This window comes from Xyrauchen texanus, chromosome 8, assembly GCF_025860055.1.
Source record: "Xyrauchen texanus isolate HMW12.3.18 chromosome 8, RBS_HiC_50CHRs, whole genome shotgun sequence".
NCBI classification, from domain to species: domain Eukaryota; kingdom Metazoa; phylum Chordata; class Actinopteri; order Cypriniformes; family Catostomidae; genus Xyrauchen; species Xyrauchen texanus.
This window is the reverse complement of record NC_068283.1, coordinates 21551388-21612335: the sequence shown is the minus strand read 5'-3', so window position 1 is coordinate 21612335 and position 60948 is coordinate 21551388. Positions and strand designations below refer to the sequence as shown.

Here is a 60948-nt window from a genome sequence, read left to right as displayed (position 1 = left end):
CAATCCTGTCTCCGAGGTCTACAGACAATTCCTTGGACTAAATCATGTTTAATCAACTGAATTTACCACAGGTGGACTCCAAGTTGTAGAAACATCTCAAGGATGATCAGTAGAAACAGGATGCACCTGAGCTCAATTTTGAGTGTCATGGCAAAGGCTGTGAATACTTATGTACATGTGATTTCTTTTGTTTTTAGTAAATTTGCAATGATTTCAAACAAACTTCTTTCACGTTGTTTTATGGGGTATTGTTTGTAGAATTTTAAGGAAAATAATACAAAAATTTTCCACATAATAAAATGTGGAAAAAGTAAAGCACTGTGAATATTTTATGGATGCACTGTACATGGTTTTTATAACCCTACTGGCCTGGGGACAACAAAAAAAAAAACTTACTGCTGAGCCCTAACTGATAAAATGCTGCTTAATATACCTAATACATACAATTTTTATTTTTTTACATAAGTAGAAACAATCCATCAATGCAGTCAAAATCCTAAGTACTTGTTCCCAGTAGCTTTCAGCTGCTTATGCATTACTAATTCCAATATCACTTAGTATCTTGCATGTGCGACTAAAACCATTTTGGTGGTGGGGTGTTGAGGTCACAAATATAATGGTCCTCGGTCCTTTAATCTGAGGGTGCAAATGCTCCACTTTGTGTTTTTTTTTGTAGATAATTTTCTTAGACAATGTAAACAAAAGTTTTTTAGATTACCACATTCATTCAGTTCCTTTACAATAAACACACATTCGCACTTTATCTTAAGCCTGACATGCTGAAAACTACGATAATGTTTTCATATTCACAATTATGAATGACATCTGAATAATGTACTGTACATCAGTGGTTCTCAACCAGGGGGCCTCAGCACACTTCCAAAGGGACTTTCAAGATGACTTAAAATTCATTTAAAAATAAGAATTATTAAAATAATCCTACTTAATTAAAATGCTAAAAAATACTTTAAGATGTAACCATGAACAGTGATGTAACAGATTTGTCTTTGTGACAAGCTTCCAGTGCACAAACAATACAGCAACAATAAATAAAATTGCATATTACGTTAGATACTTGCATCTTACCTGACACAAGCACTAAAGAAAACATCCACCCCATATCTTCCTAGATTTTTCAGCTTCCTGCAGGGAAAGATGCATTTCTTGAAGGAACACTATATCATATTTCTTGCAATTAAGAAGAGAAATAATGTTCCTCCTTTTTATAGGGTGCCCCAACCCATTCACATTCCACATGGAGAGAGACAATACACTCATATTAACATTTTAACATATTAGCATAAATAGATTGGGTGTCAAAAATACAGTTATAAAGACCACTTTCCAACATTAGCTCAACAATTAAACCCAGAACTTCCCCCAGAACCAAACAAACAGAAAAAAGACAAATGTGAGCATTAACCCCGCCGCACACGAAAGAGCCAACTGGCGTCCATCCCTCTAAACTCAAAAAGTCCACGTATGCCTAAGAGAGCTCCCACGACAAATTTACCATCAGATTGCTCAAGTCCGGTGCTTCTATACAAGTTTTCTGAGACAGAATGACACAACAAAAGATAATCTATAAAAGAAATTCCAGCCAATAGGCAGAATAAACACAAAGAACGTGTAGATTCATCCACATACTGTTCCCGAAAGTGTGTTCCTCCCCAAAACAAGCTCCAGCCTCTTGCAGAACCAACACACACACACAAAATTTTAATATATATATATATATGAAAGAAAGAAAAAACTGTTCAGTTTCCTCAGGCAGTCAAACCAATGTTCAGTGAGCGGGCTGATTCATAAATGCATCAGATGACTTAACGGCCATCCTTACTATCTATTCTCAATTTGTCCGGAAACATCAGTGCAAAAGCGATCTTCCGTTGATGCAAGTGTTTCTTGAAGTCCTTGAATACATCGATCATGTTTTTCTTTTGGCAAATTCGCAAAGTCTGGGAACAAGAAAATTTTGTAGTTCTTCCAAGAAAGCTTTTCTTTACTCCTCGCCTCGCGTAACATAAGATCTTTATTGGATGATCTCAGAAATTTGGCCAGAATTGATCAGGGTCTATCTCCATCAGCCGATCTCCGAGCCAGGACTCTGAGCTCGCTTGATTTCCATCTTATGGCTTGTTATGTCATGCAGACTCGTCTAGAAATTTCAACATATATTGGCCTTCCTAATTCTCAGGAATTCTAACAATTTTGACGTTGTTTCGCCAATTACGATTCTCAAACTTTTCCCAGACGCATTGCAAATCTGATTTAGTCGCTAGTGGATTAGCAGCTAATTCCCTCTCTAATGACTCCAGATAATCTATCCATTTCTTGACGTCCGACAATCTTGTAACCAACTTTTGCCTCCATTGCCGTAATCGATAGATATATTAATGCAAGATCCTCCAAGTCTGCTACAATCTTCGTCAGCATCACAGACATGTTGGACTGTTGACGTTAAATTTCTCCCGTCGCACCGTCCAAACTGAGTCCCTGTCAGGGGTATCAGCTTGAGCATGCAAGTGTCTTTTAATGTCTCCAGAGCGTGAGTATTTTGAATTCTTTGACATATTGTCTTCATAGAACAGTTATGAAACAGTGTGTATCAAATCTCACCGATGTAGGACACAAACAAAATAAAAAACCTGCCAAGTGTGCAGAGCTCACCGTTCACACGTCTGACACTCGCATGGTGTCATGCGACTCCCCATGACACAAACACTCCTAACCTGAAATGCTTGCTGATGCGTGGCACTGGAATAATGCACAAGGTTCCTGCTTAGCATCTTAAACTTGAGTCCTGCCTTCATCGATTTGATTGGCTATCTCATATGACATTGACGAGCAGTGTTTGACTACTGAGCACGCTAAAACTTGAACTTTGTTTAAACTTTTATGTTATTCCTGCAACAACTTAATGATAATTATGCAGCAGTACATAATGGACTGCAGCAGAACAGCAACAAGGATATCAGTTATTGGGGGGACTTGCCCCCCTCTAAGTATATTGTGGTTACAGTCCTGGTTTTGTTTAAATTGCGGCCTAACACGTTTCAGATGCAACAACACGTGAAATCGAACTTGCGTTGCAAGATGTGTCTACATTCATGTACTTGAATAGAGTATGTTTCGGCCGTTCTTCTGCATTCCATTAAACTCGGAAAGTTCCTACTGGGAAAGGTGAAATGTAACACCACTTGAAGTCATAATTCCAACTTGGAAGGTTGTGCAGAAATTTTAAAGTCTGAATTAGCCAAGATGCAGGTGCATAATGTCACACAATCATGTCGGCACCCAGGAAGATGTAAGGCTGCAAGCACTGAGATGACTATGCAACTCTGAGAGAAGTCATAAAAATTCACACAGAAGAACATCTCCATATGACAAAACACCCTACTGAGCAAGGACCGTAAAATGCAGTTCTCACCCACATCTGCTCCACTCTCTTACATACCTCACTTCAAGTAATTTGAGAGTCACCTAAAACTAAAAAATTACTTATCCTGTTCTGTAATGTAAAAGGGTTTTTTGATCATACATGTTTGGTATCATTAAGAAGTCTCAGTGTGACTGGTAATGCCTTCTCATTCCTTTTCAGCAAAGTCAAATCACAAGTAAGATTTAAGAACTTAGTAAAATACTGGATTCTATCAGAGGCATAACCCTCACAGGTGTCTCACAGAGACCATATGCCCACCTGCCCACAAATTTGGCTCAATCATTTTATGCATGACAACGTTGAACAGTTTATGCAGCGCCTCATAGTGGCCGAGGAAGATAAAGGAGGAGTGCTTGAAACAAACGTAACCGAACAACCAACCGTTGGCTCTCAAAATGATTGCGTCGATACAAATTGGCCAATCAGAAACGGGCATGAAACAAACCACGAGCTTACGAGTTTTTACACAACAGAAGACGAATCTCATTGTCAGAAGCGTATCGTGAAATATAAATTAATAAACTGCGTGTTGTGTTATTATTTAATTAGAAAGAATCGCAAACCTAGTATTGTGCGCGGTATTTCCTCTCATTAAATAAGTACATTGAACGTTTCCCAAAGGTAAGTTTGTAGCTACCGTAATGGCTCTCGATAATGGTGATTGTTTGACCAGTTAACCTCAGCTGAGAGATGTTATATATATATCTCTATATTCAACAATATATAGTATATATTCTATACTATATTACATTACTCATAGCGCTAATGTAATATAGTATAGGATATATAAATATTCTCTAGGAAGTTGTTGAAGTAACCGTCTTCACAAACTGAATCACACGACCAAAAGTTTGAGCGTCCGGTGTTTTGCTGTTAGCCAGCTAGCACACCGACGCCTGACATCTTTTCCTCTAATGGTGACGTTAACTTGTTTGAGTCTTTCTTCTGTTATGTAGTACTGCTGGTGTAGTCTTTTGCTCTTTTTTTTTTTTTTTATCATTAATACATTTTCATGTCACCTTATTTCACTGTTTTTAGTGGTGAGTGGATTAAGTGTCGTTAGCATGGCTTAAGGTTTTAAACCATCCGTTTGAAGAAGGACTGAATCACCCGGGCCTTAAATATAGACAAACATTTTTTTTACAGCGTAATAGTGAGTTGTATGCCTGAGGCGAAATATCTTCAGCTTTTCAAAATCACGAGAGACACGCCCTTCCTCTTCTGTTTTTGCCTATTAGAATAAAATACACACGCACGCACAATAATAAACCGTTTCAGTGGCCACAGCAGTGTAGTGTGTGCGTATTATATACCTCATGTACAAATATATAACTCATGTACACGTGTTTTACTCAGATCTTTCCACTTGTATTTATGTATATTAATCTGCACTTTGTCTTGTAAAGTGTGCAATTGTCTGGCTATATGTAAACTTATTTGTTGTGGTCTTTTAAATCAGAACCGTGTCAGTTTTTATCTAGGATGTTTAATATACCTAATTGATTGTTGTTATATTTTGCCAAGAGACCTGATTGAACAGCAATGAGTGACCCTGAGCCTACTTCATTTGCATCTGTTGAGGAAGAAAGAGACTTCTGGAAAGAACAGGTTGCCAAATGCCAGCAAAGGTAGTTAAATAAGTTTTTGTGTTTTTTGTTTTGATCTACAGTGGATTTGAAGGAAATTTTAGGGTAATTAGGACAGTTTGCTTATTCATGGGCACAGGTTTGCTGCTAAAATTTTTAGAATGAATCTGGTATCAGCCTAAGAGCCCACATTTAATTTGTCTAATTAAATGGCTTCGCTCTGCTTTCAGAGCTGAGGAGGCGCAGGAGGAGCTGCAGGAGTTTCAGCTGATGAGCCGAGACTATGAAATGGAACTGGAGACAGAACTGAAGCAGTGTGAGGCCCGTAACCGAGAGCTGCTTACAGCTAATAACAGGCTTCGAATGGAATTAGAAAACTACAAGGTATTGTGGCAATTAATAAGCACATGGTTTGGAAACAGTTCTTTTGGAAGGATTTAGATAGACAATCCCAGCATATATTTAATCATAACCTGTGAAATGTGCCTTGCAAAGGTATTCAGACCCTTAACCAATTGACCCTTGGCTAAGCTCCGACCCCATGCCTACCGTTGCTCATTCAGACAAGCATTGCAGAACTTTCCTTAGGAATGAATGGGAGAATGCCACCAATGTCATGGTTTTTGGCAAAATATATATAAATTAAATTGATAAAAATCTATTAGAACATTTGATAAAAAGTGACATTTTAAAGCATAGCTATCTGACATTTTTTATAAAACAAATAGTTAAATGACAGTAATTTGATTGAAATCTGTGGAAACTATGAAAAAGAATTGAGGCAAAAGATTATCACAGTTTCTTAAAGAGAAAAGCGTCATCTGATGGTGGTTACACACCTGATAACATTAGTGTAAGTGAACTGCTCGTAACGTCTCATAACACACTCATTTACCATCACCTTTACTAAGACCTGAATCAATCCACAAATTAATTAACATTATGTAATTAGTAATGCTGTCGAAGTTAAGGCATTATTAACAAGTAACGCAAAATGTGCTTAACTTCACTAATATTTTAAATGCCACTAATGTGTAATATGAACCTTTAAATAAATTGTAGTTCATGAGAACTGCGCCAATCATTTGATCAAAGTAGCATAGTAGTAGAACATGCCTGCAAAGCACAGATAAAGCTCTTAACATTGTAATATCATTGCAGCTGCAAGACAGCTGCCATTTGAACACCAGCCTTGCACTGCGAGGGAAAATTTGCAGTGCGAGCGTATAGTGAAAGTGCGAGCATGAGGTGATTGTCCGTGTTCCGTGATTGCTACGGTGGAGTTTCTGCTGCCCCCCTAGGGAGTTGGTGTCCTATGCAGACTGCGTAATATGCATATAGGGAGCGGCGGTACTGAATACCGGCTACGCTGCTGCTGTCTCCAAGGTTCTGTCACAGTGTCTCTGTTTGACGAACCAATGCAGAAGTTGGAGACATTGCCTGAACCCTGCAGGTAATTACACTGTTATTAACCCATTTAATCCCACCGGTTACGTTTGTGAACGGGGTCTAAAATGAGTTGTTGATATATTTTACACAGAGTTGTCAATTGTAAATGACAGTGTAGAATTTTTTTGCATGTCTGTCAAAATAACATAAAAAGAGGCAAATAAATCCTGTCATAATATACTTACAACCACTATATTTTTTACATAATTTGAATTGAGCTTTGCTTTGTTCATTTTCTGTTGTTCAACTCTTTTTTTGGGGTAGGTTTTGTGTGGAAGTGATTGGGTGGTATACTGAAAAATACATCTGGTTAAAGCATATTTTGTCCACTAATGTTTATAAAGGTATTACGATTAATCACGATTAACTGCAAAAAAAAAAAAAATGCGATAAATCACGATTATATGTTTTAATCATTTGACAGCCCTAGTATAATTAGATTTAATTTACCTTGAAGCAAATCTAGGTGCCGTTGCTGATGTTATACATGTTCATTTTGGGAATTAGGGCAGACTCCGTTTAATCCATAGTATGCTCTTAAGATTTATTTAAAGATATATAAAAATAAAAAAAAGCAAAAACACTGCGTGTATCCTCTCTAGGTACCTCACAAGAGACACAGCAACAACGTTTTTTACACTTTGTAAATCGTTTCTATAAAATTACTCTTATAACTACTTATGCTTATGCTTTTTAAGACGGGGCTTGTTTTTTCTCTTTTTTTATTGAATAACAAATCCTAAAGAGAAAAATGTAGCTGCAAGCAGCCATTATGGGACCAAACACCAAAATGGCAACTAAACACAACCCAAAGATCTCGCAGAGCAAGCACAGATAACATCAACATAGGACGTATTTGAACCATTGACTTTCCATTCTAGAGTTGAACGGAATTCAAATTGTCCGATATTGCAAGCATTACACCATAGTAAAAACAACACATTGCATGAATATGACATACAATACAACCCCACACTACTTCACAAGTCACCAAAAAGTGACAGAAACAGAAATGTTTCACTGGTGCTAAAGAGATGTACCAAGCTGAGTGTCAGCAGGTTTTGAATAAAAAATGTATTTAAAATGGTGATGTGCTGATATGAACAACAGAAAGAAAGAACAAACCGGTCATGATTTATTTAGCAGTTTTTCCAGTTGGCCCAATCTGGGTTTGATTACACAGGTATGGTGCACCTTACCAGTTGACCACATTGCCACAGGTGCTGAAGAAACATACCAAGTTGAGAGTCAGCAGGTTTTGAATAATAAAAATGGTTTTTATTCAAAATGGTGGACAGCCGAAATGGCTGATATCAAACACATCAGAAGGAAAGAACAGAACGGTCATGATTTATTTAGCAGTTTTTCAAGTTGCTCTAATTTTGAACAAAATTGCAACTTTTGGAAAATGTTAGTGTGGACGGAGAACGTTTTGAAACGAAAACGCTGTTTTCAAATGTATCCGGATTAATGTAGATGTAGTCTAAGTCCTCGTAGTGGTGTAGTGACTCGCCTCAATCCAGGTGGCAGAGGACGAATCTCAGTTGCCTCTGCGACCGTCAACCTGCGCATCTTATCATGTGGCTTGTTGAGCATGTTACAGCAGAGACATGGCGTGTGTGGAGGCTTCACACCATCCACTGTGGCATTCACGCACAACTCACCATGTGCCCCACCAAGAGTGAACCACATTATAGTGACCATTAGGAGGTTACCACATGTGATTCTACCCTCCCTAACAACCGGGCCAATTTGGTTACTTAGAAGACCTGGCTGGAGTCACTCAGCATGCCCTGGGATTTGAACTCTCAAACTCCAGGGTGGTAGTCAAAATCTTTACTAGCTGAGCTACGCAGGAACCATCAAAATGGAGTGCCATTTTTTTATTTTCCTGGTCAATGGCTGTGTCGACACCCCCAGGTTTAATTTATATTTTGAGTAGACTCAGATTTTTTAACCACACGTGAGTTTGTTTTCTCTTTTAATCGTTTAATGTAATTTTGAGTGTGACCATGGTTTAAGGAGGGTGTACCTGTATGCTGGGTTGGAAATCTCAAGAAGGAATAGTGGTGTTTTCCTTATCACATCATGCATTCTGAAAGCAAAAAGAAACAAACGAAATGTAGGCAGTCATCGACGCAGACTGACTGAAGCACGAGTAACCGAAAGTGAAGCGCTGCCGACTCATGATGCTCGAATGGCTTTCACGCGCTGCACGAGTCTGTTTGGTATACTGCATTTTTTTTTTTTTGCCTCCCATTGAGCTCATGAAAACACACTGCGAGATCATGAGGAAAGATTACGTCAATATGTTGATTGTAATGCAGTTACGGAATTTCATATACAGCCGTGGCCAAAAGGATTGGCCGTGACATAAATTTTGTGTTTCGTAAAGTTTTCTGCTTCAGTTGTTGTGGTGTTGATTCGCATTGTTTCTAGATTATTGTGCAGTGTGATCAGATGCATTTGAAATAATTGCAAAAAGCTATTTTTTATTTGTTTTTGTCACAAAAACCCACATTTCACAGTTTTTTGGCCCTGGCACAAAATGACCAGCTGACATAATTTCACTAATCATATCAGCAGCACCTGGGAAAGTGTGAACGAGTATTAGTCAGGTGAAATCACTCTATCATTCGGAACATCAAGAACTTTACAGAGAGAGGTTCAACTGCAGTGAAACAGGCTTCAGGATGTATAAGGCGAAGACTTTTAGACAATGGCCTGGTGTCAAGAAGGGCAGTAAAGAAGCCATTTCTCTCCTAGAAAAACATCAAGGACAGACTGAATTTCTGCAGGAAGTATAAGGATTGGACAGCAGAAGACTGGTGCAAAGTTATTTTCTCTGATGAAGGCCCCTTCCGACTGTTTGGGACATCTGGAAAATCGATAGTCCGGAGAAGAAAAGGTGAGTCCTGTGTCGTGCCTACAGTGAAACATCCTGAGACCATCCATGTGTAGGGTTGCTTTTCATCCAAGGGAGTGGGCACTCTCACAATTCTGCCCAAAAACACTGCCATGAATAAAGAATGGTATCAAAACGTACTGCAAGAGCAACTACTCCCAACGATCCAGGAGCAATTTGTTGATGATCCGTGCATTTTCCAGCATGATGAAGCACCATGTCACAAGGCGAGAGTGATAATGCACTAATGAGGCAAGAATGGATCGCCATAAGTCAGGATTTGGCCCAGAAACTGATATCCAGCATGCCAGAGCGAATTGTTATCAAGAACAAGGGTCAACACTAAATAATGACAATTTGCATATATTGAATGTTTTTGCCAATAAAAGCCTTTAAAATGTATGACATGCTTATCATTGTTTTCCAGTATACCATAGAAACAAGTGAAAAATTAATCTACAAATACTGAAGCAGCAAACTTTGCAAAACACAAAATTTATGTCACTGCCAATACTTATGGCCACAGCTGAAGATAAAAATAGTCTACTACTCTCTCGCCGTTGTTGGTGTGCCAGTGATTACCTCTTTGCGTGCCAATGCTGGCATACATGCCATAGGTTGCCAACCGCTATTCTAAGGTATATCCTATACGATATATGACTACAATTATGACTTGGATCCGCATGTAAAGGACACAGTAATTAACTGTTTGACTGTCCTCTGTTCCTGTTGGAGGACACAGCTGTGCCACTGTTGTGCTGTTCTCATAAGGCACATCTATAGGGTTTATCATTCTGTAATATTTAAATTTTCATTTTACTATCTTTAACTGGTTTTAAGCATGAGCATATAACCTAAGATAAAAGCATTTGCATGCTCTTTGATTAAAAATGTACATCAAGTAATTCTTTGTCTGTAAGCTTCAGTACACAGTGCTTTGCTTACTGAGGACACAATTACACATTCACAGAAAAACCGATTCAGGGTCAGGAAAGCACCTGATGCTTATTTCTGCAGTAGTGTCTAGAGGGCAGTTGGACTCATGACTTAATGCTTATTGAAGAAACATGGTTTTAAAACCATGCTGCAGTGTTGGTATGCAAAGAGACCCCAGTCAAGTTGCGTTTAAATGATTATTCTTGTTGTATAACAGTGTCATCTGGCATATACCTTTTCAATAATCATATTTTTTATCAATGGCCTGTTTCTCTTGCTGTAGTGGTGGATGTAAAAAGACAGTAGTTTATCTTGTTTCTTAACAGGAGAAGTATGAATCGCAGCACTCTGAGGCCGTCAGGCAAATCTCTACTCTAGAAGGGGATCTTGCAGAGACCACAGCAATCAAGGACCATCTACACAAGTACATTCGGGAGTTGGAGCAGGCCAACGATGACCTGGAAAGAGCAAAGAGGTGCTTTTGCTAGTACAGAAATATGTAGCGGATCAAGCATCCTGTTCAAGATATTCTTAACTTCATAAAACCTGCATGTGTACCCTGCTGACTCTAACAGGGCCACTATTATGTCACTTGAGGACTTTGAGCAGAGAATGAATCACGTTATAGAGAGAAATGCCTTCCTCGAGAGTGAGCTTGATGAAAAGGAGAATCTTCTAGAGTCAGTACAGAGATTAAAGGATGAAGCCAGAGGTAAATTTGAGCAATTCACAGGGAAACTTGTTTGCATAAGCGCCATTCACCCTCACATAAAAAAACTGACAAAATTGCTTGATTACACAACTGATTTGTATACAGTCACAGATAGATGTGAATGGTGTTTGGAGATGTTTGTGATCTTTATGCTTTGGGCAGATTTAAGACAGGAGTTGGCTGTTCAGCAGAAACCGGAGCGTAAACCATCAATCAGCCTCTCGAAAGACATAGAAAAGCCAGAAGCCACACCTTCAAGACCCTCTTCTGTTGTTAACGCCACCCTCCCATCTCTACTTGCCACACCCTCTAGGCCTCCAGGCTCTGGGAGTGCATTCAACACGCCCCCGGCATCGTACAGCAGAAGTGAGCACAAACACAGATAAACACATTCACACTTATTCTCGCATACATTTAAAAACAAGAAATCTCAAAAGGTATCACTGTTCATTTCTAACACTGAATCTTAACAGTGTTCATTACTAATTTTCAAGTACAACTATAAAATAATTTATTTATGTCCAGTCGAAGGTCTTACTGGAACTCCTCTTACCACATCTGCACGGATATCTGCCCTCAACATCGTTGCAGAGTTATTGAGGAAAGTTGGGGTGAGTTCAGCTGTTAATTCCTTTAGGTAGGGATGTGCCGATAGCTAAATTGTATCTCAAACTGGTCCGATACCGCATGCATGTACTTGTGCTCATAAAAATGCTCCTATACCAAAAAATGATACCATCTGACGTATGAATGTCATTGCCTATACCTTCAGTATATTTAAATCAAGTCATGTCCTAGTGTGATTTATTAAATTGCGAAGGCTGTGTTTTAACAAAATATATGTAAAGCCGCCTGCTCATGCACAGAAAACCATGAGTATCTACACGGAAAACGCAATCATGAGCATTGCACACTCTGATTGTAACAGACGACAATGAGTAGAGTGTTCATTCATTTTGTAGCAAGTAGCATATACAAACTACATATTTATGTAAGTGAATTAGCAGCCTTTTACGGTTTAATATTCACACTGGCCCTTTGATCCAATTGGGAGAAATCAGCCTCCGAAGGGCACTTGGAGGGGAGAACAATTAAGATTGTGGTAAACCGCATTTCCAATAAAAAATTATAAAAAAAATAAAAAAGCTTTATTATTGAGCCAAACACCTTTCTGCCCTCCAAAGCTCTTAGAGTGGATGTAAAGTATTTGAAGGGAAAGGGGCATAGGTATGATCACTTCTGAATGACCTGCCTTCCGAGAGGTGAGAATCTACAGACAAAATCACACAGAAATGGAAAGGGCCTCACTCCAAAATAAAAGCTTCCACCAAAATAAAAGCTAAATTTAAATGGAAACGAGTAATACAGAAATATCACTGATGTATAGTTGTGTAATATTCACTATACTCTCCAAAGTTGTGTTTTAGATTAAGCTGTGAGGTTCTGTACAAAATAATTTCATTTAATAAAATAAAATACAATATTATGTTGTAAGTTAAATGTTCTATTTTCATTTGATGAAAGTTTTAAAAAATGCAGTTATTTAGACACCATTTTGATGATAAAATGTAAATAATCTGTTAAATATTGAATTCAGGAAAAATAATAAAATAATTTATCGGTAAGTACCAAAAAGGAAGTATCGGTACTTATACTCATTCTCCCAAAAAAATATATTGTGACATCCCTAGCTTTAGGTATTATGTTACCACTTAAACACTGAGTTTTTCAATTCACTGGTCTACTGTCTGTGAGTTGTTAATGTGATTTATATTCTGTTGCTTTGTTCCTATTTCAGAACCTTGAATCAAAGCTAGCATCATGCAGAGAGTTACAAATCCACGAGAAAACACCTGGTCGTGCAGCGATTGGCCAAAGTACACAAAGTATTTCACGAGAAAACCCAGAAAACCCATCCAATGCAAATGGCCTCTATGATAAGGGGCAAGTCTCACTATTAATTGTAGCACATCTCTTTAATTGATTGAACTCATGTGCATTGTACCACATCCCTGGCTTTTTTAATAATTTTATCTTCTCCTTGCCATTTTGCCATTGTGTGTTGCAGGCTGGTAAAACGGTTGGACTTTGGAACAGGACCCAAGATAATGCTGTGAATAAAGCATTGTCTGCTTCCATAAATCAAGTGCATCTTTCTTTCCCACATCATCGGGAAATGCAATATTCCTAATATGAAAATGGTTAATTTTCAGGAGCTTATAGGAGCATATCCTTCTGCTAACCTTCTAATTCTTCCACCGTTTTCTGTGAAGGGATTTGCTTTTGCGGTTACATCAACCCAATTAATAGAGGTCACTGCTGTTCGCCAGCTCTCTCTGTCTTCTGGAATGTCTGTACTACCTGTTGTTTTACTGTTTAGTTGGATATTTTTGTGTATTGAAGGTGAACGTATCTTTTTAAGTTCACACTGTTTGATTTTTGTTTGTTTTGTGAGTTTTTAGGAATCTGGTGACAGCATTTAAAAATGTATAATCTGCACTGTATTCTTTTGAATTGCTCTTTTTGGGACCATAAAATGGGTGATTGCTGCAGGTGACTGAAACATCAAAATTTAGCCTCGCAACCCCCTTCATTTGGCACTGAACTACTGAACCGTAATCTGAGTTAAACCTCTACTGCACATACTCATTGTTCACAGGACTGTAGCGATGTTGACTGCAGGTTAAAACATTTTTAAATGCAGAATTGCCTGATTTAATTTTTTTATGAGATCTGTAGGATTGTTACTAACTGATGGAATTTTGTCTTTAGTGTTCAGAGTTAGAAATAATGTTACAAGGTGGTGGGTGCTCTGTTGTTAACTAAAGCTGCTGTTCATATCTCATGTTATTGTTGCCCTCTTAGGGGCTTATGCAAGTAACCAACAGTAGCAGAAATGTGTATGCATGATGACAAAAATCACTCTAGGGCCTTTTTAATGTCTAGTAATAGCTAATGCAAGATAGAAAACCTCATGTGCATCATCAGTGCCATCTTTGATTTCAAAGACTTTATCTATAGTACCGAAGAGTAGTTGCTGTCATACCATGCGCTGAACATGAATTTAATGTGCCTTAATTTTGTGGCCATTACAGGCTTTGCCTCAAAGTTAACATGGGAATTGGGGAACTTACTAGCCCGAAGGGAGTTGCAGCTTCTTTTACTATTCTTCTTCCCATTGTACCAATTCTCTGATTTGTCAGGGAGTCCTGGATGAGAGGAACATTTTTAATTCTAAGTGGAGTTTAATCCCTTATTTTTCACATTTCTCTCATGCGAGAGTTTTAGATTTAGTCAAGTAACAAACGATATGAATACTTCAGTGAAGGGTACAAATATTTTTATGTTAAAAATAAAATTGTAGAAGAATTGATATCATATACTTTCCACTTTTTCTTAGCGGTACAAATGAAAAGTGATAGAAATGATGGTTGATAGGAAGATTTAGCACATGTTGCACCAGAGTTATCTCAGGGCCTTAAGCAATAACCTCACTAAAGATTCAGTTAATTATTTGTTTCTATAGGCAAAAGGCATTCACAGCTGCCAATTATATAATTGTCAACTTGTATTTTCTTTGCTATGTCTGTGCATGCCTTTGCAAAGGCAATGCTTAGTTTCTCCTGCCTGTGTAAATCCATTTTATTGTCGGTTAATAATAAATAACCTACAAAATAAAATGTTTAGTTAACAGGAGAGATTTTTTTTTTTTTTTAACTATACTTTTCAATAATTATATTGTAAATGAAAGGATGGTACTCTTGGTTGTGAACATTTATTTATTTCTTGAATGTGACTCAGATTTGAATCTGTATCAGAGGCAAGGCACAGCTAGCACTGTATATAGAAGCAGATGTGTAATTTTGGTCAACAAAATGCCCCATAAAAGCTTCCACATAGAAAATGTTTAAGAAACACTATCTGACAAACTTAAATCTCATTAAATGTTTTTCAAAGCATCCTTTGCCAAAAAAAGTACTATGGTACATTGATATTAATATCAGTTTGTCATACTTTGATATATATATATATCAATCAAACATACATACACACTGTTTTACTGAATGATTGCCAAATTCAAAGTTCAAAAACTATAGTGGTACCATGACACTCTTAGTGAAATATTGTTGCCTGTAAAACACTGGGTCTACAAACCCCACTAAAATGAAGTCCGTTTGAATAAATTAGTGAAGAAGAACTGGCTTATGTACCAATCTACCATTTGGTCAAGATTGAATAAGTAAAAAATTTGTCAAACATCTTTAAACATCAACATCTTTAAGATATTTCCACTAGTATATTAAATATTGCATATTGTACTCTATATAGAATATATTTAATCATTTAAATATAGCCACATACAAAAAAAGATAGGGATAGGCTGTGCAATGAGGCCTTTGGTAATGTTCCTTTAGTTGTCATTGATTGACTCCCTTTGAGGTTCCAGAGATTGATTCACAGGTGTAGCTGAAGGAACGTCATCTTTTGGGTCCTCAGAACTCTCAATCATGCTCCTATGTGTTCTTCTAAAGCTTCCACCTCCACCACGCCTTAATAGGGTGCTGAAAGGTGAGTCACTTCCACGCCTGAGGAATATGGAAATTAGAAACCAGGCTGATTAAGATTCTGAAATATTCAAGGTCAAGATTGCATGGGCTGTAAGGTGACAAAACAATATTCATATTAACTCATACAAGAGATGACATATACTTTCAAACAAAACCTAAGTCTCTGAAAGTCAATAGTTTAAATTACTGTTGAAAGCAATACGGAGTATGCCCGTGAAAGGGATGGTGGCTTCATATACATTACAGTAAGGTGTCACTACAGAACAACCTGAGTTTGTTCTTGAGTGAGGAAACCTCTCTGCTCAGGGCCTCATTGGCCTCTTTGACCTCGTTCAGCTCATTCTGAAGTTTGCGGCGGGCAGCTGTTGCATTCTGAGACTCCTCTTTGCTTTCCTCCACCTGAATTTTGAGCTGCCTTGCCTGCATATTTGCTTTGTCAGCCTACAACAAAAATAACGTCAGTTAGAGATATCAATGACATACCATAAAACACGGGACCTCAATGGCTGTAAAAAAGATATTTGCATCCCATGCTAATCTTCATACCTGGTCCTTATACTGCTCTGTCTGTTTTCGCTCATTCTCTGTCTGATTCATCAGTTCCTTCAGTCTCTTATCCTTCTGGCGCATGGCCTTGGCAATTGCTTGTCTCTCCCTGGTGTGAGAAACAAACTATTTGAAATGACTGTCTTCATAGCTATATGTATCTTATAAACCATTTTCTCACCGGCTCTCATGATCCAGTTGGTCCTCCACCTGATATAGTTTGGCCTCTAAGGTGGCTATAGAGACTTTTAGCTTGGATTTGAACTGCCCCTCCATTTCTTGTAACTTGGCCCTCAGCTCTTTGTTCTGCCTCTCCATCTGCTGCCAGCCACTCTCGTTGCTCTGAGTATTGGAGCGTTCTATCTGCAACTCATTTGTCAGCTGATCCACCTGGATGTAGATGTAAACGGTTTGTGATTTCATCTTGTATTGTTCAAAGTTAGTTAGCATCTCAACAGAGGCAGATAACTGGACATTGAAATAACACCATAACTACAGCATCCAAGTTGGAATGGATGAAAGGGTGCCAATCACCTGCTGAACAGTTCTCCGTAGTCTGTCATTAAGTGTCTCTGAGTTTGCCTGTTCCTCGTCAATCTCCTCTTCTAACTGCTGGATTTTGGCTTCCAGACGACGCCTCTCATCCGTCATGCTGGATCTGCATGTGAATACAACGTCATCAGTGGACAGTCCTTGCTTATGTAATTTTATTGTGCATAGACAATTTGTATTCTCTATATTGCATTGTACAGTTTAAAAACGTTATAGCTTCTTATTCACCATTTTCCATTTAGAAAAAAAATGATTACTAACGTACTTTCCAAATGAGCCACTTGTCATCTCTGCTGCCAACTCATCCCTCTCTCGTTCTGCATGTTTGCGAGCTCTCTCTGCTGCAGACAGTTCCTACATCAAGAGGCATTGACATAACAGTTATAAGAGTGGTGGTGGCGTAGAAGGTTAAAGCATATAACTGTTAATCAGAAGGTCGCTGCTTCGATCCCCACAGCCACCACCATTGTGTCCTTGAGCAAGGCACTTAACTCCAGATTGCTACAGGGGGATTGTCCCTGTAATAAATGCAATGTAAGTCCCTTTGGATAAAAGCGCCTGCCAAATGCATACATTTAAATGTATTTGGCTATATGAGCAAACTTTGGGTAATCAGAGACAACCCACTTGTATCAGTGTACGCTATATCTTGAAGTTTTGTTCTCTACTACCTCCTGTAAATGTAAGATTTCCACCTCCATGGTTCTGGCCTTTCTTTCTGATTCTTGAGCACTTGAAAGAACCTCCTTGTGGGATACTCGCGTGTCCTCCAGCTCCCTATGGGAATCTTTCATCTGAGCCTATCATGAGGAAGGAAAATGTACTTTGATAAATGTTTATAAAGGTCATGAAAACATTGGCTCAACACCCAAAAATGTATGTCTGAGGTTTCATCATCTGACCTGAGTCTTTCGGAGCTGTTTAATGGCTTCATCCCTCGCCCTGCCGATTGCGTCAACTTGGTCTTCTAGGTCCTTCAATTCCCCCTCAAGTTTCATCTTTGCTGCTGCCAATGAATTTCTCAGCTTCTTCTCATCTTCTAGCTCAGCCTCAAGCTCACATACCTGTGCACCATATAAATAAAAATATGCAAGATTCAGTATACGCATGGGGCCTGGGTAGCTCAGCGAGTATTGACGCCGACTACCACTAGTTGCGAGGTTGAATCCAGGATGTGGTAAGTGACTCCAGCCAGGTTTCTAAGCAACCAAATTGGCCCGGTTGCTAGGGAGGGTAGAGTCACATGGGGTAACCTCCTTGTGGTCACGATTTAAGTGGTTCTCGCTCTCAATAGGTGTGCGTGTTAAGTTATGCATGGATCGCAGAGAGTAGCATGAGTCTCCACATGTTGTGAGTCTCCGCGGTGTCATGCACAGCAAGCCACGTGATAATGCGCAGAATGACTGTCTGTGAATCGGAGGCAACTGAAACTTGTCCTCCGCCACCTGGATTGAGGTGAGTAACCGCGCCACCATGAGGACCTAGTAAGTAGTGGGAATTGGGCATTCCAAATTGGGAGAAAAGGGGGATAACAAAAAAAGATTCAGTATACGCAGAGTACTTGGCAAACATTATTTTCAAATGTACTTATCTTTTGCATCTTCTAACTTGCTTTAGAGGAGACAATCAATTATCTTATTGCTCATTGAGCAATAACAAACAAATTGAAACAAAGATTTCACCTGCTTGAGCAGTTGTTTCCTCCTCTCTTCACTTTGATCCTCTCTTCCCTGCTGGTCTCGCTGAAACTGGACTTTCAAGGCCTGCATATTGATATCCAGATGGAGTTTGGCATCCTCCGAAGTCTGCAGTTCATCTTCAAGTTCCTCTATCTGAATCTGCATCTCTTCCACTTGAGCCTCTAGCCCACGCTTGGTCTTCTCCAGCTCATGTACCTTCCATAGATTTTACACACAACATTAAGGATAATTTAAATTTCAAACAATGGTACAGTATCCCATTGGATTGATTGTTTATGAACTACTATCTAAATTTCATGTTACATCAAACAATTCCAAAAGAAATACACATCAACTCACATTTCTGCCCACATTATCCTTTGAACTGATTAGATCTTCCATATCAGTGCGAAGTGCTTTATTGAGTTTTTCTAATTCTCGTAAGGAGCCCTGGGCTTCCTCCAGTGCTCGAATGAAGGTCAAGCATTTGGTCTCCTTCTCCCGTGCCTCATTCTCAGCAAAGTCACGCTCTTCAGCATACTTGCTGGAGATGGCCTTCTCATCAGCAAGCATCTTTGTGCAAGACAGAGCAGTTGATATCAAAGTAATACTTTTAAAGCACTTGAAAAATTTGTTGAAACATCTTGACATCCAACCTGGTCAAATTTCCGTTGTTTCTTCTCTAGATTTGAAATCAGCTGTCTCTGATTGTCCAGGTCTACTAGAACATCCTCCAACTCTTGCTGAAGATGAGTCTTGGACTTCTCCAACTTGTCATAGGCTATCATTTTCTCCTCCAACTCTCTGTTTGCGGCCTCCAGATCCCTCTGTAGCCGTTTCTTGCTTTCTTCATTCAGTTGAAGATTGCCAGAGTACTCATCCATCTTCTTCTTCGCATCTGACAACTACAGTAAAACACAGGCTGGTTATATATATATATATATAGAGAGAGAGAGAGAGAGAGAGAGAGAGAGAGAGAGAGACTCCTAGCATGTGAAGACTCATACTATTCTTCGCGATCCATGCACAACTTCCCAAGCGACCCATTGAGAACGAGAATCTAAATCTTGAGATGTTTTTTGAAAACAGTCACTTTAAGAAACTGACCTGTGTGTGAAGGCTGGAGACTTGTCTCTCCACATTCCTTCTGGCCTCTGCCTCTTCTTCCAACTGTTCCAGAAGGCTGTTTCGATCATCCTCCATTTGACGTAACCGAGTGGAAACACTCAGTTTCTGACGGGTCTCCTCACCAAGTAAATCCTACGTAGATAGACAAAAATCGAGAGATTAATGGTTCCTGATATGGGCATTAGAGATTGATGGATAGAATAATTATTTTGATGACACAATACCTGAGCATCTTGGAGTTGTGAGTTGAGGCTGGAAAAATCTTTACTCATCTTGATGTTCTTGCTCTCTGCCTCACTGAGGAAGCTATTGGCACTGTTAAGCTCCATCTGAGATATTTTACAAAAAGGCATCCATTGGTCAAGGATTTCTATAAAGAAACATTGCCTTGTTTCTTTAGTAACAATGAAAAACTCACGTTCAGTTTAGATACTTTTTCTCCAAGCTCTCCACTCTGCCTTTCACTCTCATTAAAGCGAGTCTGAAGGTCAGCAAGCTGGTTTTCCACCTTCTTTCGCTTCTGTTCCACATCCTGCTTTGCATTACCCAGTGAGTGGAGCTCTCCATTTAGGTTTGCAACCTCATTCTCAAGAGACTGTTTTGCCTTCTCCAGATTTGCCTTGGCCTGCATTTCAGGTTCAGTTTAGGAAAGATTTGTTCATATACAAAGGTCATACCATGACTTTATCTCACACTGCATTGGTAACACCACACAATATATTGTTGTGTGGTGTTTTTACACTGTAATTTTAAATATGTTATTGTTATACAATGTTCTAACCCGTTTGGATTGCTCTAGCTGTTGAGTAAGCTCATTTAAAGCCTGAGTGTGTTTTTGTCTCATGTCCTGCACTTGAGACTCATGGCTCCGGCCTTCATCTTCCATCATGTTCTTCAAGATGGCTACCTCCTTCTCTCTCTTAGCCCTGTCCAAGAAAGATACTGCAATACTAAGATCTAAAGTACCAACACTATAAGATGACATTATTAAATAGCATAAAATAATAATTGACTATTAATAAGTTACAAAATAATTACCAGAGCTCTTGCTGGGCCGCTGTGATGTCTAGTCTGTCCTCCAGTTCAGACCTCAGGGCAGTCAGCTCTTCTGCCAGTTCCTTCTTGGCCTTTTCTGACTTCCTAGAGGCCTCCTGTTCAGCCTCAAGTTCATCTTGAAGCTCTGAGAGAAGTCCTTCCATTCCCTGTTTCTTCTTCAGAGCAATGCTCTTTTGAGCTGATTCTTCTTCCACACTGTTTAATATATACATTTTGACAACCATTGTTACGGAATGATGCAAATGTTACAATTCAAAATTAGAAGTGAACAGAAAAAGGCAATATATTTCAATAACCATTTATAATGTAAATAAAGTACCTTGCTTGGAGGTCCTGAATCTCCACCTCCTTCTTGGTTAAGTGGGCCTTGAGTTCTACAACCTGGGCCTGCAGGTCAGTTATCTGATCCTGTAGATCATTATACTCCATTTCCAGTTTACGCTTGGCTTTCTCCAGATCCTGACGACTCTTCTCTTCCTTCTTCATTCGAACTATACAGAAACAAACAACCAACCTCTTCAAATTGTATATCAACCTGCCTTTTGCTGTCATAAATTAAAATGAGCCAGAACCCATTATAGTGCATTCTGTGTTTTGTTAACTATATTTACAAACATTTTGAATACACTGTATAAATTTACATCCTTTTTTTTTTTTAACCACTCAACCATTAGGGATGTAAAAGTCACAATGACAAACCTTCAAGATCTGAAATCATAGATTCATGTTTATTTTTCAGTTTAATCAAATTTTTTGATTTTTCTTCCTCCTCTGCAAGGTTGGAGCAAATGTCAGCCAATCGCACCTCCATCTGTTGCTTCTCCTAAAAACACAGATAAACAGGGCAATCTTCCTCAGATCTGAATTTCCTTGTTTATAAGAGGAATAGCTACAGCTTGGACAACCAGTTGTTGGGCAAACTTGAAAGAAACCTTCTGTAACTTGTTGTTTTGATCTTCCATGATAAGGATATCATCCTCTAGCTTCTTAAACTTCCCATCCACAGTGCCCTTTTCCAATTGTAGCTTCTGTTTGGCATCTTCTTCATCTGCCAAACGGTTCTCTAAATCCTACATGCAAGAATATATTTAATCCATGACAAAAGCACTTGTAGTCATTCATCTCTGATAATTGATTACTGTTCAACCTTAAGTTGTTGCTGTAGGTTTGTCTTCTCTTGCTGAAGGATCTGGTTGTGCTCCTCCTCTTCCTCAAGCCGAGCCTCCATCTCATGCAGTACATCCTCCAACTCTTGCTTCTTAGTCTCCAGCCGTATTCTTACCTCTTCAGATTCTGCATACATCTCTGTCTCCTCCTGCAGCTTTGCCTGTAATCGGTTCCTTTCCTCTACCAACTATCAAAGATTAAATACACATGCACTTATACACTCCATCCAGTATGTGCATATAGATGGTGAATGAGTATGAATGGAATTACCACTGTACGTTTGGATTAAATTTGTATCCCACATTGGTCCTCCTTTTTACCTGGTTGTGTTTCTGTGTGATCTCTTTTAGTTCATTTTCAGACTTCTGGGCAATTTCTTTGGCTTTGTGAAGCTCTTCCTCTTTTTGACTCATCTCCTCATCTTGACGGGTCACTTGAAGCAGGGGTTTGACCTAAAAAAAATATAAAGATTATTCAAATTTACATGGATATGGAAACTACTTTAATACTGTTTAAAAAGCATCCCAGTTTGGTTTAGAAAATGCCTAGTGTCTACACCGTTTGCAGTTTCATTATGTTTAACATTTTGGTCACTACATAATGTTCATACTTCCATTCGTGTTTTTTAATAGTTATGATTACATGACTTCCCTTCTACAATGTGAAAAAAGGGATGAGTCCTAACATTTAAATGGAATTTCATGTTGCAATGCATTACACATGTGGGGTTTAACTCTTACTTTAGTGAAAAGTCTCCACCACTGCCAGTTTCTGAGTGTAAGATACACAGCACAGTTCCTCTGAATCACTTTTATGGCTGTCAGCTGTTTTTGTCTCTTGCTGAATGCCCTGTGAATTTAGAGAGCTATTGGTTTATCTGAACCATTAAACTCGTCCTAATGTGTGTATAACCTTTCAGTCACACAGTTTATACTCTGTATAAATCATATAATATATATTATTTATGCATGGTTGAAGAAGCTGCAATAAATATACAATGAAGCACAAGAAACCTCTAAACTAGTAATGGTATATGTCAGCATTTATTGAACAGGAACTCACTTTCTGCCCAGAAAGCCACGGACCTGGGCCTGGAAGGCAATTATGATAACAGTAAGTTTCAGGTCACGTTCTTCCTCCAGTTGTGCCAAAACTCCTGTACGGAAGAATATCTTGCTCAGACCAATGCGGTACAGGTTGGGGTCCAAGTCTAGATGTTTGATCTTGAAGATATTGGCATGAAGGTTAAATTGATCAGTTGCTAAGATAAAATAAAATTCATATTGCCTGTATCCATGAAACGCTGCAATATAAGTAGCGATATTTTGCACAAACTCACTATAAGGGTGCAGGCCTGTTTTCCATCCATGAAGCCTTTGGGAGTTGCCCCAGCAGCCAGGATTTCATAGCTAGAAAAGGATCAATAAGTGCAATAAGTTTTCTTCTTCGTTAGATATATCCAAATCTACAAATATCATGTTTAAAATAATTGAGCATGTGTTCTAGAATGGCCTCACCGTTGGCGGAATTCGTGAAAAACGATACGATTGGGAAAGCCCTGGCGACAGATTCGGATCCCTTCCAGTACACCATTACAGCGCAACTGCTCTAGAATCAGATGGGCATCTATCTTCCCAGCCTGGGATGAAAACAGTGAAAAACAAAGTTTAATAAAAGTTTAATAAGTAATGTATACTTAGGAAAAAGTGTTAGAGACCCATGTTTGAATGCCACATAACCCAGAAATCATACAAAACTCGCTCTTGACTCTCCAATTCACACCTTTTAGAAAAGGCATCTTGTTTAGTTGTACCAGTAAATACTTAAATCATTGAATTATAATATTTGGTGAGGCATACCCTTTTTTCATGGTTAGGAATGATGCAGCGTACGAAATTTGGTTGAGTGTTATGGAGTGTGGTCATGAGCTTGCCAAGAGACTCTTTGTAGAGCTGTCCCACAGTGCGGAACATGCCTTTCTTGGATTTGGAAGCAGTAGACACAGCGCTATCAGACTTTGCCATTTTAGCCATAGTTTCGAGACCAACTACACGATCCACTATAAAAACATTGTCAACCAGTAAAAACACTAAGCTTTCTTTGAAGAATATACATCATTTTAATTTCTGCACATCTAGATAAACAGGATTATTTCTGATCTTGACAAAGACTCACCCTCTTTCCAGATATCTTGCACAAAAGCACTTGAAGAGTTACTCAACAATGCTGTCACATTGTCATTCAGTGGGTCCATGTTTTTGGTCAACCAAGATGTGGCATTATAATCCACCTAAATCAAATTAAACAACCATTATATGAATCATTCCTGTAATATTTTCCCCACAATGACATTTCATGTTATGCACTTCTGTTGTTTTGCAGTTGTTCTATTTAGATAGATTGATAGACAGAGAGAGACAAACATACCTTGCCAGCGTAGTGTTGCACAGTGAAGAACGTCTTTTCCTTTAGATTCTTGGGCTTGGAGAATTTGGAGTGGTCTGAGTGAGTGTTTGTTAGTTTATCAACAAAAGAGACATCAGTTGCTTTTGGAAACCAGCACTCCTCATCTAGAAGAGCTAGAATACCAGGAGGATTGTTCTACAAGGGGGAACCAAAACCAATTTCACAACAGAGTGACTTTTCCAGATGATCAAAGATTCTTAGCTAATAAGCATTACCAAATGTTGAATTCAAATAAACTTAATATGTTTGAATTGTGCTATTGATATCACAAACTGACAGATCTCTCAATGAGCTCAATGCAGGGCAGGAGGTCCAGACCAAAGTCAATGAAATTCCACTCAATGCCCTCTTTTGTGTACTCTTCCTGCTCAAGGATGAACATGGTGTGGTTGAAAAGCTGTTGCAGTTTCTCATTGGTGTAGTTGATGCACAATTGTTCAAATGAGTTATCCTGTGGAAAACGTACATAGAAAAGGCCTTCAGGTTTAAGTTTCAATTTTAAAAGCTGGTCATGAATCCCTTTGCCCTGTCACACTCACCTCAAAAATCTCAAACCCAGCAATGTCTAAGATGCCCAAAAAAGAGGCTCCTTGGCGCTTTGTCTTATCCAGAGCCTTGTTGACACGTCCCAGGATCCAGCGAAATAGGCGGTCATACATTGCCTTGGCTAAAGCTTCGATTGCAAAGTCAGCCTGTTTAATTTACACGGTATTCATTTTATAACTCACATTTGATAATTTTCTTACAAAATGTTACAATAAATAATTAGAGAATTGTATTTAGCAAATAATCACTGGTTGTACAGGTACCCAAAACAGCAATCAATGAATATATTTATTAAATAAAATCACATCTCTTAGAAAATTGTTGCATTTAATTGTAATGTAGAGTGTGGTATTGCACCTGTTCTTTGGTCTGTGCCTTCTGTACCATCTCTCTGCCTACTTTGATGCGAGGAGTGAGAACGGCTTTTGTGAAGTCAGTCAGATTAATCCCCTGCAGATGGCACACCTTCTGTGCAGCTGGAGGACACATTTAACATGACATTGAAAAAAGCATAGTGTTTTATTCAGGTTCAGGATAAGAGCAACACTAGAAATTCATCCATTTGTTCCCTGAACGCCTACCTGTGTTGTCTGGCATGCTGGCCTGCTCCTGGTTTTTCTCTGCTTTGAACTCAATATTCCCCAGTTGCAGCACAGTAGAGCATACCTTAAACATGCCTGACAGCAACATAACACAATGTTAAACAGCCTGGAAAGGCACAAGCAGGTTCTAATACATAGTTTTGTTAAATACCTATTCTTTCCTCCTCGTTGAAGCCCAGGACCTCCATGGCCTCAAGAGTCTCGTCAAACATTTCATCATCCTGCTGGCCTTGTACCTGCACGTGTCCAGCCACCAGGAAACGGTAATTACCAAAGTCCTCCAGCAAGAGCTCGTCTGTGGAAAAGAGTGGTTGAGAAGGGTAAGACTCAACAATCACAAACACTACAGTACATTTTGGAAGCAGAATGACAGCTGAAGTAAATTAGGTGTAGGCCTGTGAAGGAAACTGGTAAACTGGCCATAATTGCTGATTTGAATTTTTGAGCTTAATCACACAAGCGTTCATATACTGTAAGATAGGAAACAAATTGTCCTCACCATGCATTTTGTCTTTGGCTCCAGCCACCATGTAGTAGAAGATGTGGAAGGATCTCTCAATTTTGGCCTGTCGGATACACCGAGACTTTTCCAGGAGGTCTGAATTATTTAAGGCATTAAGGTAAAAACGAGTGTATTGATGGTGTTCGGCTCTGAATATTAAGAAACATATGCTCTAAATTATTTTGATCCTTTAAAGTGTTTATACTGTATCAGTAATCAAAATAAAAATTGTTTGTAACATGCTTTACAAAGAACGTTATCTATGCAGGCCTTAGGATACATGTTTCAATGTTTGCTCCAACGATGTAGCCAGTATTGTCAAAGTTGATTTTAATAAATTTACCCTGAGAAATAGAGACAATAATAGTGTTTATACCAGAGCTCCTCATATTGAACATATAATCAGCACCAAATCAAAACAATAAATTGTTTACTCACAAATCTTGAGGAATTATCATTTTTGATGGTCTTTGCATTCCCAAATGCCTCCAGTATGGGATTGGCCTGCAGGAGTTGCTTCTCTAACTCTCCCTGAAGCAATGGACGAATGAAATGTCATTAATTGTGGTTTAATACAATTTAATTTAAAAGCATTCTGATTCCCTTAATAATAAAACAAAGTATGTGGCTTAAAGCTCAGATACTCACAAAAGCTAACTGCGGTCCTTTCTGTTGCTAAATGGAGGTAAATAATGAATTTATTAAAAATAGGTAAAATCTGATATACTTTTGTCAAGAATTATAGTAATTATTGTGTCTTTGGTTTTATTGTTTATTTCAGACATGCAAATACTTTGCAATACTTTAAAATAGAGTCCAACATGTAACATACATATGTACCTTGTTTAGTGTGGAAGAGCTTGTCTCCTGTTACAGAGAAGGGAATATTATAATATTATGACTATTCCTAAACAAACACTATATAATGTTACTGATAAACTTGCAAAAAAGTTAATAATGAAATGCAAAAACACTGTTATCTTAACCGATAATACTTTGTGTGTGAGGTATTATTTTATATATGCATTTGTTTATTTGTTCATGGACAATTCACAATATATTGTCTGTATTGTAACAGTATTAACTTAAAGCTAAATTTCAGTACTGCTCTACAAAGCAGTGTGTTATAATAAATATGATCCTGCACAATATTAAACATTCTAAAAAACACCACATATCCACACAGCATCAACAAAATAATTCAAACAACAATCCACATCAATACACACAAATCATACCATCTCTATCTAGTGGTCATTTTTATTTTGAAGTATTACAATCTCTAAAAGTTCTCAGCAGGAAATTCGAATATTCTTCTGCTTTAACTGTAAAGACTGATCTACCAAATTTTGCTGATCTATATTTAATTTAACTGTCACCTCTAGAAGAGGACCTAGTCAAGATTGTAGCTATAGTGTGATGTGTTAAAAATTGTTTAAAAAGGTGGTATGGCAAATCCATGTAAAATCTTCTATAACAACGTTAAGCCATAATCAAGAACTTGTCAAAACCCAGTAGATTATATTTTTGAATGATGTTACAGTGGAGGTATGAATTCATTTTCTTGTCCAATAGTATTATATTATTACACATCATTGCTTTTAAAAGTATGAAAATAGGTTGAATGTTATGAAGGTTGAACTCACAGAGCTGGCGTCTCTCTTTCCTTTGTGTGATGATGCCATAACAGCAAGGTACTGGATGACCTTTTTGGTGTTTTCAGTTTTCCCTGCACCTGACTCCCCACTGTTCAACATATATTATGAAATATTGCCACAATTGCCACATATTGCTCAAAGGGATAGTTCACCCAAATATAAAAGGTCTGTTATCATTAACTCACCCTCACATTGATTCAAACTCATATTACTGATTTTTTCTTTTGTGGAACTGCTCTTTATTTATTTATTATTACAAAATTGTATACAATATAATGAAAGTTAATGGTTAATCTCCTTGTGTGCTTCACAGAAAGAAAGTCATATGGGTTTGTACAACCCCAGTTCCGAAAAAGTTGAGACTGTATGAAAAATGCTAATAAAAATGAAAAGGAGTGATTTGTAAATTATATTCACCCTTTTCTATACTGAAAGCACTACAACTAAACATTATATGATGTTTTACCTTGTTAATTTTATTTTTTTAAATACACAGTAATTTTAAATCAGATGATTGCAACACACTCCAAAAAAAGTTGAGACAGGGGCAATTTAAGACTAGTTGATATAACAAGGCGATGTGAAACAGGAGATGATAAACAGGAGAGGCAATTGTGTCATAATATATAAGGAGCCTCTAAAAACAGCCTAGTCCTTCAACAGCAAGGATCATTCAAGACTTGTCAATTTGCCAACAGATGCTTCAGCAAATAATCCAGCATTTTGAGAACAATGTTCCCAAAGACATATTGGAAGGATTTAAGGCATTTCACCCTCTACAGTGCACAAAATAGTTAAAAGATTCAAGGAATCTGATCAAATCTCAGAGCATAAAGGGCAAGACAAAACCACTTATGAATGCGTGTGAGCACTGATCCCTCAGACATCACGGTCTTAAAAACATCATTCATCTGTAATGGATATCATGAAGCTTGGGATTTCTATAGTAAATTTTTGTTAGTCAACACCATTCACCGCTGCATCCACTGTATCAACACTGTCTAGAAGCGATGCCGACTTCTCTGGGCTCTGACATTTTTAAAAAACACAGCCGTCTTGTTATTCTGGCCAAAAACGAAAAGGACCATCCAAGCTGTTATCAGCATAAGGTCCAAAAGCCGGTGTCTGTATGGTCCAGGGGTGTGTCAGTGCCCATGGCATGGGTAACACGCACATCTGTGAGAACACCATGAATGTAGACAGTAATATACAAATTTTGGAGCAGCATATACTGCCATCCAGCACTGTCTTTTCCAGGGACGTTCCTGCATTTTCCAGCAGGACAACCACAAACCACATATTGCCCTGATTTCTAGTGTATGGCTGTGTAAGCAGAGAGTGTGGGTGCTAGACTGTTCTGCCTGCAATCCTGAACGGTCTCCAATTGAGAATATGTGGCGCATTATGAAGCACACCATACAGCAAAGAAGAACCCGTACAATTGTGCAGCTGAAGACCTGCATAATGGATGACTGGGGGAGAATTCCACTTTCTAAACTTAACAAACTTGTGTCTTCAGTGCCCAAATGCTTAATAAGTGTTATTAGAAGAAATGGTGATGTTTCACAGTGGTAAACACTCGACTGTCCCAACTTTTCTGGAGCATGTTGCAATCATCTTATTTGAAATTACTGTACATTTTCAAAAAAACAATAAACATTAACATGGTAAAACATCATATTATGTGTAGTTGTGTTGCTTTCAATATAGCAAAGGGTGATTGTAATTTACAGATCACTCTTTTTTGTTTTTATTAGCCATTTTCATACTGTCCCAACTTTTTCAGAATTGGGGTTGTAAGAACATAAGGGTGAATAAAAATGACGTTTCATTTTTGCGTGAACTATCCTTCTAAGATAATGATTTATATTACCTTAATTCCATTTCAAGTTTATTAGCAAATAGGGATATAATGCTTATAAATATGTATTAATTTATGGCCCATGTGATATTTGATCAGTCAAACTAAAGTTCCATGACCAACAGTACTTCTTGCAAATCTATCTGCTGATTACATCCTTTTGAGTGGTGCCTCACAGACACAATGGGTACTTCTTTTCTTGGGCTGCCAATGAAATTGAGTGGATGAGTGTAATGCTTCACTGAAAGTTTAGCAAACAAAATCATATTAAACCTGTATTTATTTTATTAAACCCTAAAAAAAAGTATTTGGACATCCATGTTTTTAATCTCTTTGCAATATATAACAAAACTAATGTAATTTATTTGAAAAAAAAAAATATATATAAAAGAAATGCACTTTTCAAGCAAAACAGTTCACAAGAAAACTGTTTCTTAGGTTTCAAATGATAAAACAATAGATATACTATAACAATTAATTATGTTTTATGTTTAATGCAATGACATTTAAAAATGTTAAGGGATTTAAGTGTCCAAATATGTTTTGTGGCCACAGTTTCACAGTAATGTATAAGGGTCAGGGTAAAGCATCTAATATGGGACAAATAACATATAAGTTACTTGGGCCACGGTTTTACTCACGTGCAGAGAACAGACTGGTCCTCGCGGTCTGCGGAGAAAGAAAAATAGACATTAGGACTCATTGTACAAGGACAGGACAAGAAATGCATGAATTGTCACAGCTAAGAACCTGAACGAGATTAATAAGGGGTCAGGCTGTCTAAACACAAATTCCACTATTGTTCTCTGGAGGTCCCCACCTTCAAAATCTTACATATTCTAAATTGAGTACAGGGTGAGATTAACTTAAGATCATCCATCCAAAAATAGATAAAATCTCACTGACAAACAGAATAGCCCCATGTATGGCAATTTCAATGCCTTAAATCCACAGCTTGTGAGAGGAGACTAGTATGGAGTTAGAAGTAGTGCCTCATATACACTGTCCACTTTACATAGCTGGCTGGGCTGTAGTAATTATGAAACGTCAAACCTCAAGTGTTTAATTTTTTCCAGAGTTAAATTACTTTCTCCTAGACCCGTTAAATATGCAGAGACAACTGTCAGTGAGCCATTTGTAAGATGACTTCCTAAAAAAACAAACACTTTGAGGCTCTCAACACATTGCTCTGTTTATTTGAGCATCCTGAACAGCCTGAGCAACACGACACAAGGGACAAGGGGCGGGACTATCTATTTATCCAACCAATTCCAATGGAAGTTAAGGAAACAATAATTACTTTTGCAATTCTGTTTGGTGACACTAGTAGTTCAAAAAGTACACACTTCAGCTTCGATTCAATTTAAGTTTTGTACCAATTTTGTTCTATACTTTCAATATGCATACACTGTAAATGAAAAATTTGGGCAACACATATGAAACTAAAATAATGCAATAAACATTAACTAAACTATATTAAATAAAACATAGTATACCCCAATGTTCATAACTGATATTAAAAAAATAATAAGAAAAAAATATATAATCAAATGAAATTATATAATGAAATGCAATGGATTACAGGACATCAAAGAGTGCCCAATTATTGTTTTTCACTGTAACTTTAACAATAGTTTACTGTGAAAGTACATGTTCTTTTGTTACACATAATACAACTTTTTTTTTTACAATTAATTATACAATCAAATCCTACTTTTTTCATCTAAAATAATAATTTTTAATTTTTAATAATTTACTGTAAACTTGTTTTAGTTTTGTAAAAAGTCTTATATATATATATATATATATATATATATATATATATATATATATGTATGTATGTATGTATCAGGGCTGTCGATTTAACGCATTCATTCAGTGCGATTAATTTTATTAAAAAATAATGCGTTAAATAAATTTACTCAATTAATCGCAATGCCCCTGGATTGTAATAAGGAAGATTCCTGAGAAATGCAAGATTGTAGTACATCCTGTTTACTCCAGAGGGCAGTAATTGAAATTTCAGCTGTGTGGCAATGCGCCGTTTATGCAGTGAAGAAAACAACAAGATGGCACAAAACAGACATTCATTTCGTTCTTGCATTCAAAACGCAATGCGATGGAGCGCAAATTCGAGCTAAGGGATCTCAAGATGTGTGTTCTAAGTATTCAAACTATATTTAACTTGACACAGTGACCTAAAAAGTTTACGTTTATGACGCAACACACCCGAGACGCTACACAAGCATGTTTGATGCTTGTTGAAATTGACGGGTCCTTAAACAAACCCTCATAATAAATCTCCAACTGATTGAAAGATTCACTTGTGAAATGGATTGCTGTGTGTCAATGATTGACTTATGATCAATAATATGGTAGTAAACAATACATTGTATTCTAAAGCCGCTTTTTGTATTGTCTTATCAATGATTAACTCTTCTGCCTCAAGAATGTAATGCATTTTAATTATCTGAAAATTTGTATATATATATATATATATATATATATATATATATATATATATATATATATATATATATATATATATATATATATAATTTTTAATATTTAAAGATAACTATGTATAAATATTTCATCATATATTGAATTATTGTTATATGAGGGATTTCTCAGCAAATATTTGTATATGCTATTAATTAATCAGAACACCATGTAATTAATTTGATTATAATTTTTAATCGATTGACAGCCATAATATATATATTACCGTATATGTTAAGGTTAACCAATTATTTTTTTTCCTGTAGCATTTTTACATTCTTTTTCAGTTTTTAGAGCAAATAAGTACAATAAAAAGGAATACTGTTCGCAAGGAAGACATTTTTAAACGTGTCTTGGATGTGAGTACAAAGTCACTCGCCTTACATTCACAACAACCAAATTAAGGTGTTTCTTGTGACTCAATACTGGTTGTTACCTTGTAGCATGTTCCTGTAGGCATTGTCAGTGATGGAATAGATATGGGGAGGGACCTCATGACGCTTCTTCCCCTTGTACATTTCAATGATCTTCTCAGAGTAGATAGGCAACATTTTATAGGGGTTCACCACCACACAAAATAGGCCTGAGTAAGTCTGTAAAGTTTAGAATATACTGATAATGATCTACTGAGTTCAAAAACATTTCAGGAAACATTCTTACTATACCCATTACATATATCAATTCATTGGAACTAATATGATTCTTTTTTCATACAGTGACATAAGGGAGACTGGGGCTTGCTGTCACACAGAGATGTTGTCACAAGGGCTACTGTATATCTCTCAAAGTATAAGGTTATGAGTCAAAAGTCCAATTCAACAAATTTGAGTTTTATCAAGCAGTTGTTTTGTATGTGGCTTCAAACACTACATTACATCAGAATATTTTTTGTGAACTTTGGCCTCCAAACTAATATTCCAGTATCACCATATATTTGTTACAGCTCTTGGGTGAACAAGTAATTTAACAAATCACACATTGTATTTTCATGGCCAATATTGACGGAAATGTTCAACTGCTTTTTTGAAGCCAATACAAAATCATATTGGACCAACAAATGATGTGCCTCTGCTAAAGTTGACTTTCAAAACTAAACCTAACCTGAGAAATATTCACAGGAGTAAAAGTGTGGCACTTGCTCCTGTCTCTGAAGATATTGTCAAGAATACAGACTTTAGTAGCATAATTCACTGTGTAAGGTGAAGTGTGAGTTCACTTACATAAATGAGACTTGAGAAATACCTCTCCCTGAGGTTGTGTAGAACTGAAGCCTCATTCAAGCAAGTCAGTGCAGCCATGTCTTCAACCTTGTTAAACTTGGGTGGGTTCATTTTCTGGATTACATCTTTGTTGACCGTCACCTTTTTACCATTGTCAAGCTCAACCACCAACTCATTCCCATTCTCCTCTTTGATGCTCGCGGACTCAAAACCCTCCCTTTCTGAGGGTATCCATACCATCTTTTTGGCTGACCAATCGGCCTGGCCCACCCCACTGTTTTTGAAGTCATTGTCAAGGAAAAGGAACTTGTTGCTGTCATCGTTGTCTGGTTGCATGGTCATTTTGATGTCTTTCTGTGAGTTATTCTATGATGAGATCAGAAATGCATTTTATGATCTGTCTGTATTATCTCCTTTGCAATTGTGATGGATGTGCAAACATTCAGCCTTGTTGTATATTGTAATGAAGAAAACCACAGTCATATCTTTGTTATGCCTTTTCATGGGACACTTGCTCTCAACAGCCCTTTTAAGATAATGAATGTCCCATGTTCATTCCTGATATGGCATGTGTCCAAAAGCTTTCTCACACCATTGACATATTGGTGGGAAATGGTATTACCTGCTTTGTATTTAATCATTTGATTCGCATGACTAATGACCAGGATATTTTACAGTCAGTACCTCACAGACTTTTGGAAAGTCTTAGAAAATATCAAATACAATGAAATGACCAATGTTCACATGATCTCAGAAATATTTCAGCATAATTTTGTTGAAATATTGCACTTGTTAAAGTTAAACATACAACATGTTTTAAATGGGTAATCCTTACAATAATTCTCAAACATTTCTAGAGTTCAAACTTGACTCCATTAGCTAATACGGCATTGCCTTAAAATGTTGCAAATAGAACAAAATTATACACTGTTCAATTAATATATATATATATATATATATATATATATATATATATATATATATATACACACACACACACACACACACACACACACACACACACACATACAGTATGTATACTGTATATATGTAACTTCAAAAAGGCCAAAAACTTATAGTAAATTTCCTTTGGCCTTTTTGAAGATGCAGAGAAATAACTAATCTCATATACAGACTGCAACATAATACGTAGTATGTATGATTATTCCAACATTTACTCAAATAATTTTCCATAAAACTGATACTTACATGCTTTGAAAATGTCTTCTTGGTCCTTGAAGGTTGCAAGTGACAGTATATGTAGGCTATGCTTTAGAGCAGTATCCCAAAGATGAGTACCTTGGGTGAACTTTATTCATTTTTGAGGCTTATTTTATAGGTGATTTAACTGTGGTGGGTGGAGCAAGTCATTTGGACAATCCTACAGCCAAATGTATCAGAATAAAATACAAGTGCTATTGACTTATGCAAATGATAATTCCTAAGGAAAGACAATTTTGCAAAGGTCATTAAACACTAAAGGACCATATGTTCCTCTCTTTATCAGTCAGTAGGCTGTATAACATTTTGGCCCACAATTCTTCTTTTGTCAAGATAAATGCTACCTGTAACTTACAGCCAGCCCTTATACCCAGCCCATACCAAATGCACAAAATGTCAGCAAGTGTCTTTTGTGACCTGTTACCCATAACCAAAGTGAGTGATTCTGGCTCTTAGTTAATAAGTTATGCTTTAATTTCACAAAGAGCCTTTTTATTTGATCCATTTAGTTTTTGCAGAAAAAGTGCACAAAAAATGTAGCTTTTTACGTCATAAATATGAGATACAATTTCATAATTTTGAGATAAAAGTAAAAATGCTAAGATATAAAGTCAAAATTATGAGACAAAGGGCTCTATTTTCGTGAACGACCACACGCTATGTCTTTTTTTTTTTTTTTTTTTTTACATTTAATTAGCGTGAGAGTGCCAATTCTGAGTGCAATTTTTGTTCCAGCGCAAAGCGCACTTGAGCAAGGGTGGGAGTGTTTGTGCTATCTGTCGGTTTATGTATGCAAACTGTGGATGTATCGTATGTAAATGAAGTGTCACAAAGCGCAATTAGCTATTTTCCTGAGAAATTCATCATTGCGCTAAGACATTTCAGAAGCAGGTCTGTCAGGAAGCAGGTCAGGTTTTCAGAGCAAAGATTAAATTCAGTTCCTACATTTGCAGTGTGGAGATTCCACCAGCAGGTGGTAAAAAAATGTATGTCCAAAATATAGAGGAACATCAAATTATGACAATCACAGTTGTATCCATTTTATGAAAAAGAGATTTGTAAAAAGAAACAAATCTTTGTGTTAAACTATCTATAGGTCATGGTTTATTTTATTTTAATTATTATTTTCCACCTATTTTCATAGAATTATTTTAAGTCACTGCAAAAGGAGCCAATGGAAGAGATTGTAGAGAGTAAAATGTTTGGATTTGGTATCATTTTACCCAGACTTTGATATTTTGATTATATTTTTGTTTTTATTTACAATTTGAATTTAGAAATATTTTTGTTTAAAAGTTTTCATGCTTTAATAAATTAATTAAATTGTTCAAAATCGACCAGTAGAAGTGTGTGCTGATACAATCACTGTTAATAATAGAGATGATTTGTGTGTCAGTAGATGAAAATCAGGGCCGTTTCAAGGCATAAGCAAACTAGACGGTCACCTAGGGCCAAAGAGGATGCTGCTGCAACACACCCCAAACACCCCACAATGAGGGCAGCAATAGGGATATCGCCTAGGGCACCAGAATGGTCTGGAACGACCCTGATGAAAACGATTAATGGCACATACATTCTCTAAATTTAACAGCGTGTACATCCAAATCCTGAACCACATTTTCAATGCGTAAAAAAAAAAAGAGCATGTCTCCATCATAAAAATATGCCTGACATTCACCATGAATACAGTTAGTGCACAGCACAGAATGTGATGGACAATTTCTATTCTTCATTCTACAATTCATTGCATAAAGTCAATTAACACTACCAACTATGTGCTGTCTTTGTTTATATCGCTAATGTTTGACAGGGAATGGACTATATAATTGGATGCAGATGGTGCAATAAGTAGAAATTAACTTCAGAAGAATTACATTTCACTTGGCACAAACCATAAACATTTTGTTTGCGCAATTTTACCAAACCCACTTGAGCCAAGACTAAGTGCACACTTGCATGAATATACAACAACTTCATTGCCATGCCCATTGACTTTGCACTTATGATAAAAATTTGTAAGCAAGTCCACTTTGCAGCAATTAAGTTTTATCTCAAAATTATAAATTTGTATCTCATAATTATAACTTACCAGAGCACTTTCTTTTTTCGACAATGGTCTTCCATAGGTTCGAAACTCTGTGATAAAACTCTGTGATAAAACTGATGAAGCAACAGCGCCCTCTATGTTCCATCTTATGTACCACAATTCCACACGGTCCCAATTGATGAAAACACACATGGCAGCAGTGGTTCCCTCTCGAGAGGTCTCTCCTATTGCGTAAGTAGCTTACGCTATGGGAAAACTCAGTTTCTCGAGAAATATTGAAGTCTTTATGTAAAACGCATTGCAGCTGCACAGCAGACAGCAATGAGCGAGGCAGCTCGGTCATTGGCTGTGCTGCGGCAACTTGCTCGAACTAATGGCGGGGCGACTCTGAACGCGTGACCAATGGGCGCGTGCTTCGCGCATGGGCATGGCTAGGGCTATATATTAGGCGCCCCGTCATGAGAGTTCTTTAGATTTAATCTCCTTCAGCGAAGAACTTCTCTTCGCTGGATCCTCCGGATTATTGGAGTCTTTTCGCCCGCCGTGGACAAGCCTACAGCAGGACTGCTACGAGGACGCCGGCGCCTTCAGCCGCCTTCAAAGCCTTCTGCTACGCCATCCGGCGCGCATCACCCTGATATCCTTTTGCTAAGCTACTTTGCAAGTGTTCGCCTCTGCGACGCTTTTTGTATTTTAGTAAAAGAGCAATTTTCGAGGCGTTGTTCCAAATGCCTTCCACCTGCGCCTCGTGCAGAGGCCTTCTTCCTGACGGGGACCGTCACATAATCTGCACTCGCTGCCTGGGACCTGACCACGCAGAAGCTGCTTTCACTCGAGGCGGATGCCCCGAATGTGACTCCCTGGGCCTCACCGAGCTGCGAACGAGCCAGCTACCACCGTGCTGCCGTCCCCTCAGTTCGAGCCGCGCAAGAAAAAGCGCCGCTCACAGAGGCCGCCAGAGCACGCGGACTTCAGTGACGTCACGCCGGGCCAGTCCCCACGTGATTCACCACTACCCAAGAACTCCCCGCCGCCAGTCCATTTCACACAGGCGGACCAGCACCCCTCCAACAGAGCGGTGGGTCTCGTCTCGTTCGGCGCGTCAGGGGACGACGGTGAAAAGGATGACAGCCTTTCCATTGACGCTGCATCCGACGACTGGCCGGGCTCGGCCTTCGACCCTGCGCCGTCGACATTAGCGGACACGAGCACGGGCACCAGCATGGACTCGGAGATCATCCGCATCTAAAGCCGTGGAAGACCTCGGGCTCGACTGGTCTTCTCCGGAAGAACCAGCCCGCAGCCGGCTGGACGAGTGGTTCCTACAGGGGCGCCAGCAGGCCCCTCGACAGAGACCCTCCCCTTTCTTCCCCGAAGTTCACGACAAACTCACAAAGTCGTGGAAAGCCCCGCACTCTGCTCGCCTGAAGCCTTCTTTCTCTTCCTCGCTCTCCTCGGTAGACGGCGCGAGAGAAAGAGGCTATGAGGGAACCCGCCCCTCGAGGAGGCTGTGGCCAACCATCTGTGCCCACCCTCCACCGCTGGATGGAAAGCCAAAGCTTCTCATCCCTCGAAGCCCTGCCGATCTACCTCAGCTCTCACCGGTCGTGCATACGCCGCCGCCGGCCAAGCTGCGTCAGCGCTTCATTCCATGGCTGTTCTGCAAGTTTATCAGGCCAAACTTCTCTGTACCATGGACGAGTCTGGACCTGAACCTGAGGCTTTCAAGGACCTGCGCAGCACCACTGATGTAGCCCTGCGAGCCACAAAGGCCACCGCCCATCGGCTGGGCCATGGCTAACCTGACTGTCCTTGAGCGCCATCTGTGGCTGATGCTAACGGAGATGAAGGACGCGGATAAGGCGCCATTCCTCGACGTGCCTATCACTCCAAGCGGCCTGTTCGGACCGGCGGTAAGAGAGTTTGCGGAACGCTTCACTGAAGCTCGGAAGGATTCGCAGGCTATGCGTCAGTTCCTGCCCAAGCGCTCCAGCTCGTCACAGAGCCGCCAGAGACCGCCACAGTTATAAACACTTCCCCAGTAAAAGCGGGAAATACTATAAAGGTAGCGCGCGTGCCTGCTGTCATGCATGCACCCCTACACACAAACATGCATGGCCAGAAACCCCCCGCCGCGAGCGGGAGGCTTTATGAAAGTGGCGCGCGTGCCTACTACAGTATATGCACCCCCACCCATAAGCGCTGCCCATACAGTTTTCAAACAGTTCTCTGGCTCATGCCGCGAGCATCACAGATGCTTTGCGCGAGCCAAGAAACTCCCCGCTAAGAGCGGGAAGCTTTATGAAAGTGGCGCGCGTGCCTATTACAATGTATGCACCCCCACCCGTAAACACTGTCGATACAGTTTCAAACATTTCTCCAGCTCATGCTGCGAGCATTACGGAGATAGCACGCGTGCCTGTAATCTCACACGCACCCCTGCACTCGGCACTCAACAAAGCTGCTCAGCGCGCGCCCGCGCTTCTGAGAGCTGTAAGCTCAGTGTTAGCACAAGGTGATTCGCCGGTGGGGCCCATACGTCACTGCGACACGCCCCCAGCCAGCATTCAGCCCATATCTGTGCGAGCAAAAGCCTGGGAAAAAATCCCCGACATACCGAAATGGGTTTTGAACATAATAAAGCACGGTTACTCGCTTCAATTCGCTCACAGACCACCCCGCTTTTCAGCGGTGGTCGAGACGAAAGTGAGGAAAGATGTTTCACATGTTCTACCCACCGAGGTGCTCGAACTGATAGAGAATGATATGTGCTATAGAAACTGTCCCTCCCTCTATGAGCGAGGCGGGTTTTTACAGCCGCTATTTTCTCGTCCCGAAAATGGATGGTGGCCTCCGCCCCATCCTAGATCTCAGACATCTGAACAAAGCTTTAATGATTCGCTCGTTCAGAATGTTAACGACCAAACATATCCTCGCGCAAGTTCGCCCCGGGGATTGGTTTCTATCAGTGGATTTGAAAGACGCTTACTTTCACATTCCGATAGCGCCTCATCACAGGCCTTTTCTGAGATTCAGCTTCGAGGGACAATCATACCAGTACACAGTACTACCATTCGACCTATCATTGGCCCCCGTACATTCACGAAATGTATGGACGCAGCACTTCCCCTGAGACAGCGGGAGTGCGAATACTGAATTACCTCGACGATTGGCTAATCATAGCACAATCAGAGAGTCAGTTAACAACGCACAGATCTTGGATTATCAGCCATCTAGAATGCCTGGGTCTGAGAATCAATTTTGCAAAGAGCGTGCTATCCCCCAGCCAAAATATCTCCTTTCTGGGAATAGTGCTAGACTCAGTGCAGATGACGGCGCGCCTCTCATCAGAGCGCGCGCTCGCTATTCGGCGCCTTGCAACATCATTCAGAGCGGGCGCACATGCCCCGTCAAACGATTTCAAAGGATGCTCGGTCTCATGGCCACGGCATCAGCTGTACTCCAGCTAGGATTGTTGCACATGCGTCCTCTCCAACGCTGGCTCAAGAGCCGTGTCCCCACTCACGCGTGGCGCTCGGGCCACTTTTTAATCAGAGCGAATCACGGCTGTATAAAAGCCCTGACACCCTGGAAAGCTTGAGTCTAGGCGTGAACACGCGGAGAAAAATGATCACGACAGATGCCTCCAAAATAGGATGGGGGGCCCTTTACGAGGGCAGGCCTGTCTCCGGCTTTTGGTCAAACCCGGAAAAGTGCCTACATATAAACTGTCTGGAAATGAAAGCGGTCGCCTTGGCTCTCAGAGCCCTGCTTCCGTACCTGAAAAACGAACACGTCCTGGTCCGAACGGACAACATGACGGTAGTATCATATATAAATCGCCAGGGTGGATTCAGGTCGAGCTCCCTGCACTCTATGGCCAGGGAGCTCATCTTATGGTCACAGCACAACCTGCCCTTGCTGAGAGCAGCGCATGTGCCAGGCGTCCTGAACCAGGGAGCGGACATGCTGTCCAGAGACAAAGTTCTCCCAGGGGAATGGTCTCTCCACCCCTGACGGCTCAGTGGTTATGGCAAACCTTTGGCGAGGCAGAGGTCGACCTCTTCGCCTCCAGGGAAAATGCGCACTGCCCTCTTTTCTTCTCAAAAAGCACGGACGCGCTTGCCCAAGTCTGGCCGAACCGCCCCTTGTATGCTTTTCCCCCGATCGCGATGCTACCTCAGGTCATCAGTCGGATCAGGGAAGTGAAATGTGCAGTGCTCCTGGTAGCCCCACTCTGGAAGAACCAGATGTGGTTTCCAGAACTGATGCAGATGATGCAATCTGCCCCATGGCCGATTCCGTTGAGGCTGGACCTCCTCAGGCAGGCCAACGGGATGATTCTTCATCCCCGCCCCGATCTGTGGGCCCTTCATGCATGGCCCCTCAACGGTTTCCGAGAACCTCCCCAGTGGAGTGTTGAGAACCATCACTGAGGCGCGAGTGCCCTCTACGAGGCTTTATATGCCCAAAAGTGGAAAGTGTTCAGTGACTGGTGTGATACCAAGAGCTTGAACCCCAAATCGTCGCGAGATACCAAGTGTACTCGCCTTCTTGCAAGAGCTGCTGGAGGCGGGCCGCACACCCTCCACGCTCAAAGTCTATTTGGCTGCCATAGCGGCGTCACACAATCCTGACAAGGGACGCTCATTAGGGAAAAACGACCTAATCATTCGTTTCCTAAGAGGCGCTAGGAGGATGAACCCTCCTCGCCCCCCCTCGGTGCCGATCTGGGACCTGGCCACGGTCCTGGACGCACTCAAGAGTGCCCCGTTCGAACCTCTCCGAACCGTGCACCTTAAACAGCTCTCGCTCAAAACTGCGCTCTTGCTGGCGCTCGCCTCAGTCAAGAAAGTGGGCGACCTGCACGCGCTGTCATCAAGCAATTTGGACCTAACGACTGCAGAGTTGTCCTTAGGCCAAAACACGGGTATATTCCTAAAGTGCTCTCCACACCCTTCAGAGTACAGGTTATATCTCTGGCAGCGCTATCGTCTCCAGCAGACGAAAGCGACGCTAATTTACTCTGCCCGGTCAGGGCGCTCAGAGTATATTTGGAACATTCTGCCCCGTTCAGGCAGACGGAACAATTATTCGTATGCTTTGGCGGCCGCACTAAATGTCTCGCAGTTTCAAAGCAAAGAATATCGTGCTGGATAGTGGATGCTATAGCGCTGGCTTATGAAGCCAAGGGCCTTCAATGCCCCTTAGGCGTCAGAGCTCACTCTACGAGGAGCATGGCCTCCTCGTGGGCATGGTCGAGTGGGATACCCATTGAAGATATTTGTGCGGCGGCAGGCTGGGCCTCGCCTTTGACATTTATCAGGTTTTATAACCTACAGGTCCCCTCATGGCATTCCAACATTCTATCAGCCTGACTGTAGCATGAACTGGAGTGTGTATTTGCTGAGCATTATCTCCTCCCTTATAAGGTCTGTCTCTGACTGACTTAGAGGGTTTTTTATGCATATCAGTAAGTAGAAAAAAATCAGTACATAAGATATGTGCTTATGTTTTTACAATGAGCGCCCCACCATGGGCCACCTTGGGGCAAAGGCGCTCTGTATTATCCCATTATATAGCTCGCCATTGGCCGGCTCGTTGAATAATCACTTTGCTTTAAGGCTCAGGCATCTGCCTCTGGCTTTATAGAGCGAAGTCAGCACGCACAGCGTTTTGCATGGTGTTCCCATAGTGTAACCTACTTACGTAATAGGAGAGACCTCTCGAGAGGGAACGACTCGGTTACTAACGTAACCTCGGTTCCCTGAGAGGAGGGAACGAGTATTGCGTAAGCTGCCGTGCTTGTGCTTGGTCAGTTCGCTTCAGTCGATTGAACCTAAAGAACTCTCATGACGGGGTGCCTAATATATAGCCCTAGCCACGCCCATCTTGGCGGGCTCTGAGCGCGCGAGCGCGAAGCACGCACCCATTGGTCGCGCGTTCAGAGTCGCCCCGCCATTGGTTCGAGCAAGTTGCCCCAGCACAGCCAATGACCGAGCTGCCTCGCTCATTGCTGTCTGCTGTGCAACTGCAATGCGTTTTACATAAAGACTGCAATATTTCTCGAGAAACGGAGTTTTCCCATAGCGTAAGCTACTTACGCAATACACGTTCCCTCCTCTCAGGGAACCGAGGTTACGTTAGTAACCGAGTCGTTATGTTGTAACGGTGGTAACCCAGGCCACCACACTGGTACAAATACTCTCCTGCGGCAAAAAATGGATATTGACAGATTTTGTAGTTTGGACGGTTCTGATCCGTAATTAAATAAAACTGTTTCACCTTCATGAACTGTGTTTCCCGACGTGATGTTGTTTTCAACAGACTGTAAATATTTGGGTTTGTCTGGCAGAGCATAAAGACACTTGCTGTATGGCAAGCCGTTTTGGCTTTTAAAGCTTTTGTCTAACAATTGCATTTTGACGAGTCACAATTATAATTTGACTAGTCAGAATGCTAATTTGAGATATCTGCAATTATAATTTGACTAGTAAGAAAGAACATTAAGGATATCTGTTAATATATTTTGCCTAGTCGAAATTCCAATTAAGATACCTTCAACGATGTCACAGACTTGTCACGTCACACATCCACAAAGATGATTAGTGATATCTGTAATTCAGTTTTAACTAGTCATTTTCAGATATCTAAATTGCCTAACCCCCTAGTATTGACTGTTGTGTTGTGACCTGCAATAACATTACACACTGCCTCTCATTTCCTATTGCTAACCTGTAATGCTATACTAGCTGCTAACAGAAAGATTAAGCCGATGCTTGACAACTTAATAAACAATATCTTGATTAATTTATATATGTTAAAAGGTCTCCAGATAACTATGTGTAGCAAAGTGTTATATGATGCAGCACAGACCAATTTAAATATATAAGATAAATAAAGGCAGACAACCACAAACGGGTCTTTTGAATGTATTATTATGCAATATATAAAATTGTGAAATTGGGCAAATAAATTCATGATGTATTGGTTTAATGCTTCAGAACCAAGGCACCATTAAAATCCAGTGGTGGACAGTAACGAAGTAAATGTAATTCGTTACTGTACTGAAGTAGCTTTTTTGCGTATCTGTACTTTACTGAAGTATTTAAATTTGAGGAGACTTTTACTTTAACTCCACTACTTTTCAAAGTCAAATATCTTACTTTTTACTCTAGTACATTTTCAAAATCAGTCATTCCTTTTTATTTATGAGTGGATAAAAACGTAACTGGTCAAACGAGCCACCAATCACAGTACAGCGCGCGCGCTTTGTTTTGAACTTGCCTTGGCGGCATCTATTAAGCGCGAACCAGGGGTGCGTTTCCCAAAAGCATCGTTAGCCAACTATGGTCGCAAGTTCCGTCGTTATCATCATAGTTCAACGAGTCGGTGTTTCCCGAAACGACTTGGTTACTAACGTAACCTCGGTTCCCTGAGAGGAGGGAACGAGTATTGCGTAAGTAGCTTACGCTATGGGAAAACTCAGTTTCTCGAGAAATATTGAAGTCTTTATGTAAAACACATTGCAGCTGCACAGCAGACAGTAATGAGCGAGGCAGCTCGTTCATTGGCTGTGCTGCGGCAACTGCTCGAACCAATGACGGGGCGACTCTGAACGCACGACCAATGGGCGCGCGCCTTGCGTTCGCACGCTCAGAGCCCGCTGAAATTAGCATAGCCAGGCTATATAATGGGCACCCCGTCATACGAGTTCCTTTAGGTTCAATCGACTGAAGCGAACTGACCAAGCACAAGCACGGCAGCTTATGCAATACTCGTTCCCTCCTCTCAGGGAACCGAGGTTACGTTAGTAACCGAGTTGTTCCCTATCGAGAGGTCTCTCCTATTGCGTAAGTAGCTTATGCTATGGGAACACCATGTAAAACGCCGTGCATGCTGACTTCGCTCTATAAAGCCAGAGGCAGATGCCTGAGCCTTAAAGCAAAGTGATTATTCCACGAGCAAAGTGATTATTCCACGAGCCGAGCTACATAATGGGATAGTATAGAGCACCCTTCCAAGGTGGTCCATGGTGGGGCGCTCATAGTACAAACACAAGCACATATCTTATGTACTGAGTTTTCTATGTGCTGATATGCATAAAAAATCCTTTAAGTCAGTCAGAGACGGACCTTGTAAGGGAGGAGATAATGCTCAGCATATACATACTCCAGTCCTTTCTACAGTCAGGCTGATAGAATGTTGGAATGCATTTTTCTATGTACTGGCATGCATAAAAAATCCTCTGAGTCGGTCAGACACGGACCTTATAAGGGAGGAGATAATGCTCAGCATATACATACTCCAGTCCATTCTACAGTCAGGCTGATAGAATGTTGGAATGCATTTTTCTATGTACTGATATGCATAAAAAATCCTCTAAGTCGGTCAGGGACGGACCTTATAAGGGAGGAGATAATGCTCAGCATATACATACTCCAGTCCATTCTACAGTCAGGCTGATAGAATGTTGGAATGCAATGAGGGGACCTGTAGGTTATAAAACCTGATAAATTTCGAAGGTGAGGCCCAGCCCGCCACTGCACAAATATCTTAAATGGGTATCCCACTCGACCAAGCCCACGAGGAGGCCATGCTCCTCGTAGAGTGAGCTCTGACGCCTAAGGGGCATTGAAGGCCCTTGGCTTCATAAGCTAGCGCTATAGCATCCACTATCCAGCGCGATATTCTTTGCTTTGAGACTGCAAGACCTTTAGTGCGGCCGCCAAAGCATACGAATAATTGTTCCGTCTGTCTGAACAGGGCAGAACGTTCCAAATATACTCTGAGCACCCTGACGGGGCAGAGTAAATTAGCGTCGCTTTCGTCTGCTGGGGACGATAGCGCTGCCAGAGATATCACCTGTGCTCTGAAGGGTGTGGAGAGCACTTTAGGAATATACCCGTGCTTTGGCCTAAGGACAACTCTGCAGTCGTTAGGTCCAAATTCCAGGCAAGCAGTGCTTGATGACAGCGCGTGCAGGTCGCCCACTCTCTTGACTGAAGCGAGCGCCAGCAAGAGCGCAGTTTTGCTGTTTAAGGTGCACGGTTCGGAGAGGTTCTAATGGGGCACTCTTGAGTGCGTCCAGGACCGTGGCCAGGTCCCAGATCGGCACCGAGGGGGGCGAGGAGGGTTCATCCTCCTAGCGCCTCTTAGGAAACGAATGATTAGATCGTTTTTCCCTAATGAATGTCCTTTATCAGGATTGTGCACGCCGCTATGGCAGCCACATAGACTTTGAGCGTGGAGGGTGTGCGGCCCGCCTCCAGAAGCTCTTGCAAAAAGGCGAGTACACTTGGTATCTCACACGATTTGGGGTTCAAGCTCTTGGTATCACACCAGTCACTGAACACTTTCCACTTTTGGGCATATAAGCGCCTCGTAGAGGGTGCTCGCGCCTCAGTGATGGTTCTCAAAACTCCACTGGGGAGGTTCTCGGGAACCTGTTGAGGGGCCATGCATGGAGGGCCCTCCATAGAGTGCAGGGAGCTCAACCTAAGTCCACCCTGGCGATTTATATACGAAACTACCGTCATGTTGTCCGTTCGGACCAGGACGTGTTCGCTTTTCAGGTACGGAAGCAGGGCTCTGAGAGCCAAGGCGACCGCCTTCATTTCCAGACAGTTTATATGTAGGCGCTTTTCCGGGTTTGACCAAAAGCCGGAGACAGGCCTGCCCTCGTAAAGGGTCCCCCATCCTATTTTGGAGGCATCTGTCGTGATCATTTTTCTCCGTGTGTTCACGCCCAGACTCACGCCGGTTTGATACCAGTTGATGGCTTTCCAGGGCGTCAGGGCTTTTATACAGCCGTGATTCGCTCTGATCAAAAAGCGGCCCGAGCGCCACGCGTGAGTGGGGACACGGCTCTTGAGCCAGCGCTGGAGAGGACGCATGTGCAACAATCCTAGCTGGAGTACAGTTGATGCCGAGGCCATGAGACCGAGCATTCTTTGAAATCGTTTGGCGGGCGCAGCGCCTTTCTGAATGATGTTGCAAGGCGTCGAATAGAGAGCGCGCTCTGATGAGATGCGCGCTGTCATCTGCACTGAGTCTAGCACTATTCCCAGAAGAGATATTCTGGCTGGGGGATAGCACGCTCTTTGCAAAATTGATTCTCAGACCCAGGCATTCTAGATAGCTGATAATCCAAGATCTGTGTGTCGTTAACTGACCCTCTGATTGTGCTATGATTAGCCAATCGTCAAGGTAATTCAGTATTCGCACTCCCCGCTGTCTCAGGGGGGAAAGTGCTGCGTCCATACATTTCATGAATGTACGGGGGGGCAATGATAGGCCGAATGGTAGTACTGTGTACTGGTATGACTGTCCCTCGAAAGCGAATCTCAGAAAAGGCCTGTGATGAGGTGCTATCGGAATGTAAAAGTAAGCGTCTTTCAAATCCACTGATAGAAACCAACCCCCGGGGTGAACTTGCGCGAGGATATGTTTGGTTGTAACATTCTGAACGAGCGAATCATAAAAGCTTTGTTCAGATGTCTGAGATCTAGGATGGGGCGGAGGCCACCATCCTTTTTCGGGACGAGAAAATAGCGGCTGTAAAAACCCGCCTCGCTCATAGAGGGAGGAACAGTTTCTATAACGCCCTTCTCTATCAGTTCGAGCACCTCGGTGCGTAGAACATGTGACACATCTTTCCTCACTTTCGTCTCGACCACCGCTGAAAAGCAGGGTGGTCTGCGAGCGAATTGAAGTGTGTAACCGTGTTTTATTATGTTCAAAACCCATTTTGGCATGTCAGGGATTTTTTCCCAGGCTTTTGCTCGCACAGATATGGGCTGAATGTTGGCTGGGGGCGTGTCGCAGTGACGTATGGGCCCCACCGGCAAATTGCCTTGTGCTAACACTGAGTTTACAGCTCCCAGAGGCGCAGGTGCGCGCTGAGCAGCCGTGTTGAGTGCCGAGTGCAGGGGTGCGTGTGAGCTTACAGGCACGCATGCTATCTCCGTAATGCTCGCGATCGTGAGCTGGAGAAATGTTTGAAACTGTATAGACAGTGTTTACAGGTGGGGTGCATACATTGTAATAGGCACGCGCGCCACTTTCATAAAGCTTCCCGCTCTTAGCGGGAGTTTCTTGGCTCAGCGTTGCATCTGTGATGCTTGCGGCATGAGACAGAGAACTGTTTGAAACTGTATGTGCAGCGCTTATGGGTGGGGGTGCATCTACTGTAGTAGGCACACGCGCCACTTTCATAAAGCCTCCTGCTCGCGGCGGGGTGTTTTTGGCCATGCATACAGTGTTTGTAACTGTGGGAATGCGCACTTTAGTTTGGACACGTGACCCCTTAGTAACACAGGCAGAAAATGTGCTAACACTGAGCTTACAGCTCTCAGAGGCGCGGGTGCGCGCTGAGCAGCTGTGTTGAGTGCCGAGTGCAGGGGTGCGTGTGAGATTACAGGCATGCGCGCTATCTCCTTAATGCTTGCAGCCGGAGAAATGTTTGAAACTGTATACATTGTAATAGGCACGCGCGCCACTTTCATAAAGCTTCCCGCTCTTAGCAGGGAGTTTCTTGGCTCGCGCGTCACATCTGTGATGCTCGCGACATGAGCCAGAGAACTGTTTGAAACTGTATGGGCAGCGCTTATGGGTGGGGGTGCATATACTGTAGTAGGCACGCGGGCCACTTACATAAAGCCTCCCGCTCGCGGCGGGGTGTTTTTGGTCATGCATACAGTGTTTGTGTGTAGGGGTGCATGCAGGACAGCAGGCACGCATGCTACATTTATAGTATTTCCCGCTTTTACTGGGGAAGTGTTTATAACTGTGGGAACAGTGCTTGTGTGTAGTGGTGCATACATGACAACAGGCACACGATCTACATTTATGGGGCGTCCAGCTCGAGCTGGGAAAGTATTCGGCACTGTTTGGACAGTATTGATATGTGGGAGTGCGCACTTTAGTGTGGACACGTGACCCCTTAGTGACACAGGCAGAAAATGACTCTTGTGATTTCTGTGTGTTGCCGTTAAAACGGCGTTTGATTGCAGGTGAGCGAGTTCTGTGACTGGCCCACTGACTGCTGTACAGACATTTCCAGCCGCCTGTAAGGGGACTGGGTAATGTTTTACACGTTTTGCTCACTGCAGTGAAGCGTTCAGCGAACTCTCTTACCGTGCTGATGCCCGTGCTCGTGTCCGCTAATGTCGACGGCGCGGGGTCGAATGCCGAGCCCGGCCAGTCGTCGGATGCAGTGCCAATTGGAAAGGCTGTCATCCTTTTCACCGTCGTCCCCTGGCGCACCGAACGAGATGAGACCCACCGCTCTGTTGGAGGGGTGCTGGTCCGTCTGCGTGAATTGGACTGGCGGCGGGGAGTTCTCAGGTGGTGGTGAAGCACGCGGGGACTGGCCCGGCGTGATGTCACTGAAGTCCGCGTGCTCTGGCGGCCTCCGTGAGCGGCGCTTTTTCTTGCGCGGCTCGAACAGAGGGGACGGCAGCACGGTGGTAGCAGGCTCGTTCGCGGCGAAGGCGGCAAAGCGAGCGTGCGGCTCGTTGAGGCCCAGGGAGTCACAATCGGGGCATCCGCCTCGAGTGAAAGCAGCTTCTGCGTGGTCAGGTCCCAGTTAGCGAGTGCAGATAATGTGACGGTCCCTGTCAGGAAGAAGGCCTCTGCAGGAGGCGCAGGTCGAAGGCATTTGGAACAACGCCTCGAAATTGCTCTTTTACTAAATACAAAAAGTGTTGCAAAGGCGAACACTTGCAAAGTAGCTTAGCAAAAAGGATATAGTGATGCACACCGGATGGCGTAGCAGAAGGCTTCGAAGGCGGCTGAAGGCGCTGGTGTCCTCTTAGCAGTCCTGCTGTAGGCTTGTCAACGGCCGGCGAAAGACTCCAACAATCTGGAGGATCCAGTGCTGAAAGAGATTAAATCTAAAGGAACTCATGACGGGGTGCCCATTATATAGCCTGGCTATGCTAATTTCGGCGGGCTCTGAGCGGCGAACGCGAGGCACGCGCCCATTGGTCGCGCGTTCAGAGTCGCCCCGTCATTGGTTCGAGCAGTTGCCGCAGCACAGCCAATGACCGAGCTGCCTCGCTCATTACTGTCTGCTGTGCAGCTGCAATGCGTTTTACATAAAGACTTCAATATTTCTCGAGAAACGGAGTTTTCCCATAGCGTAAGCTACTTACACAATAGGAGAGACCTCTCGATAGGGAACCATCGTTCCAACGAACATTCGCAAACAGCATCGCAGAGTTGTGTGGTTGGAACGACAGCTCTCCACCTGTGGTTAGAAGCAGAGTTTCTTGTTATTATAACATGTGGGCTTAATAAATTATTATCTTGAGCCAAATAAGCAAGATGCCATTCAGTACAATCAGTATCTTTTATTTAGAAGACATATAAATGTCCTTTATGTCTTTTTGTTTGTCAATAGATTTAAAGCACCGTTTTTGAAGAGTGCGCATGTGTGAACGTGCTCTAGGTGCGTGTGAACGTGCTCTAGGTGCGTAAGAACGAGCCTATGATTGAATCTGGAAATAAAGCAAATAACTGAGAAAAATATGAGATAGTCCTCAGATGACATGTCTGTAATTTATAGCAAAACAGCATTAATTAGCATTAATTCGATCGCAAACAGATTCATTAAAAGTAGTTTTTACTCCACCACATGTGTGACATCATTAACCAACGTGGTTGAACAACCAAATTGCGACAATACGGAGGTGTGAAAATTAGGGAGTTAGAGGATGGCAGCGGTGTGAATAGTCACGTTATTTAAGCGTCCAAGTAGTTTGAGGAGTTTAAAGTTAACAAGATGAGATGTAAGTTTTGAGTAATGATCAGTTTATGATTATTTCCATCAATTATTTTTGGCAATACTTTATTTTTGACTTGTTGCAATGGGCAAAAAAAGGAAGAATCAGTCCCTTCAAGAAAGCGCTAGGACTATATTAGCTGGATACCTCGTGGAAGAAGAGAGCTGCATGGAGTCGGCCGACCTGGAGAATATTAATATTGAGACAGAAGTCGGTGCCTTTGAAGAGGTTTTTGCAAGGCCTGTTTCCTCTACTCCATCCAAGAATATTGCGAATGCAAAAGGCAAGAACGATGTTTCTTTGTCTACAATCCTTGACGCGATCCAGAAGCTAACTACTAAAGTGGATGAAACGCACGGCAAGGTTGCCGTTTCTTGCGAAAAAATCGACAAACTGTCTGAAAAGGTCTCCCAAATTAGTGAAGAAGTCAAGAGGCACGATGTCAAGATCATTCAACTTGAAAAGGAGAATGAGGATCTGCGAGCTGAAAACGTATGTCTAAAAGAAAACCTGGATGAAATGCAGCGGTACTCGCGTAGATGGAATCTCAAACTGCAAGGGGTCCAAGAACGTGATGGCGAAGATGCGAGAAGCGTGACGATCGACATCCTAAGAAAGATGATCCCTAGTATCCAAAACAAAATGGATGATGTAATTTATGTTGTACACCGCCTGGGGCCAAGGAGATCCGACGGAGCACCCCGAAATATCATCATGCGTTTTACCATGCGTACCTAGAGACATGGCGGGCAGCAAAAGACTCTCGCTTTCTAAAGGATAACAAGCTTCGCATCAAGGAGGCGTTGATCAAGCAGGATGTGGATGCTAGAGCCAAATTATGGCCGCTTGTCAAGAAGGCTCGTGAGGATGGAAAGGTGGTTTCATGGAAGGGTCCCCATGCTTTTGTTGCTGGGAAAAGGCTTGAAATTAACCCCTGAGATGCAACTTCGAGGTGTAACAGCGTCCAAGTTTAATTCCCAAGATGTAAACTGATTTCTCTAATTCACAGTCTACATTCATGAAACACCTGCAATCGAACTTGACTGTTGATTTGCGCATGGACACTCGTTATTTGCGGTCTGCCTTCAGGGAGCAACGTTAAAGTTTGTTGTATTCTGCTGTGGTTCCTACAGCTTAAGTAAGTTTTGTCCTACCTTACAGTTGCACTTTTGCCTAAGACTCAAGATATATGTTGGCTTTAACTACCTCCGTGTTAGCTCACGTTTACAGCGGTAAGCAAAACCTTCTGTGTTCTTGTTATTGTTCTGGGTTTTATTCATATTATTCAAGTAATATTCCAAGTAATATTTTTTCTTGTACTTTTTCTATCTCTTTTCTTTTTTTTTTCTTTTGTGTAAATGCAAGACGTGGAATTTAATTCTTTGAGTATTATTTCGTTAAACACTCGTGGCTTGAGAGATCTCACTAAAAGAAAGGCTCTATTCTTATACTGTAGAAGAACAAATGCTGACTTAATACTCTTACAAGAAACTCATTCATGTGAGAGTGATGTTCGTTATTGGAAATCACAATGGGGGGATAAGGTATACTTTAGTCATGGATCTAACCATTCTGCTGGTGTTCTCATTTTGATCAACAAGTTTAATGGAGATATTGTTGAGTCTTTAGTTTCTACGGAAGGAAGATGGGTTATTCTTGTCACTAAACTTGATAATGCTACTTTTATAATATGTAATATTTATGGCCACAATTTAAGTTCTGCCAACAAGAGTCTTATTTCGTCATTACAGGGTAGAATTGAAGCTTTAAAAAATAAATATCAACAGGCATTTATTATTATTGCTGGAGGCTTTAATGTTGTTTTAGATAATTCAGTTGACAGATTTCCTGCTAAAATGGGCCTCAGTAATAACATTATTTGTAACTTGTGTGACCATCTCCATATTGCAGATGCATGGCGCTACTATCATCCAGATGTTAAGGAATTTACATGGAGTAATAAATTGCTAACTTCTAAATCTAGAATAGATTTTTTTCTGATTTCTCAACAGATACTGCAATATGTGTTTGATGTTAGTCACCATTATGCTCCATTCTCGGACCACTTAGTAATTAAGTTGAATTTGCAAACAAAACAAAGGAAGAATACCTTGCGTGGTTATTGGAAGATGAACAATACTCTGCTAAAAGATAAAATATTTAATGATCAGATCAAGGGATTAGTTAAACAAATATTTTTTTAAAAATGAGCTTGAGTCACATGATGCTAATTGGGAATTTTTTAAATATAAAGCTCGATCACTAGCTATTATAGAGCTAAGGCCCTTAAAGTGGTTAATGCTGATAAAGAAGCTAACTTGTTAAGCAACATTAATAACTTAATCAAAAAAGAGAATCTCTCTGTTACAGAAATTAGTCAGTTAAAAACCATGCAATTAGAATTAGACCAGATATATAGTTAAAGGTGCCTTCGTTAGGTCCAGGGCGAGATGGATTGAGGAGGGAGAAAAAAATACAAGCTTTTTCTTTTCACTCGAGAAAAGGAATTTTAAAAGGAAAAGCATTTTTGCTTTGCAAATTAAAAATTCTGTTTCAAAACACCCTGAAGAAATAGAGAATTTTGTCACAAATTTTTATAGAAACTTATACTCCTCTGAATTTCAAGCAAACCAAAGTGATTCATACCTACATCAAATTAAGAACTATATACCGCAAATTAGTGATGAATTTAAGTTATTATGTGAGGCGCCTGTTTCATTAATTGAAATTAGGGATGCAATGAAATCGATGAAAAAAGGGAAGTAGCCTGGTTGCGATGGCCTCACTTTAGAATTCTTTATACACTTCTGGGAAATTTTAGAGCAACCCTTTTTTTTAATGCTTCAAGAATGTATAAAATCTGGAGCGATGATTCCCACTATGAAACAAGGAGTGATATCTCTTATTCCCAAACCAGACAAAGATGTAACTTTAATTGATAATTGGCGCCCTATTACACTTTTAAATTTTGATTATAAATTATTTGCTTCTATATTTGCTAAGAGATTAAAACAACATTTACATCACATCATTAATGAAACACAGACCGGCTTTATGAAAGGACGTCATATTAGCTGTAATACTCGTCTTGTTCTGGATCTTATTGATTACAAAGAAGAAATTGAGTCTGATGCAATCATCTTATTCCTTGACTTTTACAAATCTTTCGACACTGTAGAGCACCAGTTCCTTATAAGCTCTTTAAGGGCCTTTGGATTCCCATCCAGTTTTATTAATGTTGTCCAAATGTTGTACAAAGATATTGATAGCTGTATAATTTTAAATTCACGAACATCACCTAGGTTTCCTATTCTTCGCGGAATAAGACAGGGTTGCCCTTTAAGCCCATTGTTATTTTTAATGGTTGTAGAAACATTATCCATTGATATTTTGCGTAATGATAACTTTTTTGGTCTTAGTGTCTTTAACAGAGAGATTCGTATTTCACAATTAGCAGATGATACTACTTTATTCTTAAAAAATAAAGAGCAAGTTTCTCCAGTATTAACTACAATTAATGCCTTCTCTAATGCTTCTGGACTCAAACTTAATTTATCCAAGTGTGAAATTATGTGCTTATTTGACAATGTAGAATCTGAAATTGAAAATATACCAGTTAAAAATGAAGTGAAATATTTGGGGATTCATATAACGAAAAATTTAATTAGTAGACAGTTTCTGAATTTTTCTTCACGTTTGTCCAAAACTAAATTTATTTTTAATAGTTGGCTACAAATAGATCTGTCAATTTTAGGCAGAGTCTTTTTATCCAAAGCAGAGGGTTTATCCAGGTTTGTGTACCATTCCCTGTCTTTAGCTGTAGATAATCACACTTCCAAAAATATTGATAAAATTTTTCTTGATTTTGTTTGGAATAATAAATCTCACAAATTGATGAAATATATTTTAGCAAACAAAAGAAGTGAGGGTGGTCTTGTAGTCCTGAACTTTGACGATACCAACAACACATTCAAAATGAATTGGTTGAAGAGATGCTTGCTTGGGTCAGACACTTTGTGGTATTTTATCCCAAATAACATATTTAAAAGGATAGGTGGCCTTTCCTTTTTGATGAAATGTAATTACTCCACTGGTAAATTACCCATTAAATTGACTAGTTTTCATCAACAAGCTCTGTTAGCTTGGAAATTGGTTTACAACCACAACTTTTCCCCCCATAAAACCATCTTATGGAATAATTCAGATGTTAAAATTAGAAATAGATCATTCTTTCTTGAGAAATGGTTTAATAAAAACATAATTTTTATTGCAGATCTATTCAACTCTAATGGTGATTTGTTATCCTATGAGAGTTTTATGAATATCTACCAATATCCTGTCCAGTTTAAAGAATTTAACTCTGTTACAAAGGCTATTCCAAGTGGTTTAATATGTATGATGAAAGCTTCCCTTACCTATGAGGCATGTTCTAAACAATTATCTTTGTTATGTCTGGATGGTGTTTCACTTTTAAGTAAAGATTGTAATAATAAATTTATTCGTCAACTATCTCAATCTAGAAACCTATGTACTCCAAAAGGAAAATTCTTTTGGAATTCTATAATAGATAACATTCAGTGGAGGAAAACATGGTTACTTCCATTTAAATATTGTATTCCCAATAAAATGAGAGAAGTGCATTTTAAAATTTTGCATAATATATACCCTTGTAACGCACATTTGTCCAAATACTGTGATGTAGATGAGGTATGCACCTTCTGTAATAATGAAGTCGAAGACGTCTGTCATTTGTTTTTTTCTTGTAATGTTTCTTCAATTTTCTGGAATGATTTAAGTTCTTATTGTTTTTCTAAAGTTAATATGATCAGTAATCTTTGTTTAAAGGATGTAATTTGTCTTTTTGAAAACCCAAACAAATCTTTAGAGTCTACTGTTAACTTTCTTATCCTTGTGGCAAAATTTTACTTTCACAAGCAAAGGTTTCGTAAGAAAATTCCTACTTTTAATGATTTCCTTTGTGAAGTCAAATATTTAATCAAATCACTAAGAACAATCGATAATAGAAAATGTACGTCTTTTCTGAAAAAATATGATGAGATCCTTCATGTACCATGAGTTATATCTCTGCCGTTTTATTTTTTATTTTATTTGTTTATTTATTTTTTTTATTTATTTATTTTATTTTATTTTTTTTTTTTTTTGTCATTCTGTATCCTATGATTGCGCAAAATTGACTATGCTTAATACATGGTTTTTTGGAAAAAAGAGGAAAACATTTAAAGAGAAAGAAAGAAAGAAAGAAAGAAAGAAAAGAAAGAAAAAAGTGGAGGGGGGAAAAAGGAGAAAAAAGAAAAAGAAGAAAACAGATGTGACCGTCATGTAATTCTCATAATTTGTTAATATATTTTATATATATATCATAATATTTATATTATGTGCACCCCCAGCTTTTATTTTTTATTTTTTTTATGTATATCTTTTTTTATGTATTTTGTTGTTGAATGTTACTTTTTACTGTAGGCCTACTGTTTTGAGCATCAATAAAAAATAAATAAATAAAAATAAAAAAATTTGCGACAATACGGTTTCGGGAAACAGTCGTGACTAGCAAGTTGATTTCTTCAACAGTGCATCGTACTACGGTAGTGGAGCAGCAAGTTACGTCGTTGTACGGGAAACGCACCCCAGAGCCGTTAAATATGAGAGTTGCGAACATAGACGGTTGCGACAGTGATCTCGCCGCCGCGCGGTCACGTGATTCGTGTAGCTTTCAAACAAATTGCGTTGCCAATGATTTTGAGCGGGGCAGAGAGCAGCAGCTATTATTGCAGCAATTATCGGTAAATATTGAGGCATAATGTACATTGCTTATTATGTTGACACTAAAATGACTTGCATATAATAGAATTTTTTTCCTGGGGAAGCAGAAACACTGCATTAATACGTTTTTGTGTTTAATTTTGGAGGGAAATTGGCTGCTCCCATAACATAGAATAAAAAAATATATATATATATATATATATAGATATATATATATATATATATATATATATATATATGCACTATACACACACACACACACACACACACACACGCACGCGCACACACATACATAGAATATATATGTGTGTGTGTGTGTGTATATATATATATATATATATATATATATATATATATAATGGCGTTGTGCAGGTTTATGTGAATGTATCATTACATTAGGATGTTAATAATTATGACCATAGACACTCGAGAAAAATATATAGGCCTACAGTAAATATGGTAAATGTATTATACCTTATGGGAACAGTCCCCTTCCCTCCAAAATTAAACACACAAAAAATGTATTCAATTCATATATATATAGATAGATAGATAGATAGATATACATCTGACTAATTAATGTCATTTTATTAATAGATTGGTGTGCCAAGAGTGACATTAGTCTTCATGTAGACTGAGTTAAGCAAGAGTCTTGTGACTCTTATAATATTATAATATTAATATACTCAAATTATAATAGGACATTATGGCCATAAAAAATCATAGTACTTGGATACTTAAGTACATTTGAAGGCAAATACTTTTGTACTTTTACTCAAGTGAATGTTTAAAGGCAGCACTTCTACTTTTACTTGAGTAATATTTGACCTTGAGTATCTTTACTTTAACTCAAGTACATGGTATGTGTACTTCGTCCACCACTGTTAAAATCTTTAAACACAGTTACAAATTGCAGTCAATTGAAAAGAAAGAAGCCTCATTCAACAATTTAACTAATCGATCATAACTGCTATTAAGTGGCTGTGAATTTTCTACTTATTATAACTTCTGTATTCTGAATTAACACATTAATTTATGGTCCTAACAATTAAATAAATATATTTAATTAGTATATTAAACTAATATGTGTATAATTTGCCAATACCGTTATAGCCCACGTGATGGCAGTGTGTTACAGCAACACTGAGAGAAGTTCTTCTGTGTTAAAGTGATGAGACATGGATCAATACATTATTTTCGAATAATTTCATGCCCAATGTAGACATGCAATGTGAAATTAACATTTGAGCTAATGTAGGGGTCTCTTCTGATTTTATTTTAGTTTATTTGGGAATGATGGCCAATACAATCATTTTTACAAGAGCTCCATCATCATTGTTCCTTTTGTTACTCATACCATTAGTGTCATTATAGATCAAACCACTAAAGGGTGGGAAAGTGTTAAAGGAATAGTTCACCAAAAATGAAAATTCTCTCATCATTTACTCAACCTCATTCCATTCAAGATGTGAATTACTTTCTTTCTTGTGCTGAACACAATGATTTTTAGAAGAATATCTCAGCTCAGTTAATCCTCATAGTGCAGGTGAATGGTGATCAGAACTTTGTAGCTCCAAAAATCACATAATGGAAACATTAAAGTAATCTATACGACTCCAGTGCTTAAATCCATATCTTCAGAAGTGATTTAATTGTTTTTAGGTGAGAGCAGAAAAAAATATAAAATCTTTCCCCCCACTATAAATCTTGACATCAGCAGTCTCCTTGGCTATCATGATTTCAAGCTTGATAACACTTCCTAGCAACATCTAGCGCTCTGCGCATGCGTCAAGCTCTAGAAAGTGTAACTGAGCTTGAAATCATGATTGTGTCTAGAGACTGCAGTGGCAAGATGTACAGTGAAAAAAGATTTACATTTCGGTCTGTTCTAGTGCTGCACAATTAATCCTATCGCAATCATAATCACTATGTCAGCCTGTGTGATTATATGACGGCAAAATGCTGCGATTATATTAAATAAATAAATAAGTGCATGTGTGGAAGTGACAGCCCCATTATCTCTGAGAGCTGTTTGCCCATTTTCTACAATACTAATAAAAAGATGACCAGTCAGTCTCAGTTTAGGGAGTGGCACGTGTGGTCATGTCATGTGAGTTTCCGGTGTGCAGCGTGGAAATCAGGTGAAGATAGATGCCGAGCAGACTGACACTGAACTGGTGGCCAGAAAAAATAACACAGATCATAGCTTGGTGATATATCTTTATTTGATCCTTAATTAAAGTTCATATAATACACAACTTTAACACGCAACTCTACTTGTCTTTCCAGCCCAACGACACCACAGTGACCGCTCGAATCGCTGCCTGTCTGGCAGACATCTCGGCCTGGATGAAGGAACACCACCTGCAACTCAACCCAGCCAAGACCGAACTCCTTGTCTTTCCAGCCAACCTTGCTGTTGAACCCAACATCACCGTGCAGCTGGGTCCAACTACAGTTTCGCCTTCCAAAACGGTCAGAAATCTAGGGGTAACCATTGATGATGAGCTAAATTTCACAGACCACATCTCAAAGACTGCAAGATCATGTAGATTTACACTCTACAATATCAGGAAGATAAGACCCTTCCTCTCTGTACATGCCACACAACTGCTCGTTCAGTCCCTTGTCATAACTAGACTGGACTACTGTAACGCTCTCATTGCAGGCCTTCCTGCATGTGCTATTAGACCTCTCCAAATGATCCAGAATGCAGCAGCAGGTCTGGTCTTTAATGAACCTAAGAGAGCACATGTTACACCACTCTTTGTCTCTCTCCACTGGCTGCCGGTTCATGCACGTACTAAATTCAAGGCCCTGATGCTGGCATACAAAACAGTCACTGGGTCTGCTCCAGCATACCTAAAAACATTTATGCAGCGCTACGTTCCCACCAGAAGCCTGCGGTTGGCTAAGGAACGTCGCCTTGTCGTACCAAAACAAAGAGGCACCAAAAGACTTTCCCGGACTTTCAGTTTCATCATACCACGGTGGTGGAATGACCTTCCCAACTCAATCTGTGAAGCTGACTCACTCTCTATCTTCAAAAAACGGCTAAAAACACATCTTTTCCAAAAGCACTTAACCAGTCACTAAAAAAAAATATTATTTACAATTCTTGTTGCACTTAAATCTGTTTTGTATACTATTCTGATGCTAGTGTGTGGCAGGGTGGAGGGCGGGGCCGGGTCGTGATCCTGCGCGCCCGGTCCCGTATTAGGCTAATTATCTGTCCCTGAGGTTTAAAGGCCGACAGCAGAGGGCTGTCGTGGAGAGAGAGATCGATTAGCGGACATGTCCGCCATGTGTGTTTGTTTATGTGTACTGTTAAGTTTTTCATTAAAATATTATTTATGTTGAAAAGCCGGTTCTCGCCTCCTCCTTGCCCCATCCTTGAGCTGTTTTACACTGGTGCCGAAAGCCCGGGAGGGAGGAGGGATACGCCGCAGTAGAGTTCTCGCCACTACCGTCCACTCTAACAGAGCAGCCGCGGCCATCTGCCGGGGACGAGGAGCCCAGCCGCCTGAGCGAGGACGATGGCCGCCGACCGCGAGGAGGAGGGGCTCTAGCCGACCGCCTGGGCGAGAGAACCGCTGCCAGGGGCGGAGGAGTCGCCTACCGGCCGCTGAACGCGGCGGGGTTGGAGACCGCCGACCGCTGAGCGGGAGGGGCTCACTGCCGACCGCCTGGGCGGGAGAACCGCTGCCAGGGGCGGGGAGACCCCTTCTAGTCCCCGGAACGCGGCGGGTGTTCCGTCCGCCAGGGGCTGGAGGACTGCCGCGGATCCGCCCGAGAGGCGCGGCTGTCGTCCGACAAAGGGTGGAGGAGTGGCCGAGGAACAAGCTGCGGCGTGTCGGAGAACTGGCGAGTAAGAGTTTTTTTTTTCTCATCTCTCTCTCTCTCTCTCTCTCTCACTGTCGCTCTGCGTTGGCCTTTACCTCTCTTAAAATTTATAGTTTTGGGGGGTACTACACTCTTACAGGAAGTACCCCCCATTTTAATTAGTTCTGTTTCCCTCCCTTGTCCCCTCCCTCGTCCAGGTAGATGGGGATGACCTGCCGGCAGACAGCTGAAGGCCGCCCTTCCCCAGGGAAAGAGGGGGATGTACGTCAGGCCGGGGCTCCCCAGCCTGAGAGAACGGGGAGGAATGTGGCAGGGTGGAGGGCGGGGCCGGGTCGTGATCCCTGCGCGCCCGGTCCCGTATTAGGCTAATTATCTGTCCCTGAGGTTTAAAGGCCGACAGCAGAGGGCTGTCGTGAGAGGAGAGATCGTTAGCGGACATGTCCGCCATGTGTGTTTGTTTATGTGTACTGTTAAGTTTTTCATTAAAATATTATTTATGTTGAAAAGCCGGTTCTCGCCTCCTCCTTGCCCCATCCTTGAGCTGTTTTACATAGTGAAACTTTGTAGTATGGCACTTTTCGTACCACTGTCTCCTTAAGATGATTCGCTGATGTTTTCCTCTTTTGTAAGTCGCTTTGGATAAAAGCGTCTGCCAAATGAATAAATGTGCCATGTAAATAAACACAAACTCCAAAACTGTCATTCTCTGTGCGATCAGAACCGCTTCAACCAGTCGCGGAGTCGAGAGCGGGAGAGATATAAAGTTCTGCTAAGGTGATGCACACTCTAACACGGAGATGCTCGTCTCTCACCCCCGCTGTCTGCAGCTTGCAATGTGTAGCATCAATGATGAGATCATCATGATAAGATCAATCTTATGTGAAAAATGCTACACTAAGAATTATAACACTAAAATGACAACAACAATAAAACGTGTGTGTGTGTGTATATATGTATATACACTCACCTAAAGGATTATTAGGAACACCTGTTCAATTTCTCATTAATGCAATTATCTAATCAAACAATCACATGGCAGTTGCTTCAATGCATTTAGGGGTGTGGTCCTGGTCAAGACAATCTCCTGAACTCCAAACTGAATGTCAGAATGGGAAAGAAAGGTGATTTAAGCAATTTTGAGCGTGGCATGGTTGTTGGTGCCAGACGGGCCGGTCTGAGTATTTCA

The 60948-nt window shown here is 40.5% G+C and overlaps 2 protein-coding genes across 4 annotated transcripts; one reads left to right on the top strand and one right to left on the bottom strand.

Moving 5' to 3' along the window:
• Nucleotides 1–278: 278 nt before the first annotated feature.
• On the top strand, nucleotides 279–14683 carry LOC127647259 (nuclear distribution protein nudE homolog 1-A-like). Of its 2 annotated transcripts, none has more exons than XM_052131405.1 (9): nucleotides 279–2548; nucleotides 4967–5070; nucleotides 5259–5412; nucleotides 10645–10793; nucleotides 10894–11030; nucleotides 11193–11396; nucleotides 11556–11641; nucleotides 12829–12974; nucleotides 13099–14683. In XM_052131405.1, exons 2-9 carry the CDS (start codon nucleotides 4985–4987, stop codon nucleotides 13145–13147), a joined length of 1011 nt encoding a protein of 336 aa, XP_051987365.1. In that variant the 5' UTR covers nucleotides 279–2548; nucleotides 4967–4984; the 3' UTR covers nucleotides 13148–14683. The 2 variants fall into 2 exon arrangements, with proteins under 2 accessions (XP_051987365.1, XP_051987364.1); XM_052131404.1 differs by lacking the exon at nucleotides 279–2548 and adding an exon at nucleotides 3216–4063 and having other exon boundaries at nucleotides 13099–14682.
• Nucleotides 14684–14873: 190 nt separating this feature from the next.
• LOC127647255 (myosin-11-like) lies at nucleotides 14874–33425 on the bottom strand. Of its 2 annotated transcripts, XM_052131393.1 has the most exons (41): nucleotides 33084–33425; nucleotides 32300–32456; nucleotides 30003–30030; nucleotides 27489–27588; nucleotides 26491–26517; nucleotides 26281–26373; nucleotides 26123–26186; nucleotides 25840–25938; nucleotides 25492–25635; nucleotides 25320–25415; nucleotides 25096–25214; nucleotides 24732–24884; nucleotides 24470–24643; nucleotides 24154–24327; nucleotides 23902–24016; nucleotides 23586–23785; nucleotides 23244–23365; nucleotides 23066–23135; nucleotides 22789–22949; nucleotides 22467–22575; nucleotides 22047–22178; nucleotides 21707–21913; nucleotides 21492–21629; nucleotides 21259–21382; nucleotides 20879–21050; nucleotides 20542–20754; nucleotides 20285–20429; nucleotides 19922–20128; nucleotides 19728–19832; nucleotides 19483–19635; nucleotides 19032–19280; nucleotides 18736–18948; nucleotides 18379–18591; nucleotides 17599–17760; nucleotides 17368–17496; nucleotides 16962–17050; nucleotides 16679–16802; nucleotides 16326–16534; nucleotides 16145–16253; nucleotides 15867–16039; nucleotides 14874–15616 (listed from the first exon to the last, which is right to left on the bottom strand). In XM_052131393.1, exons 1-41 carry the CDS (start codon nucleotides 33423–33425, stop codon nucleotides 15442–15444), a joined length of 5988 nt encoding a protein of 1995 aa, XP_051987353.1. In that variant the 3' UTR covers nucleotides 14874–15441. The 2 variants fall into 2 exon arrangements, with proteins under 2 accessions (XP_051987353.1, XP_051987354.1); XM_052131394.1 differs by lacking the exon at nucleotides 26491–26517.
• Between the last annotated feature and the right edge of the window lie 27523 nt (nucleotides 33426–60948).

What these genes read in the sequence shown, in the direction of transcription:
- LOC127647259 (XM_052131405.1), top strand. Translation starts at nt 4,985, where the DNA reads ATGAGTGACCCTGAGCCTACTTCATTTGCATCTGTTGAGGAAGAAAGA. An exon ending in AGTTATTGAGGAAAGTTGGG is followed by an intron (nt 11,642 to 12,828) that starts GTGAGTTCAGCT and finishes TTCCTATTTCAG; the next exon opens with AACCTTGAATCAAAGCTAGC. An exon ending in AATGGCCTCTATGATAAGGG is followed by an intron (nt 12,975 to 13,098) that starts GCAAGTCTCACT and finishes TGTGTGTTGCAG; the next exon opens with GCTGGTAAAACGGTTGGACT.
- LOC127647255 (XM_052131393.1), bottom strand. Translation starts at nt 33,425, where the DNA reads ATGACCATGCAACCAGACAACGATGACAGCAACAAGTTCCTTTTCCTT. An exon ending in AAGGACCGCAGTTAGCTTTT is followed by an intron (nt 26,374 to 26,490) that starts GTGAGTATCTGA and finishes CCATTGCTTCAG; the next exon opens with GGAGAGTTAGAGAAGCAACT. An exon ending in CAGCATGCCAGACAACACAG is followed by an intron (nt 25,215 to 25,319) that starts GTAGGCGTTCAG and finishes TGTGTCCTCCAG; the next exon opens with CTGCACAGAAGGTGTGCCAT.